At 38.9% G+C, this 72,089-nt stretch overlaps 1 protein-coding gene across 1 annotated transcript; it reads right to left on the minus strand.

Annotated features, from left to right (window-relative positions):
- Positions 1–18,465: 18,465 nt before the first annotated feature.
- On the minus strand, positions 18,466–40,619 carry GHRHR (growth hormone releasing hormone receptor). The gene is made up of 13 exons (XM_074573408.1): positions 40,563–40,619; positions 34,370–34,475; positions 33,973–34,080; positions 32,649–32,749; positions 29,347–29,444; positions 27,479–27,611; positions 26,418–26,571; positions 25,051–25,111; positions 24,251–24,320; positions 22,887–22,978; positions 22,311–22,440; positions 20,751–20,792; positions 18,466–18,918 (listed from the first exon to the last, which is right to left on the minus strand). Exons 1-13 carry the CDS (start codon positions 40,617–40,619, stop codon positions 18,796–18,798), a joined length of 1,275 nt encoding a protein of 424 aa, XP_074429509.1. The 3' UTR covers positions 18,466–18,795.
- Positions 40,620–72,089: the final 31,470 nt, after the last annotated feature.

A 72,089-nucleotide genomic window follows, 5' to 3' on the forward strand; every position in this document is an offset into this window, starting at 1 on the left:
TGTTGTTTATATAGAGAGAGTCTGGAAATATATCCTGCCTGCTTTCAGCTGGGAAAATATTTACAGACCGTTAGCCTCTTTGGAGTTGAAATGAACAATTTCCTTTTCCAACAGAACACAAAGAAAAGGTCACTCTGATTTTGAGATAATGGCTGCTCTGTTATTTACAAGAGGGATAGGATATGAGCGTTGAAGGTCTTACTTTGTGTATTCCAGACCATAACTTCCAGATGGTGCATTATTCTGAGAATCTGTTTCAGTGAGGGCTACAAGATTTCTCTTCTCTAATGAGCAGTGAAGGAAGGAAGCCAATGTAATAGATAAAAAAATATTTGAGACAAATAAGATGCTTAGAGAACATTTTTCCTACTCTCCCAGTCACTTTCTGTTTTTCACTTTCTGGTTTTGGTGGTTTTCTTTGTGGCAACTGCTTCTGAAATCTGCTACTTAGCACTAGCACCTAATCCTCATCTCACTTCATCATGACTCACTTTTTTACTCTGGGGAAACAACTAATCATACTGCCAGGGATTTACAATTCATTGTGTCTCTGTATTACAACAAGATGACTCTCCGGAGAACTGGGTTTGATTCTTGCTTCTGACGTTGAACTGTGGCTTATTTTTGGGTAAATCCCCTTTTGATTCTGTCTTGGTTTGTTGAAAAGTATCATTAAATTTAATTTACTTTGTGTCCATATTTCTTTTTCTGCTCTTAGGTGAGATTTATTAATGCAAGGTAGGCAGGTTACTTGTCGAAGCCTGAACTAGTCATCCTTACATTCACCAGAGAGAAACAAAAACTGCGATAGGATGATTTGTCTAATTCTGAGATAAAAATGACCTCCTTGGGTGTCTATTCCTCTCCAGTGACTATAAAAAATGGAGACTAGCATAAACTGAGAGATGTAGCTTTTAAATATTTATAATTAGGTGAGGTGAATTGCATGTTTTATAAGTAGGACCTCAGGCAAAAATGCTTTAAGTATGTTGTTTATTTAAGTAGCCTGAATGGAGAGCTCTCATGATAAAATTAATTGTGGTCAATTAACATATCAGCCTAAATCATTCTGTAAAGCTTGAGAAAGCATAATAAATTGTTGTTTGTGTTTAGCATCGAAACTGAGAAGAAACAGAAAAAATACAAAGGCGAAACACTTGTTGGTCAACTTTATTTTGCATCATTTATGTGGTCAGATAAAAAGGAACAGCATAACACAAAAGAATTTTTATTTGGGGTTGGTTGTTTTTTTTCTTTTTTCTGTGTCTCAGCTGTGTTTCTGTCTCTGGTGCTTGGTATCTTAATCTGTAGGATTTTCCAAATTGATCATCTGCTACATTCTAAGTAGGAAGCCTGTATGAAATGAAAGAATACTTACTCCCTTGCAATTACAATCCTACAATAACAGTCTTTTAAAAATATAAAATGTATCTGTCAAAAGGAAAGTTGCACATTCATGTTTACATCTGCTGTGGCTAAAATTAAATAAATAAAAATAAGAGTTTAATCTCAGCAAGAGGCATTTCAGGCAATTATAAAGGCATTAGTAATAAAGCATTCTAGCAAGAAGTATCTCCAGACAGATTGCAATATTCTCATTTCTGGATTTCATTAGAAGTAGACTGTATAAATACCTAAAATAATTCATTAAGTAAGCAGGGCCTCTCTTGCATAAAGAAATTAGGGTAAGAAACTTTTTGAGGCCTTTCCAGCTGTATTTTCAATGGTCTTTTGGTTTTGTGTTTAGCTGTAATGTAAAACTAGAGAGCATGTCTATCAGGACACGGATTTCATTGAGAGAAAATTGAAGAAAATCAGGACACAGGCTGCACAAAGAGCTTTAAAACAGAGCCAAGTGAATTACTTGGTATTGATACATGATTCAAAATGCACAATAATAAATTTGGAGCATCATTACAGCTTAAAATTTCATGTTTATATGAGCTACCAAACTCATGTTATTATTCCTCCCTTAGACTCTTCAATTACTTAACAGCACAGAACAAATAAATTGGCTCTTTTTGGACTACTTGAAAGATGCTTGACAGAGAAATGCTTGATTTACAGGAGCAATATGTGCTATAGATAAACATACAGGTAAATGGTTCCTTTCTCTCATGAATTAATAGCACAGGGAAAAACTTTGCTGGCATTCCAGAATCTGAACAATCTTTGGGGTTTTTCTCTCTGCTCTTTGGACACCCTTACACTGAGGACTACCTTATTCCACAAAAGGCATTCCTGTTAGACAGTAGGTCTAACAGGAATGGCAGAAGAAACATTATAGAAGGGTCCTTTCTCAGCGGAACTCCATCCACTTGATTAATGACTAGAAAGATGATTTATGCAATATATTAACAGAAACAGCTGTTAGCAATGATATTTATTAATGGCTGCATCTGTAATTAAGTCCTGGTAACAATGAAAAATAAAGTGCTTATCTGTAATATGTAAAATCTTCTAGAGATAGAAAAAGCGAAGAGCACCTCTCCGATGTTGGGTTTTCGTTGTGCTTCCTAGATTCAGCTGTCCCTGATTCAGCTCACTTGAATGCTAATTTCTTTCGTTTTCATCCAACTTTTACTCTACAGAAAGGAAATAAGACCGGGCTGACCCATCAGGGAAAGGAAACTGCTGATGCTTAACTGGTTTGAACAGTTCTACATTGCTACCAGCTGAGAATGTGTCTTACAAAGCAGTGACTATTAGATGATAGATAGATAGATAGATAGATAGATAGATAGATAGATAGATAGATAGATATTACTATCTAGAAGATATGAATAGGTAGAAAAATAGACAGACAGACAGGTAGATTAATAGATCTGCTGCTCCTTGATTGTTTCCGATGCCAAGATTGGAAGTCTAACACACTGACTGATTATCTTCCTCCTAGATACTTAATGGTTATAATAATAGCTGGGGTCAACCTGCCAGCAGTTGCTCATGAAAAGTAATTAATCTGGTTCATACTCTTACCCAGGGGAAAATAAATTATGTATATATCTTCCTTTGGTTGTCCTTTGCAGGCAGAATTTCTCAACTTCTAAAGCACTCTCAATCTAGCTACAGAGTAAGGGTTTCTTTATTAAGAGAAACAGAAATTTAAGGTCTATGAAAGCTCCGAAAGATAATGTTAATCAACTGAAGGTGAAAGCAATTCATAAACTTGAAGTCACCTATTCACCTCTGGATTCATACTCTCTGGTACCTAGAAGGAATCAGATTTTCTCTGTGTGTCACTCTCATGCACTACAAACTGCACATGTGGATGAACAATAATTTTTGGAAGAAACACTTTCTTCTTTTGGGCAGACAGATGAAGCTTCATTCATCTTATCTAAAAGCAAACTGTCTTTTGCCCTGAAATGGTCAGGCAGTTGGACCAGATGATCATTGTAGGTCCCTTCCAATGTAAAATATTATATTCTATTCTATTTTTCAAGCTAAATTTGTAGGCAGCCAATGGAGACACACAGACACTTCCAAATGTCCATTCAATCTCCCTTGAAGTGTGACTAACAGGGGTTAGATGGATTGGATTTCATTTTATTGGCTATAGAGATGGTCTATACAACCAGCTTAGATTTGATTTCTAACTTCTGAATACCTAATAGAAGGTAAAAGAACTTCAGCTGCCTACTTGTTTTGTTTGGATTAATTTATTTTCACCACTCACTAAGTCTTCTTTTATCTCTATGAAGGCTTCCTGCACATACTCTTCCTGGCCCCCTTTCCCACAGCTTCCCCTGAGGCAATGTCTAGAAGATACAATGCAATCTAAATTGAGGATTTTAAGCTTGCCCACAGCAATTAGCCATGTAGGTTTAATTGCCATGTAGTCAGATTTATGCATCAAAATCTGTTACGCACCTTTGAAAAATCTCTCCCTCCACCTATGCAGTAATACACACATAGACTGCTTTCCGGCCTTCTGTCATGTAAGAGGACTAAACACTACAGTGATGCTGTATGGGGCCATGAATTTTAATTCTTCTGGAATTTGCATACCTAATTAAACAACTTGCCTTCATTTTCTGAGCACTGCCATCAGTGCTTGGGATTATGTTCAGTTCCCTTTACAAAGCTGCGTTAGCTTTGCATAAATTTTAAAAGAAATATTTCGTAAAAGAAGATGCTGCTTCTTCAACTTTTGCTGTTCTTATTCTTTCAGTCTTTGTTCTTCCTGTGACTCTGAAATTCTTGAAGTCTTCACGCTTTCATTTCCCTTCTCTTGAGAAGAGACTACAGTGACAGAATAGAATGAACTCTTGCCAGTGGCTTCTAACCTCCAGACAGGCATTAAAAATAAAATATTTTTTTCTCAACTGCAACACCAAAAATGTGTTGCCATGGTAGCAACAGTGTCACTGTACAAATGCTATGATCAGTCTTCACAGATTCCATTGGCTGGGAGAGCTTTGCCTTATCATACAGCATGGTTGGAGGTTAAAAACATCTACTCTGTCATGCAGCAAGGGTGAGTAGTGCCAGTCAGTAATCTCAATCTCTCTTAGGGTACTATTTTCAAAAATAAGCAGGACACTAAGTAAAACCTAACACCTAAATTAGTGGAAAATAATGATAATTACATGGAAACTTCAAGCTGAAGTATGATCCACAGAATAAGTTATCACACAACGCGGCAGCTCAAGAAGCTTTTGCATTGGTTCTTCATCTTCCAACAAATTCTTACCCCTCTAGCAGATGGTTCAGGACACAGGTCTCCTGTAGGATCTCAGTCATATCTGCTACTTTAAGTAATTCAAGGCATCTCAAACAATGAAAGAGTCCTGTGTATAGACAACTGGATCAAGTTCTTGATATTAATATTCCCACTTTTAGTGGTGTGATTTAGCTGTAAATACAGGCATTTAAATATAAGTGTCTGTGGTATAAGTTAGTTGTAATGCTTAAATCAGCTGCCTGTACAAGTAAAGAAATTTTTAGATGTGTTTTCAAAATGCCAGTTGTCTGACCTAGGTCCCATCTTTCAGTCCCGTATAACTGTCCTGGAAACCCTAAAGTAACTCATGTGATAAGCATCTCATATAATGTTAACTGTAATAGATGACTATGGGCAACTGAATAACATCTTAAGAAACTACCTAATTAGCTTTCCACATGAGATAGACCTCCACTTGCCCTTCTTGTCAGAAGGCCATAAGTTTCGTGCAGTTCCTACACTATATTTGTCAGCTTCATCTAGGTGTATAAGGTATTTCAGGACATCTCAAACAGAAGTAGGCATTCGTGAACAATTGAATTTGGCTGTTTTTTACAAGGTTAGATTTAACTGATACCATTCTCAACTCTTGATAATATCTAACACCTAATCTCTTTCTTGAAGCTAGATATAAGTGCTAATAACAACACATTTTTTATAATTAATTAATAAGAAAAAAAATCAGTGCATCTCTAGAATCCAGGACAGAATTTGTTTCCTTTAACATAATATTGAAAGGTTGTTGTCTCAGTCTGACATAGGTGTCCTCTTGGCTGCCTTCATGAATTTAGAGAGAGAGATGTCACCAGAGGACAATTTATTTCATTTCAGGACACTGTGCCTAAGGTGATGAGTACTGCTCTCTGAAAGATGCCTAATCCTCTCCATCGCATATCCAGGGAACCTTGTTTTACTAGTGGAGGTTTAGAACATTGGTGTTAAAGCCAAGTCAGTCCTACTCATAGTATTTGAATTACATATTCAAATTCCTTGATTATGGGTCAATACGGTTCATACTTGAAATATATAGGAAGGCCACTATGAAAAAATCTTCCCCTAAGGCACGTTCAGTGTAAAGCATAACAGAAACCATAGAGCTGAAAATCTGACACTTTTTCATTTTTTATTTTGAAACTGAACTCCTGAAGAAATAATAAAGCAGATTATAAGGTTTTGTTTGTTTATTTGTCTTTTTATGTAAAACTTCATTTCATGAGCACTGACCAAGCAGAGTTGTATAGAAAAGCAGATAGGAAAAATCAGTTTTAAGGACCATATTGCAGATCTATTTGATATTTTCAGTTTGCTCCCTGGAAAAAAATCAGAACATACAGCAGCAGGGTTCTCTTCTTCAAAGCCCTAACATCTGAGAAGTGAAAGGAATAAATTAAACATTTCACCTGTTGAAAGTGTCCAGGGGTGTCTCCTGAGTCTCCTGCAGAGGGCTGTGAAGTAAGCAGCATAGCAAACAAGAGGGGCAATGGAACAGGCTTTGACACTTTTCAGCAAGTTCACTTTGTTTCACCTGTTACAGAGCGATTGCCCTGACTTTCTGTCTAATGTGTAGGATCTGTCACTTCTGGTTTTCTTTTGTGGGCAGCTCCACTTACCGCCTTCTTCACCTTCTGCATCTGCAATGTCTCACAGAGCACCTCCCCTCTTTATTCTGTTTCTCCTTTAACTTTCTTTCTCATCCTGGGTATCCTACATGCCTTGTTTCTTTAGAAAGCAATGTGATATTGGAAAAGATTCAGCCCACTTTCAGCTGAAATTCAGTTAAAAAAAAGCTTGCTTGCAAATACGTGTAATAGAGACAGAATCCAACTTTGATTCTTGAATTTGGATTCATATGCTGTAATTTAGACACTAAAAGTTAGACACCTAAAAATTAAACTTCTAAAACCCCTTTTAACGCCACTGGTGAGCGGTATCACGTCTGCAGTGTGGTTCATCTCAGTGTCTTACGTGTTTTGCTTAGCATGTAGCTAAGCAAACTAAGCATGTAGCAACCACCCCCTGGAGGTGCCTGCATAGCTGGTTGACTGCATAGGAGGCCTGTGACACCCGCCTTCGTTTGGATCACATGAAACCCAGCCATATGGAACAGTATTTCTGACCCAAGACAATTTTTTATTTAAACAATTATTATTAAAGGTTATCAGACTTCTGCCATTTTAGTTTTGTTTTGCCACAATATTGACAAGAGAATCAGAAAAGGGTACACATGGGTTAGGAGGTCTTAGACGATAACTTTTAAAGTTTACATCCCTGCAAAATGAAGAATAGCATGTATTTTTCAGCTACCTTATCAGGCTGACTTTTACCAGGAAGAGGTCAAGTTGCACTCTGCTTCTTAGGCTTGATCTCCTTTATATTTCATACATCGGCTCAAGGCTCAAACCTGAGCCTTAGAGCTTAATTCGCATGATTTCCGATGCACCTGTACAGAAAATCTGAAGGCAGTTTTCTTCAGACTTGGATTTTTTCCTAGAGATTTTGGTGACTTATATCTCAGGCAGGATTTAGAATCACAGAATCATAGAACCGTTAGACTTGGAAGGGACCTTAAAGATCATCTAGTTCCAACCCCCCTGCCATGGGCAGGGACACCTCCCACTAGACCAGGTTCCTCAAAGCCCCGTCCAGCCTGGCCTTGAACACCTCCAGGGATGGGGCAGCCACAGCTTCTCTGGGCAACCTGTTCCAGTGTCTCACCACCCTCAGGGTAAAGAATTTCTTCCCAATATCTAATCTAAATCTACGTTCTTCTAGTTTGAAGCCATTACCCCTAGGCCTATTGCTCCGCTCCTTGATAAAGAGTCCCTCCCCATCTTTCCTGTAGCCCCTTTAGGTTCTGGAAGGGGCTATAAGGTCTCCTCAGAGCCTTCTCTTCTCTAGGCTGAACAACCCCAACTCTCTCAGTCTGTCTTCATAGTAGAGGTTCTCCACCCCTCTGATCATCTTTGTGGCCCTCCTCTGGACCCACTCCAACAGGTCCACGTCCTTCTCATGCTGGGGGCTCCAGAGCTGGATGCAGGACTCCAAGTGGGGTCTCCCCGGAGCAGAGCAGAGGGGCAGAATCCCCTCCCTCACCCTGCTGTCCACGCTGCTTTTGATGCAACCCATGATACGGTTGGCTTTCTGGGCTGCGAGCACACATTGCTGGCTCATGTTGGGCTTTCCATCAACCAGCACCCCCACCTTTATATCAATTTAACTTGATATAAGCACCCCTTGCAGAAGGGAGCTCCTCACCAGCACTAACCATTTCCCTTTGACTGAGTCTAGCCCATGTGCCTCCTCTGCCAAAATCCCTCTTATGCCACCACTGCAGGAGCCCAATACATGCTCTCCAGCTGAGCATCTTCAGCAAAACAGTTCGTGACTAGTCACCGTGTTCAGTTATTTGGGCTGCCCTATTGCACACCCCCCTAGCAATAGGCTCTCATATTTTCGCCCAGCACATGTCAATTCCTGCAACTCCTTCACTTACAGGGTAAACACAGACCAACCACAAAGGCCATGCACTCCCCTGCTGCCTTTCCCTCTGCACATGTTTACCCAATGTGAAATCAGCTACTTGATGTTTGTCCAATTTTGCTGATAAAAGCCCTGTTTTTCTCATCGAAAAAGCTTTTCACCACTCCAAAGCCCAAAAGCCTGTTAGAGGGGACATGTTTTTTATGAGAATCTTTTATCAGACTATATTCCAGTGTTGCCTGTATCCCCTCTTGCTGATGCCACACACTGGCACGGACTCTGGTTACAATCTCTTTATTGAGATATTTCCATTAGTTATGCTTCCTGGAGCTATTTTATAAATGCTCAGGTAAACAGGCGTGCAGGGGAATAGTAATTTGGAAGGGGTGGAACTGTATGAATATACAGGGAAAAAAACATCTCTACATAGGGAAAAGCAGTAGAGGTACTGAGCAAGGCAATTCTGGGAAAATTGTGTGTGTGTGTTTGTGTGTCTGTGTGCCTGTGTGCCTGCTGGAACATTTTTACAAACTGAAAAAAAAAAAAAAAGAAAAGCCCAATTTTTTCACTTGAGGAAAAGGAAAATAAGAGTTTAACATTTCTCCAGTTTCTCCTTGAAAATATGCTGCAGATCAATGTTTTCAAATAGTTTTACATGGTTTAAGAATAGCCTGTCTTTGTGAATTGTCATTATGTCATAAGCAAAAGCAATATTAAGCAATAGCTCATAGGAGCCCTAAGGAAAATGTAAAAGTAAATTATTCAAAATTATTTCATGGAATTAAATTGTATTGAAATGGTCAGGTCTGATATTTGGGTCTGCTTTTTACTTTTTCAGATAGATCAAACATTTAAGCGTGAACTTGATAATCCTTCTTCAAAATCAATAATCTGTGCAAAACATCTTATATCTTGTATTCATTGAGGGAGGATTTTTGACACACGTACTAGTTTCCAAAACCAACCAAAAAATCATTAAAGGAATGTTCCAGCCAGCTGTAATGGAAATATTCTTAACTTTTCTTTCTGTAACTTTAATATTTCATTGCTCAAATATGTGGCTGTGAAGAAAGGCAAGTACTAATAGAAATGTAGTACATGACCAAATACTGAGCAGCCACCTGCAAAGTGAAAGAGCAGAAAAATTAGAGGAATTTAGCTTCTTTTTGTCTCAGTGTGTCATTATACGTCATTATATATATATATGACTCACCAAATGTTCCTCTCTATCACATATCAGAAGTCGAGGTAGCAATGTTCTGGCAGTTTTCTTGATGGGTACAGAGGTAACCACTTCCTGCTAAAAGCATCTGAATTGTTTTCAAATAGCTGATAAATGCAAGTGCCAAAAAAGAAAGTAGGGGAAAAAGAAAAAGGAAAAAATAAACAAAGAGAGAGAGAGAGAAACAAAAAGTATCCAACATTTTAAATGTGAGCCGTGAATTAATCCAATTAAATTATTTTCTCCACAGTGTCTCTGGGAGGAAAAAATATTACTGGTGTTCCAATAGTGGCTACTTTATTAAAAGCCACACTACTGTTTTTGCAAAGCTTTTAAAGCAGAGAAAGACCAAGATTAAAATCCAGCTGGTGGTTAAAAGCTATTTTCCTTTTGTTAGTGAGCTTCTGAAAGCGCACTCAGGAAAATAGATGCATTAAAAGCTGAGGGATAAGGATAGACAGCACTTGCACCTGGTTGCTCCAGTGTATTTTGTCCTATGTCCATGCAAATGCCCGAAACAGCAAACCAAATGTCACAGGCCAGCAAATCAGGTAAGCACTTGCTTAACGTAAGTACTGAAAAAAAAAAAAAAAAAAAGGGGGTGAATTTCTGGGTGGTTCAGTGAGATAAATCTGGATATGAAAAGGTGCTGGGTGTACTTACTCTGCTATTAAACCTACAATTGCACTGGGGACCAAGGCCGGGCTATAACTTCGTTTTTAACGTGGCCAGGAAACCTTCTCCAACACCAGGAGCAGACTACAGAGAGAGCTGGACTATCACTGTGCTTATCTGTGACAAAATTGTTTGCTGCAGGCAATGATTCTTGAGCAGCAATACACACAGGCATATCTGTTGGAAAAAACAGAGGAATTAAAAAATCACAGAATGGTAGGGGTCGGAAGGGACTGAATCACAGAATCACAGAACCTTTGGAGATCATCTAGTCCAACCCCCCTGCCAAAGCAGCGCCACCTAGAGCAGGTTGGGCAGGAGCAGTCCAACAGCCCACAGGACATGCAGTTCCTATGGCAGACACAGCTTCAGCTGGAAAAAAAAAAATGGTCAACAAGAGGGAACCCCACAATACATTTCTTAGGTTGATAATTAAGGCATTTTGATTTTTAATGGTGGTAGTTGTCCGTATTTCCTGCTCAAAGATGCTATAGCAAATTTTACGTCAACAAAGATATGAAACCCATCATGTCTTAGATTAATATAGTCGCTGTTCCAGGAAGAGACTTAAGTACGTGTGTAGCATTAACCCTGTGAGTAGGTTGAGTTGGTTTCCACAGCTAGTGTGGACTGTTTTCCAAGGATGAAACACCTCTTCAGAAACATTACAGAGACTCTAAAATCAGTACAAAAAATGTTTGGTTTTCAATAAAACATTGTCATTTCCAAAATATTCCATCTAGCCCTGGTTATGAAATGCATAGTAAATTAATGTTTCCAATACCATCATTTTTGCAGCCTTTTCTTTATCAGAAGGAAAGTGAAAAAGCTTTTTTCAGTCAGAATTGGAATGGTATTTTTTAATCCCCTACACACAATACGACAGCTCTGTAATCTGTGTAATCTGTGATGTGGAAAATACTATTAATATTCATCTAGACATAAAATTTACCTTTTATTCATTCTTTCTCTTGTACCTACTCACAAACACTCAAAGGCTATTACTTTTTTTTTTTTTTTTTTCAGATGAACTCTACAAATAAACAACTGCCTACCAGAATCAGAATCCATCTTCATATCAGGTCTAGTCCTTTTACCAAAACTAAGCCTCACAGAGGTCAGTACAAGCCTACAAGGTTTTCTCACTAAATCCACTGAAATGTATTAAAACACCATAAATGCACTAGTAAAACAAAATAAACTCAGGGAACTAACGAGGTTTTGTCAAAATACTAGAAAAAGGGGCACTATATGATTTTTAAAGCTGATTTCATAAATGTATCCACTATTGTCACAACCAAGTGACCGAGCCGCCATGGAGACAGCCATGAACAAGTTTTCTACAACTGTGAACAGCCAAGCAGCTGTGGTGCTAAGACCAAGTCAGCTGTTAATCCACTTTTTTTGGCATCTCTGGTGGATTTAAAAGCTTGAATTGAGCTCTGTACAACCACAGAAATACTGCTGCCTGTACCTGAGGTGCAGGTTTTTGCATCGAATCCATGTTTCCTGATTGATGGATATAGCTTGAGAGAGCCCTACTTCTGGAAGGAATTGTTTTCACCCAAACACTAGCTCTGGGGCACTGATTAATGCATCCAAATAATTCTGCCTTTGTTTTGTCAGCTTTGCCATCTGCCTGCTTCTCCAGCATCTGTCCAAATGGGAAGGGATAGCCCCACAGAAGTCCATCTCCTCCCAAATGCTCCCACCAGCAATGTAAGGAGTCTTGGCAGTTCCAGCAGGGACTGCAATATATTCCCTTCACTCTTGGAGATGTCATGGAAAGTCATTATGACCCTAGTGGTGTCCAGTGTGGCTGTAAAGTGAAGTGATACATATTTCACTTAGCTCTCAGTCAACAGTGGCCTTGCAAACAGATTGTAGGCTGCTCTCCAGTAGCATTTGGTGGTCCAGGAGCCTGTAGACCATGCTCAGGGATGAGTATGATCTTCAGCCATGCCTGAATCCACACTTGCAGTCTCCCAACCTATATAAAGCTTGACAGCCTGGCCTCAAGTGCACCTTGGGCTTGCTCTGCTAAAGGGATGTCCAGTGTAAACACATGGTACTACCTTGCAGAGACGCTTCCAGGTCCTTTTATGATCATTTCAGCAATCCAGGACCAACAGAAAGGGAAGGAAAGATGTGATGTCCTGTCTGTAGGATGGATACTGGAGTCCATTGGTGCTGTGCTGAATGCTGAGAATCTCACTGGAAAGATAGTGAAATAATTCGTCCATTGAATGGAACATCTTAATTGGCACGTGTCAAGGGAATCCATCAAAATTATAAACCGGTTTGAACTGGTCTCATGCCATTGCACGTCTCATTCTGTGAAGTTCCCGGCTGCCATCTAGTGGAGTCGTGATGTATCTTTAGACTAAAATAAATATATAATTGGTGCACGTGGGAATAACAGAGAAGTAGCCTGTAATCTGTAGGTTAAATAGCCTCATTATTTGAGAAAAAGTCTTCAAAAAAATAAATTAGCTTGGATACCAATGAAGTCAAGGACAGAACCACATCATAACCACAGAAAATCGAGTATAAAGGAACACTGAAATGGTCTTTCCCACTACTTTTGAAACAGTTTGTGTCCTCCCTCTCACCTCTATAGGAAAACACACAGGGGTTTTCATTGCCAACTAAAGAAAAGTTGGGCTGTTTGCAGAGTAATCATACAATATTTTAATTCCCCCCATGCAGCTTGTTTTCTAACATGTGCACTTTGCAACACAACTGTAACGGTTTTCCTAGAAGAGGTGGCAGATATTTTCACTGAAAGTTCACTTTGCAATTTTCTGACCAGCACTGTTTTTTCATCCCCCTAGCAGGTCAGAACATACATCTGTCTGGCCTGTACCTGGGCACTGATTGTGGCCAAAACTCACACCTAGGAAAGAGTGCAAGCATAAAGAGTGCAAGCATAGAACAGGCATATCCACTGCTTCCCTGAACCTCCTAGACTCGAAACTTCTTGTGGCTCTGTCATTTTCCAAATTTTCTGCTCATTTGCCCAACCTTGTCTTGAACCCACACAAACTTTGCATGTCTGGCAAGCCTTTGCAGAACAGTATTGTACAGGGATGAGGGAATTTCTCAAGGAAAAACCTCTCACCTCCACACTGACACTGCTCATTTTCCTTTAACATGCTTTCATGTTCCCTTATGAAATTTTACTTTCTTTCTGTAGACCCCACTGGATACAAAGGCACAGTTAACAGAGTATAAACACAATATCATGTGGTTTTTTTCCCACCAAGCTGATTTGGACCCAATGTTCTCTTTTATACATTGTTATGTTCAGTAAGGTGATGGAGAAAATCCTTAACTTGTTAAGGCATTTGGTGGGGATTAGATGTGGATATCTTTCTAGTTTCTAAAATCACTTCAAGTTGTAGGAAGTTACTGCTGTTACAAAAAAAGATGTTTCTACCGTTTTCTGTGTTCTGGTATCAACACTTATGCAGACATTGTCAATTGGATCAAGGAACTTTATCTAGATGGAAACCAATCTGAGTTATTAAAATAAAGCTTGTGTTCCTAATTTAATGATGTGGTTCCAGCTGTTTGTGCTGATCATGGGGAATCTCACTCAGTCATTTCTGCTTCATCCAATGTTATTGGAGAAAGGGAAAAGGACCTCTTCAGAGTGCTTCTTCCCACCTTCCTAACACAGCTCCATCAAATTTCAAGTTGAAATTTGTCTCTGAATATTTTCCATCTGTGGCATAAGGGGTAGGTGTTATAAGAAAGAAATATTTTTTTTTTTAATATTTTAAACATGCAAAAAGTGGTGAGAGATCAGTCTGACTCGAGTCGAGTTTGGGAAAAGGAAATGGTTACATATAGCCCTCCAGTTTGGAAGTGAATTGACCAGAAGAAAGAACTGTTTAAGCTAAGCTTGGAGCAAGGAATGTCATCATCATCTAGACAGCTCTGCACATGACCGACTGTGGTATAGGTCAAACAATCTGTCAAGTTATGTGAACGCACAAGGGGAAACAAAGAAACACAGATTTAGTACAGACATTTGTGTGTAGACTGCAATATTACGGATATATTGTGTGTGTTCCTTTAAGAAAGGTATTTATTGTCCACTTGGAAACAGCAGGTTTGTTCAATCACGTAAAAAATGACGGGAAAATCTTATTGCTACATAAAATTACAAATAATTTTCACTTTCTTTTTTCATATTGTAAAATATTAATATATATTAAAAATTGTCAGCATTTGAACCAAAATATAGTAGAAATAAACATTTCCAGTTATTTAATATTATGACATGAAATATGATCATTATTTATTTTTATTTGTCATTAAACAACATTGATGTTCTGCAAGCATGAAAGTAATGAAATATTCATACAAACTGCAATTAACTTTTTAAACTCTTTCATTATAACGGTATGTTACAAAATCATTTTCACTAACGAAAAACCTCACCATCCTTCTGACATATTTTGCAGAAGGCAAGATCTGGTTAAAAGCTTCGTTCTTCATGGTTAATTGGAAGACATTCACCTTAAGGATACCATATTAATATCTTAATTTGATAACATAAGAGCGCAATTCAAGCTAGACAGTGATTGTATAGTTGTAATTGTCTCTCTTGCAGTTGAGGCTGATGTGGATTACCTGTGTCTGATCTCAGTTTCAGTTTCCAGCCCTCTCCCTGATCATCGGGGAATGGTATCATTATAATTAAAAGATGTTCCATGCTTGTTCCCAATCTATTCTACAGGAACACCTCCTTTTTCCTACAGATACAGGCAACACAGAAGATCTGGGATATTACTACATGGAAGGATTTCAGGTACAAATTGGTTTAGTTAACAAATCTTGCCAGTAGAATTTTTATTAGGATAACCAATCTAAGGCTCACTGAACACTTTGGGCCACTTCTAATATGTTTCTGTTTTCTCTTCTCGACAATGTCCTACAATAAGAAAAATGTCCTTAATCCGTGTAGGACATCCCTTGGTACAGGTACCAAGTGTTTACTGTATTACAGATTGAATCACAATTCAAATAAAGCAAAGCACTGAAAAGCTGCCTTTTCTTTACTCAAATCTGAAATTATTTCATGCTGTAAAAACAATGATAGTAATCCTGCCTTGATGCTAAAGACAGAAGAGCCACAAGCATACACTGTTAGTCATGATACAATGCACCATTTAATTTTGTAAATATAAAATATATACCGTTAGTAGGAGAGTCTTTGACATTGCCTTTGATTGCCATTGAAGTTATTAACAGTTATACTGTGTGGGGAAGCAAAGCAAGGCACTAAGCTAGGCAGAAGAAAACATTGTGAAAGGGTGATTGCCTGACTGAGAAAACAAACAAAAAAAAAACAATAGGGCAAAACCGAAATACAAGATCATAACAGAAAATGCTACACGAATATGTAGTGTAGAGGAAACTAATTAAATACTCTACAGTGGGATATTTTCATTAAAAAAAAAAAAAAAAAAAGGAAGAAAAGGAAGATGGGGTCTTTAGTGATGCCATGCTGACAAAAATATTAATTATTTTTAGGAATCTGGCATGTGTTTTTGATGGTAGAAGGACAAAAGTCAATCAATGGCATACAATTGGTTGTGACAGAACATGAAAGTCAAGTCCATATGACTCAAGATGCACCTAAACTGGCAGAAACCTGGCAGACACACCTAAAACTGCTGATCTTTTATTCCACTGCAGCCTGCAGTGAGATCAACTCAGCCATCACCCTTGGAAGCACTTTTTCACTTCTGTCTTTACTTGTCATAGTGTAAACCCTGTAGCTATTTGTACACCGTGGAAATGATTCACTATCTTCAGTTCAGTTTTCCATTGCGCTGGCCCTACTCCAAGTGAAAGTAAATCACACTTGTCAAAATTTATTCTTTAAAGGTTAAGGAGTTTCTGTTACTCACACTTTTCATACCTATTTTATCAAGCTTTGCATGTGACAGACAAGAACTTGCAGGAACATAATCTTGTGCAATAAGTGTGCTAAACCAGTGTTAAGCTCGGTAAAAATTATCTAGATTCAATGCAATCCCCTTCCTGAAAAGCTGAACATTTTTAAATTTAATTTTAAATTAAAAAATGAGTTTTTAAATTCTGCTTAAGACTTTATAATCAAGATTGAATTTGCTATAAATGTAATGTAACCTTAATATCTATGTGATGCCTAGTCATAACTGATATTAATATTCTAATTAAATAGAGCCGTGTCTTCTGATTTTAGCCACTTCTGTCTCCAGTTTCAGCTGTCCCACAGGGAAGTATTCTCCCTGTAGTGGCTATTTATTTCAGGAAGAAATGAAATTCTCTCTGAAGATTCCTGCCTCTGTTCCTGTTAGAAAAGGCTGAGATGACTAGAAAAGGACAAAGACCTAGTTTTTTTTAGCCCTATTTAGGTGAGAATGGATGCCACAGATACTTGAATGCAGCCAAATAATTGTCTGTTTTATATACGATACAAAGCTGATGGAAATTATTTGGACAGACTGATAGTATTCTTGATTCAGAGGGATTTAGGGACAAGCTCTTAGTGCAGGCTTCTATAAAAGCAGAGAACAAGAGCCCTGAGAACTCCATGTATTCACGTGCTTTCATATCTGTTACAAATGTGTCCAGTTAATGTCAAAGTCATTATGGTAACACCATTTCAGTATTATAGGACTTAATTACAAGGCAGAAAATCCAATTGATACAGTCAAGACTTACAAGTCTTAATGTGACATGTTGTATCACTGGTTGAGACGTGGAAATAAGAAAACGCCATCACACATTCCGAAATCAGCTAAGGCAGACAAAGGTTGATCTGTTCAGCAGAAGAAATAATTTTATTTGGTTTTTATTGCCTCTTCTTTTATCTTCCAGTTACAGTGTGATGATCTTCACAGTAAATTTGGCACTTCACAGTTAATTGTACAACAACAGAAGTGCAGAAGCTGTAGGAAATTTTCTATCTAAGCATGTATGGTAGAGATGTGTAAAATTTAGGCTTCCTAGTTGAGCTATTACTCCAGGCTCCTTTCAAGCTGATAGAGAAACTGATCTTTTTGAGGCTGAAAACATCCATCTCCAGGAAAGAAGACTCATTTAGCTACCTCGACACTCATGCTTACAGGTTATGCCACTTTTTCACATTAGCTGGACTCTATATGACACTGAAAGCCATGCAAAACTCATCTGTTAGACTCTAACTTTCAGCAGATCACCAACCATTTGACACATGCTTCCATCCTGCTCAGCTTGATTCCTGCTGGATAAAAGAAGGAAACCAATACAAACAATATCTTGGGCCCCATATCGTAATATGTGCTCCAAAGAGTCACTACAAAAGTGGAAATAAACACCTTCCTCCCACAGCTCCCTCAGACTCTTCTCCCACCCTCAGATCTGAATTCAGCCACTACTGTGTTTTTCACAGATGGGAGAAAAATAAGGAGAAAAGCACTTTTTTAATGGAAAGAGGAAGACAATTCCTTGGCAGTCAGCTTTTACATAAAAACTAGATGGCATAACGTTCCACTTCTACAAGGTAGCTGTAATTGCCTTGATACAGCAAAGGAAAAAGGAAGGCAAGTCTACTTTTCTCTATTATCACTTGTATTGTTTAAATGGACTTGACAGGTCACTGGAATGACCGGAAGAGCTGGGTGAAAATGTTTTGGTCTGATAGTCCTCACTGTTTGACACAGTTTAGCTTGCTTTGCTCTTTTCCAAGCCCTGATGTTCCCATCAATGAGGTTAATCAATCCATTCATCTGCGGGTTACAACAGCCATGAAGCGGGGGGGCAACAAAACCAACCAACCAAACCCCCTCAAGTACAAACACTGGAAATGCAACTTTATTTTCAAGCTTCTGAATGTTTTACAACACTGGAGAATAACAACAGTCACACATAAGAAAATACTTAGCAGTATTCCTAGCAGTCTTATTGTCCATCTCCTGTGGGGCTCATTTTCTTTCTGTGCAAAAGTTTGCTTTTCTTTTTAATTTACTTGCAAAGAGCAGTTATTCCTTAATAACTATCTTATGGAGCATTGTCCTTCACAACATTTCCATCTTCTGATATTTGGCTATCAGAAATGTTCTAACTTGTAGCTACTGAAATACCAGAACCTGAGTGTATTGAATTTTATTGTGAAATTTGAATCTTTTTGCTTCTAAAGACACAATATCAAAAGACAATATAAGACTTTCTAGTTATTGTATTCGGCTTCTTATTTGCATGTCTACTGAATCAAAACAAGGAACAAAGCTTGAACTAGCTGGATAGACTCCATTTCCCATTGTGTAAGGATGGAATACCATTTTCCAGAGCTGGTCATCTATGGTGTCACTGAAGGGTACTACTGGTGTCCGCTCTCTAGACACGTTATGCTCTATGGTTTATCAGTGAAAATGCACAGGAAGTGAACCCAGAAGAGGTGGGTTTTGTGTTGGCTGTGATGCAAAATACATCAATGAGATGTAAACCAGTCAGTGTTTAATATGTCACTGCAATATTTGCCCTGCAAGAGACGTTCAGTGGTCAGAACTGCTGTAGAAGGGGATCATCATCCAATTTGCTCAGTATAAACTGCAATCATTACATTTGGTGAGTTTTTTGGTTTGTTTGTTGTTTGTTTTTTTTTTCCTAATCAGGCTTTTATATGTGATTACCCCAGATCCTGAAGCCATCTTTAGCACACAGATATGGTCATTTTTACTCCAGAACTAGATGGCACGGTCCATCTTGTCCTCCTCCACACTGGCATAAGTCCATATCTCTTACCGTGCCACCTCCGGCCAATTTCCGTTTGTACCTCAAAAGGAAAGGAGAACGCTGTTTTGTGGTCAAATGTTGCTGGGGAGAAGACCATTGGGAAAGAGGAAAGACAGAAATGGTGGCTAGAGAAGGGTAAAATTTAGACTTCTCAGTCCAAATTAGTTCCTCTGGGCTCCCTTTCTAGCTGATAGAGAAAAGTAGGATCCTTCGGAGAACTTTTCATCTATCTTGTCTCAGCACCCTCATCCATCTGCACGGATGAAAATATCTCAGACTTGGCCTCCCATGTTGAAAAAAGTAAATGAACCCCACTCTTCCTTTCAAGAAGTAAGGACATACTTTATGAGTCCTCCCAGTTCTGTGTTCCTACTTAATGACTATGGGCCCAATCATCAAAGTATATTATTAGAGCTGTCACACACCTAAATAAATGAAAAAAAGTACCACTTCCATTTTTAACTTACTCAGTTTCAATTTCTACCTGGTGGTCCTCAATCCACATTCCTCTGCTGAACTGAGAAGTCTATCAGCACTAAGTAACTTTCTCCCATCGAAGTAGTTAAACTTCGATACCTTTATGCATAGTCAAGTCACCTCAATCTTCCTAGAAATAAAAGAGCTTGAGGTCTCTAACTCTAACACTGTAAAACATTTTGTCCATCACTAGAATATTTTTTCAGCTTTTTTTATATCTTCCCTTTGTTGTTTTTTTTTAAATATCCGTTTGAAGATTTATTCCAGTAATCATCTCACCAACATTGCCTACAGAAACACATTGCTTGCTCTTCCTCAGTTGCTAAGTGATGTTGTCTTGTTTCCACCCATTTCTAGAGCGGTATAATTTGCAGCAAATTTCTTAATCAACATTCACCAATTTGTAGATGAGAAATAATATTACTTTGCTATTTAAGATGGTGAGGGGAAAGCTATCAGCAATCATGAGAAGTTTGCCCTCTGTTGTTGACAGCTATGTATGCCATGCATTGGCATGTTCACAGAAACATACAGTGAGTCCAGACTGGCCATTAAAGCCTGCTTTCACATCTGATTCTTATTAGAAATGTGCCTTCCCATTAGTTTAATAGGAAGGAAATTTCTAGACTGAAGTGCTTTTCTTTTTTAGGAGCTTCAGGTAAAAAACAGTAGATTGTTAACATAGTCTTAAACCAAATCCCAGTCATACTATAAAATAGCCATCTCAGCTACCCTGTACTCAGAAAGAAGGGTGAAATTTCAGGGTTTCAACCCATTCTAAAATATGGAGGGTAAACTGTTATGTTGCCTCTATAATTCATTTAAAATGTAAACTTATCACATCTAGACTATATAAATAGATCTGGATACTAAGCTAAATGGAATGATTCATGTCCCATCAACAGTAAAATTCTGACTTATATATCCTAAATGGAAAAACAAATTTATCAACATGAAGAAATACTGGGAAGCTTCATGAGCAAATTAAAAATATTAAAGAATAATATTCCCATATTGGACAATCAGCATAAATTTAATTTCTTTCCAATTTAATCATCGACCTTTAGTAAATGGAGATATCTCTGCATCACTGCAGCAGCTTGTACTTTCAGGTCTGGAACTAGCATGGGTTTTCCAAGCCCTGCTATAATACAAAATTATTCAGAAAGGATAAAAAATGTGTGATGGAATAGCAAAGTAGTAAAAGTTCATTTGTCCACTAGATGGCTTCATTCCCATGAAGATAATTGAAATGAAATTCAACTGCATTGATTCCCATGTTAAAGTACAATCCTAAGAAACTAAAAGATTTTGTTATCTGCTTGTATGAAACTGATTATTAGCTCTATATATCTGCAAGTGAAAGCAATATTTTAAAGGATATAGTTTCCTTACCTCTTGGTTCAAGAAACAATAGAGAACTGCTACAATAAACCCCTGAAAAAGGCCAAAAAAAAAAAAAAGTGTTGAGCATCAGCACAGTTTGGAAAAAGCCACTTGCACTATCCGACTTCATGATGGTACTGTGTATGTGAGTTAATGAGTATCACTATAGGTTGGAGGATTTTTACAAATTGGAAAATTCTTTATGTACCTCCAATAAAGTTGATCAGTCAGATAATCAACTAGTTAGTGGCATTTCACCAAAGTCGGTAACGTGGAATGAATTCACAAGAACAGATGTTATGGAAATTGAAGTTCACCCACATTATGCTTATAAGAATACAGTTTATTCTACAGCCGAACACACTGTGAACTAATGCTTTACACAGTGTAAATCAGTAAGGAAACATAAACTGCATAAGGAGATCCATGTATGGAGCTCAAACAGCTTTCTAGTCAACTTTGTGTCTTTGGAGTTTATCAGATAAGATGAAATTCTGGCCTATTGAATACTTTTGTTAGGATTCTGAGCTGAGATAAACCCGGGAAAATCCTAGGAGGTCAATGGTCCTATGTGATCAGACACCACCTAAACACCTCATCCTTTTATTCAGTTAATTTATTGCTTACATTGTTAATTAACTCAATGAAAGCCAGGTATGGAGGGTCAGGATTAAGGTGTGCAGGTGCATCAGACAATTGACACAATGGATTAAATCCTCAAGACGACTAAACCAGACCAACTACTGGATATTTGGTGGTGTTCACAGATGAACGGTGCCATGAAACCATTCAGAGGGAGGTGTGCTCCCTTCTGAGGTGTGGCAGGATTGCCTACCACTGCTTCTTGTAGACCCTGTGATGTGTCACAGGGAAAGGGAGGAAAGCAAAGGGCAGCTGGGTGCTGCCTTGCTCATAACTCAAGTAGTAAAACCACCTGGATGGTACAACAGAGAAGCCCCAGCAGCTGTTATAGTTGGCACCAAGCTCCTTAAGCTGTCCATACCCTATGTGTCAGTTCAGAGCTGTTGGGGACATCCTAAGTACACCAAACATTTTGCCTACCCAGGAGGGAAAAGCAAGTAGCATTCCTCAGGGCAGTGGTCTGTATGGGGCTGATATGTGCATTAGTCACTATTCTGTGTTTATATGCTTCCCTATCAATTTATTCTTTGCCAAAGAATTTGAAAGGGGGCTGGACCTACAGCTTTGATTGCCCCTGGATAATTTAACATCAGCCCAGAGCAGCTTGGTCTCATCAGGAAAAGTAAATGGATTACCACTGGTAGCAAAGCAGGTTTTCCATGTGTGACTTTGACCCACCATCCAATTTACACATGCATCTGAAAGAATTTGCCTTGTATTTACAAAATCTACAAATATTGTCTATAACCAGATAGGCTGCAGGTCACACCTTCAGATACCATAACTCAGCAAAGAACCATGAACTCTGTGGGGAGATATTAGCTTCAGGCTCCAATGATTTTTTGTGCAATACTAGTTGTCACGCGGACACTAGATTAAATTAGAAAATCTGCTAGGAAGGAATTGAAGCCTCTGCAGTCGTTTTACCTGAAAAGATCCAATACAGAGCTCTAAGTAAAGCCGAACCCCCAAGGTGGTATATTCCGGAAGAAAGTTGAAGACGATATAATGGGTTCCAAATAATGGAATTAGAAGCAGAGTTGACCTTGATAGACGTCTAGCAAAGGACATGAGAAGAGGTAAGATAATATTATTTCCCTGAGTAAAGACTAATGCATGTAATATGCAACAGTAATGAACAGATGTTAAAAAGAGGATCTAAATATCTACACATGAAGTTCATATCTCTTGGGACTACAGTGCTGGGCAGAAAGCATAATGAGAAATTAGCTGGAAAAAGTTTTTTGTTGCTTATTGCCTTATTGGCAGAACCATGTTCATGGCAATACCATTTTCATGGCATTCCTTATGGTACTTTGACATTCTGTCTTTCTGAATGAGATTGCAGTTCAGGAAAACACAAAGGAGTAGAATACGTTTTGCCTCATCAGAGCCTTTGAAAATTCAACATTTATTTGTAAACAAATATAGAGGAAATAATATGCAGATGATACAAGCTTTTAGTATTAAAATAATTGATTTTTTTTTTATGCCATACGCTACCTGTACTGAGAAGAGTTATTGAAGTTGATTTGTCTTGGGTCTAGTTTTTTCAGCAAAATTCTGATGATATTGATAAATAGGACAAAATTGACCTGTTAACAATTTGGGGGGAGAGAAAGAAAAGGTTACTTTTGCGTGTAAAACTTTGCAATGAAAACCTGTTGTTCTACTTCAGTTATTATGTAATTTGTGCAGTTTCAATGATAGCAGTGAAAGATTATTTAAAGTCATTCCTATTGGCATCATTCAAGCATCTCAGTAGGTTACATTCCTTCTTAAAGAAATACACTATTTTTGTCAATAGCTTATGTGATTCTTTTTATTTTTTGCAGCTCATATAATTTTGATTCTCTTTTGAGGTGGCTACTGCATTAAATTCTGGCTAATATCTTTAGACATTATTAGTAGAACTCATCTGACATCCTAACTTGTCAAGTGAGTTTTCTTCAACTGCAATTTGGCACAGCTTTACCAAAGTCCGTGAAGCTGCTCAGTTTTCCACAATAAGAATTTCTCCCCATGAGTTTTGTATGTGTCCATAAACACCAGCTCTTCATTAGGTGAGGCTGAATTCTTAATTTTGACTAAGAATGTCCACATTTTACAAGAAAGTCAAGTCTTGTTTTACCCACTGGTGATAAATTAAGCAGAAAAATCATCACCGTAATTCCCTGATTCTCTTGACTTCAAACATGGATGTCAGATGGAGGTAGAAGGAAATGTAACATTTTATTGAAACATGGTGAACTATGACCAGAATTCAACTTGAGATTTTTCATGCACACTCTTTGCCTATCTATGCCTTATTTGTATGCATACGCCCTCCAATTAAATTAAGCTTTTAATAGAGGGATTTAAGGTCATCCATTAGTTGCTTTTTCAAACATCGCTTGGGTTTAATGACATGTGGGAGTAATCATACACAATAATCATTTAAAGTGCATAAGTTTATTCGATAAATGTCAGGCTCAAGAGCTATTATCATTGTTATGACCTATGAACAGAAACCCCTTGCCTTTGAAAGTTTGTATTAAAATTTATTAATTATTCTGGACTGTTAGGCTAAAACTTGTGTTTTCAAATAGTGTAAGGATGGCCTAGCCTCTCACCTGCCATTAATTTCAAACAAACTGACAATTCTGTGAAATCTTTCATCTTTTTGAAGGATGTTTACTTGGGGGGGGGGGGGGAGGGCAGGCAATTCTCTGCCTCTTTTTAGTTTGCATTGGACATAGGCAGGTTTACAGTAAAAGCTCTACCATTCCTCTTCCTTCTTTCAAACAACATTTAAGCAAACAGTAACCAGATTTTAATTTAAAAGTCTTTTTCTTCTAATTAATGTTGGCAAACTTAGAAGTACCTACCCCAACAGAAATTATAATAGGTCCTTTAATTAGCCACCAGTATGGAGAGCCCTGATTAACATCCCAGCATCTAAGAAAATAACGGTAAGTTTAGAAAAGTCAAGTATGTAATCACTACAATCAAGACACCACCTAGCAATGTGAAAATATGAAGAAAGATATTTTTGTGGAAATGTAGGTATAGCACAAGTATCCAAATATTTAAACTTTGATCTGAACAGGACATACTCTTTACAGATTATCCTACTCTTTTCAAAAAAAAATAGTGATCTCAATGTGTTAAGTCACAGCCATGGATGTAACAACTCTGACAAAAGACTTAAATAGATGATGCCATGACAGCTACAAAGATACAGCTTTTTTTCTTCAAAGACACTTATTTAAGAAATTAAACATTTTATCTGTGTAAAATAGTGAGCACTCCAGGCTTCAGAAACATCAAAAGGTATTTTGTATCAGAAACTCCTAGAATTTTGTTTTCTTACTTTGTTATATGATTAGAATCTCTTTTTTTTCTTGCAGCACAAATAAATATTTCAGGTTCCTGGGAAGGATCCCCTGCACAATTACAATATCATTGCCATGTTATACTCTAATGGCGATTGTAATCTCCACTCGCTATGTCGGTAGTGGAATGGAAATACAGAACTCCACCAGAGCCACTAATTGATGTAGGGAAAGGTGTATAACATACTAATATAATTTTCCCATGTAATTGAAATTACATAAGCCTCCATCACTATCATTATTTTAAATATACAACCCAGGAATCTAGAATAATGTAGGAAACAATGACTTACGCTGTGTCTTCAAAGTAGAATTTCGCTAATATCCATATAAGGGTGAAAAGCGTTGGAAAACCTGTTAGACAGTTAAACAAAAACTGTGATTGTCTAATTTCATCAATTAATCCAAATCTTGTCCACTGAAACTCTTCTGAGATGACACAGATCACTCATTTTCAAAATTGGAATTACCCTTTATGGCTTGTTCGTGTAACAGGAATAGCTTTAGATTCATGGTAGAAACCTAAAAGGAAATTTTCTAATACCCATGATGGAATAACACAAGTTAAAGCATTGACTTTTTGGTGATTATGTATCACTGTGAAGATATAAAGATATCACGTTGTACATGATACAGTTCTACCTCAGAAGACTGACCTCGCAACCCCTTGCTAACATGAACACAATTCGCATGTGTGATCTCACCTGGAGTCAGCACTTGCATACTGATAACACACTAAAACCCAGTTTCAGTTAGTAAGTGTGCTTTTTGCATGACAAAATATTGGGAAATAAAATTTACCAAATCTTAAAATAATAGTAATACTACCACTTTACACACACGGAATGTGATGCAGCCTACCTTACATCTTCCTAAAAAGGCACTTGAAGTCTCCCTAAAACACAAAAAGTGATTAAGTCTGCTTAGTTGTCAGGCCTACCTCAACTTTTGGTGGCAATGTGCTTGGATTGCCTTCTTGAACCGACCAGAAATTCCCTTGGGCAAGTGCATTCACCTCCTATATACCCTCAGGAGTGTGTTCTCTGCTTTTTCCTTTACACAGCAGCTTTATGTGGGAAACCACTTAATTTCTGATTTCTAAGTCACTGCAAAGGTCTGAACAATTAGATTTATTGCAGACTACAAGAAAAAGGAGTGGGGTTGTTGCCGTCTCATGCCCGCACTGTTATTGAGTGGATGAAGCTCCTGTATTCACACAATTTCCCAGTGCAAAAGATGGGGTGTAGCAACATCAGGACTACAAAAATTCCTGCTATGCTTCCAGATAGACCCATTCTCAGAAGACGACTATGTAACTATATTCATATTTGAACTGAAGCAAAGTACATCTAACTTAAGTGATTGGTCTAGCTCCTTAGAGGAATCAATGTTTTCAATAGGGAGAAGAAGGTTAAGTGGACTGGCTTTCTCTCTGCGGGTTCCCAAATGCACTTCATTTCCCACTTCTTTCATAGGGACTTCAATGCTGTTTTTAAAAGACTTGATTGCTCCTCACTAGTATGCATATAAAAATAAAATCAAAACAATGCCCAAGTTGGGCACTTCAATTAGGCAGACTAGATTTCCATTTTTACTGGCATGGATAAAGCCTTTTGTAACATTTTACCTTTTATTAATTTCATGTAAAAGCCTTACTTACCCCAGCCAAAGAGAACAAGCCACCAAAAATATCTTCTTCCATGAGAAAGAGATGAGAGTAGGAGACAGTTTAGGTAAAGAGCCTCTACTAGCAGCCACATGAAGTTTGTCATCATGAAGTAGTGACAGAAAACAACTGAAATCTTGCATTCAGTCTAGGGAACAGGATAGTCATAGTTTTGTCATTACTTGTGCATACATGTGTTTGATTTGCAGAGGTATTAGGCATCTGTAATTCTGGTTGAGATCTACAAAGAAGATCTCACAATTACTTGCATGCTTAAAGGGAAAGCTTCAAATATAATACAGCTTTCTGAATAGAAATGCCTTAACCATCATAACAGCTTGGAATCTCCACTGTATTTTGTATTATATCTGCATGCTAGAGATATAGCTTGGTCTCACAAATGTGATTTCTCCCACAAATGCACTGCCTTCGGTGTAGCTTATATGAGTAGAGTCAAACGCTTCATAGCTACTGGACAAAAGTACATTCAAGGACCCATCATATTCCCCTTTCCTACTTAAGCCCAGTTTTAAATTTTTGTGTGGCCATAAGAAATGCAGAAGAATCATCCCATAAACGTCTGTTTGAAAACAATTGCCATGTTCCCAATATTTGTGTCTGGACCAAAGCTAAGTTAATTGTCTAGTACCTTGTGTGTCTTGTGGTTTATAATTCAGAGCTTCCAGTCCGAACATGAAATCCGACATTTGCAGAATAAACATCTTTTAAATGTTGTGTTATGAGATACTCAGAGATCTGAAGTTTTAGGCTTCAGATTATAGAAGTGTAACAGTGTAATGATACTACTTTTATCTATGGCAAAGTCTATATCTCATTTAGAGTACTACAGGATCACAAATTGATGCATTCAGAATGTAGATATTCTGAGGTGGACACTAACGGAGGCAAAATGTACTGATAAAAGAATTACAGAATTTTCACTACCAGGTTAGATGGGAAAAAAACAAGTAGTAAGAGCAATGAAAAGTGAAACCAGACATAGACGGTATGTAAAAACAACAAGTACCACAGTATCCTGCTTTTCATGTGCTTACTGTAGAGAAGCTGCAATGATCAATGTCTTCCTCTTGGAAAAGGACTGCATCCTTAATGAAAATGGCAATAGCTTTTAATATAAAAGTAAAAAAGAGCTGTACATGGATGTAATTTCTGGGACAGTGAAGCCTCCTGGAAGAAAAGAAGAAATGTGCTTCTGAGGTAATGAACTGACTTGTGTTGGCAGCCATTCAAATATGCAACAAGACCTTCTTTCATCTCAGGTACTTCCAGGCATGTACAGAAAGAACACTTCCATTCACTCGGCTCCCTCTGAAGGCAAGCAGACCTAGAAACTTTCCTTGTGTAAAGCAATTCACCCACAGACTACATCTTAATCTCCTCCTGTGTTAGGTGGTACCCCGGTGGTGTTTCTGTTCTGTCAAATTCCAGGAATCTCAGTTTTAACTTGTGTTTAGTACACCTGAGACAGGCTTTTGGTTGGCATTATTTTGGATTCAGAAGAAACCTGCATTTGAAAATGATCTTTACTGATACAATTCTGACTGTGGCTAAACCACTCCCAAGAACAAGCATGCAGAGATGTCCTGGACTAAGTAGGTGGTTTTCTCAATGAACACATTAATGATTTGCCATTTCCATGGCAAGATTTTCTATACACCAAAATGCCATTGGTGAATGCAATTGTGTTAAATCTCTGCGCAGACAGCTTTATCCAGAATTAAGGAATTCTTCCTTAATTTAACAGTTACTATTATGAATTAACTGAATGCAGATAATTGCTTTAAAAGAATCTGGCAAATCTACTCTAAATTCTCACATTCAGTTAATTCAGATGGATTTTTTTGGACTGTTATTAAATTAAGACTTTTGGAGGAGTTATACAGCTTCAACTGTATGTTTTCATTTGGAGCTGAAGACTTGCGCTAATTAGCAAAGAGACCCATTATAAGCTGAATTCCATCTCAGGGTCACCTAATCTTAAAGCTCACTTAGAGAGTGCAGAATTTTATTACCAAACTCAAATGACAACCCCATTGTTAACTATAACTTTTTCCTCCCTATTGCTAAATCTCTTTATGTCCATTGTTTCTTTCTTTCCCCTTGTTTGGGCTGGTTTGTTCTCCTGAGGTCAGAATGGATATCAATAAACATATCTGTTGACTTCCAGGCATGAGCTAGGAACCAAAAGGTCAAGAAACTTTCCCCAGAGAAACCTGATTCTCACAGCATAATACTAAAACTCTCTTTTGTCCTGCACAAATACAAGAAATAAACAAAGATTAAATCCTACAAGGCAGAAAACATCAAATCTACATTAAAAGAGAAAATGAACAATCAATTTTACTCTACCCTAATTTATACATGAAAACGTCAAATAACTGGATAGTTTGGTAGGAAATAATTTTTTCCAAACATAGGCAAATTCAGAGCCTAACTTTCAAAAGATGTCTATAGATGTAAATATTTCAATATTAATTTATACAATGCCATAGGAACATTGATTCAGAATCAATTTCTTTGCTTATATTCTTCTCTATAATATAAAATTTACCGAGCTCATACAAGGCAAACACACATAGTTTTTCAAAAATTATCTTCATTCCAGTTAAAGCAAGCAAATAAATCTATTGGTTATTTAGGGTCAAAGTGAGCTGGTGACTTTTGCCAAAGACAGTCAAGGTTTAATTGCCACTTCTTATTTCTGGCTTTATCTGTTCACTTTTCTTTTCTACACTTAATTTAATATTATTACACCAGTATAACCTGACATTTTTATTTTATTATTCTAGATATCTAGCTATATTACTTTGTTATTTCTAATATTGTCTTATACAGACATACTGAGTAACTAAGATACTGAGAACTATTAAAAGGATCGAGGTTAGAGAATAACTTTACATACCTGAATGCAATAAGAACTATCACGGCAATAATGAGTGAAGTGATAGATACACTGTATCCTATAGTGTAGATAATTTTTATAGTAGAAAAGTAGGATTGCTATAAAAGAAGAGAATTATTTGTCACACAACTTGCAGCCAAATGACAGCTGTTTTACTGATTCTGGCAGTTTTGCTTTGTTTGGTGCTTCCAATCTGTTCCCATCCCTGACTGCCTTTTTTTCCCCCTTTTAATCCCACGGTGAAATTCAACTGAAATCAATCGTTACTTTTCTTTTGTGAAGATCCATTCCATAGCTACATGGATACAGCCCAGTTTGATAAAGAAACAGGTATTGATCAGGATGGTTTCCAGCTCATTCATATACCCATAAAAAAACAAGCCAGTCTTTCACAAAAGCATTGTAAAAACTTTTACGCATTTTTCTAAGCACTGCATTTTATACCATGTTTTCTCCACAGCACCTGCCAGTTGGCTGAATGATGAATACAGAATTCTGTCAGCCTTTCCTTATGTTTCTCTACTCTCCTTCGCTCTGCTTCCTTACTAACAATTTTGCCATCTATTCTTCCTTGCCATTTTTATTATATTGTGGGGTTGTTTTTTTTCTTCCTGGGTTTGTTTTTTTCCTCTTTTTTCTTGCTGCCAAACTCAATTCTTAATCAGAATGTCAATCAAAATCCATTTCAATTTATATGGCACCTCCATCTGACGTGATCTCTCAGTGAGATAAGCTGACTTCAACTATCACGTGTGAAATCAGGAAATAGAACAAATAAGCTCTAGGCTGCGAATCTTTCCCTTCAATCTAACATGGTATCTTGCTTGGGTCCCACTTCAATGTTTCTATAGCCTAAAATCTACGCAGCTATGCAGTGCATTGCTACAGTTGACTGTGAGGAAGGGCAGATGCTTCTTTTAAGCCTTAAGTATAACTTAAGACATTATAAGGCTGACATCGGGTAGGATTTATTTCGTTTATTTTAGGTGCTTAAAAATTAGCTGCCTATGTATGAGCAACTGAGTCTATAGTAAAACAAGCAGTGTGAGAGCATGGCCACAAGATTATACTATTTAATTATTAATACAATCTTGTTTCTTTTTATTCTATTTCTTTTCTAGTCAATGAAGGGAAATAAGCACCCTCAGAAGGCAATTCAACTCACTGTATGATGAGAATTTACCACTTTCTGTCAGCAAGAAAAAGGATCTATCGCTCCACCTGCCCTAACAACTGGTGCAGGTCAATAGGTCTAGTTTAGTAGAGCAAAACCTTTGGTACTGAGGACCTTAGGACTCTGTGTCCATGGAATCATGGAATTGTTTAGGTTGTAAAAGACCTTTAAGATCATCAAGTCCAGCCTTTAATGTAGCACTGCCAAATTACCACTAAACCATGTCCCTCAGCACTACATCTACACGTCTTTTAAACACCTTTAGGGGTGGTGACTCAAGCACTTCCCTGGGCAGCCTGTTCCAATGCTTGACAACACTTTCAGTGAAGAAATTTTTCCTAATATCCACTCTAACCCTCCCCCAGTATAACTTGAGGCTGTTTCCTCTTGTCCTATCACTTGTTGCTTGGGAGAAGAGAATGACCCCAACCTGGCTACAACCTCCTTTCAAGTAGTTGTAGCAAGTGATAAAGTCTCCATGTTGTGTGCATTTTTCACCAGCCATAGTCTAGTCCCAAAGGGGGAACTTTGATTATTGGTCAGAGCACACCAGGTGCACCCTACATTTGTCTCCCGGGTTAGTTTCAACCACAGGAAGCCAGATCATCCTTTCTGAGAGCACTCCTCAGTGTAAATGCAGTAAGTGGGGATAACCAAGAGATTCCCTTGAAAAGCTCACACCTCATCCTGAGCAACACGCTAATATAGATCCACTGTGTAGTGATTAGCTTAAACCTATACAATAATTGAAGTTAAATGAAGTGGAAGCCACACATAGTGGCACTTTCTGGCTGGTGGATGAACTGCAATTACCCGTGTACCTGGCTATGCACAATCCCAGGCAGAGCTCAGAGGAATCCCTCAGAGCTACAAAGATAGCCAGTAAGTCTGGAACGTACCAAAGCTGTGCTATGCTGACCTCAGTTGGCAACCTCCACTTGCAAATCAGAGATGAAAACCACAGAAAATAATCAAATCCTTAAGTGGTTAAACCTACAACTGAGGAGTTTACCTTGAGGTAAAATGTGGGTTACTACTAAAAAAATCCATAGATTAATTTATTTTTTTTTCTTTTTTTTTTTTTTTACATCAGAAATGTAAGGAAGCCATAAAGGAAGAAGGGTTGAATTTCAATGTAGGTGTTTATTTATGGAGCGCAGCAGTTCCTGCGGCTCAGAGGCTGGAAAGGAATTTTGAGTTAAACAGTGTGATAGTAGTCAGTACAAAAAGTAGTGGGAAGACAAGAGAAATCTCCCTGTGATGATATAAACTAAATTCTCTCCAGCAAGTTGAATGGATTTCATCAAATACAGTGTAAATGTTATTTTTGTTGTCTGCATAGTGTACAGAAAAGGATAGCATTCACCTGACTTGTACAAATAAAGACAAAAGTGCAGCTTGTACAGAAGAAGGGTAGAGATCTAGAGTTAAACTAGGCAACTAATTTTTAGTCACTTGAAGTTATTTTTTTCTCTGGAAGAGGAGTTACAGGAAGCAAAGCACATCTATGCAATATGTTTGTATCCTTGTTAGAGCTCAAGCACCATGTTTTCCCTGTACATGTAACCTCTAAATATCACCAATTGTGCAAATCTAGCTGAAGCAATATGTCAAATTCTGATCTGCATTACAGAGATGTAGATTTTGAAAGGTTTTGGTTTTTTTTTTTTCCTTTTTGAATTAGATATTTTATGCTAGGCAGGATGAGAAATGAGAAACCCTTCTCATCCTTAGATATTGCTGAGTTTGGAATAGTGGTGTTATAACAGCACAGTTGCTGTACTGATATTGTGATGCCACAAAATCACCTTGCTGAAAGATATTATTGAAATATCTTAATTCATATTTTATGAACACTTTGGAATATATCTCTAGCTGTTATATCATATTGTTTATGATTGCATGGAGTTTGCCACTGGCTTTATTTTTATTACACTCTTATACCTGAATAATAAAACATCCTTGGTAATCCTCCAAAATAAGTGACTAGAGTAAAATTTGAATCATATTCCATACTTAGTAAGAAATTTGAGCTTCAGCTGAGTTTCCCTCCCCAGTGATCTGCAGGAATAGAAAGGAATCCTATAACGTCAGCTCACCACTCATATATTTATTTAATTAAACTTACTTCTTCAAGCGGAATCTCATCTTCTACTGGACAAGCAATATCATAGGGAGGGAATGTATCAGACCAGCCTTTCTTTGTGCAGTTCCTTTTCACTATCCCAGCTGAAACAGAAACATATTTTTTTCCAATGAAGAGCCACATAACAGAAAATAAAAACCAGGAGAAGATCTCTTGCTGGTATGAAGGCCATACCAGGAGAAGTTGTTCATTAACATCTGACAGAGTTGAGAGGACATTTTGCATGTGTACATTCAGGTAGTCAGATACAAAACTTTTCACTTTACCTGGAGGCAAACAATGGGAAAAAGTGAGAGAACCTAGGTGACAGAGGTAGAGGTGGGAAGGAATAAGGAAGGTAGGGAAAGTAAGGAGTGGGAAGGACAAGGAAATACATTGAAGAAGACTGGGAAGTACAGCTCCATCAGACTTCTGCCTTGTTCAGTGGCTCACCCCTCTAATGAATTCCTTCTGACTCCCACCTTCCTTGGGGCTTACTCTTTCTTTGCAGATCTGAGGCTGGAATAAGCAGTTTGTTCTAGGAGGATAGCACATTTCCATAAAAAGATTTCTGAGTAAGATGAAGGATAAGTAAGAGAATCCCAGGTCAGGAAATGAATCTGCACAGATGAAAGGGATTTTCCTTATCCCTCATTTATAACTAGCATGTGTTGGGTGAGGCAGAGGTTGGGCTCTGTAGTTTCTTTTTCTTGTGGAACTGGCAAATCTATGTCTTTCCTGGAAAACCATTTCCTCCTCATGGGCTTGCAGTTTGTTCCTAGCCATATTTACCCAGGGAGTAAGCACTCATAAAGGCATTGGTTTGCACAGTCTTGCGTTTGTCCCAACACATGCTACTTCAATGACAAAATTCTGCTTTGAATCTCCAACCTTGGTTTTAAAGAACAGTCACATTATTCATTCCTCTGCCTTTCATTTCATCCCACACTAATCAGAGCATAAATCTCATAGAGACCCATGCTTAAGTTCTGATCTAGATAATCCTCATACGAGCTCGGTAGGAAACTCACACAATGAGCTGATCCCAAAGCCGATGGAAACCGATGGAAATCACTCTATTGATTTCAGTGTTCTTTGGCTCTGGGCCTCATCATAGACTATGGGATCATATCCAGTTACGGATAATGCTTAAAATATGAGAAGAACTGCTAAGGTCCCACAGATCCTATTGAAATATTTGCAGCTATGCTCTGATCCAACTAGAGAGTAGGAACTTACAATGTCCTATCTTCACCCCCCATTTTTAGAAATGCTCTTGCCAGGCATGAAATGCAGCAATAGGAGTACAACCATGATAGCACATCACCTGGCTCCTTCATGAATTGAAAGAGGATGTTTGGGCATGGTAAGGCAAGAGTCTCTCCAGCATCTGCCTCTGGCCAGCACAGTAATTTGTCCCAAGTTCTCTTGCAACCTCAGACAGAAAGTGAAATATATTTTTAAACATAATTATATTTGAGCAACACAGAAAATAATTAAATAATCTTTCAAAACTTTGATCCTCCACCCTTTACTTACCTTATAAAAATAATTTAGCCACAATTTTTATTCTATTGTGAGAAATAAATACCTCTAGAGGACTATTTAATCTGCTTTAGTTAGACCCTCTGTGTTAGACTGGGGTGGGTTTTCAGACATAATGCAATAAATGAAAATGTATTGTGGAAATGGGAGAGACTTTTTCATCCATCAAACATGGATACCTGGTGGTGTTGCATTTCCACGCTCTTCTGGGACCTCCAGACATTCAGCCTCCTTTTTCTTCAGCTCTGTCATAAAATCACATTCTGGGTGGACATTCCCAGCAATCTACATGGAGAGGAGTTTCATGTAATTAGTAAGAAGAGGTTGGGTAGGATCTTATGAGCCATTAAGTCCAGACCCACTGTTGCAACACAGCTGTGTTAAGGACATAAAACACTACCTTCAGGTTTAGCAGTCGAAGAGAGCCACTGTCTCTGCAGAAATTGCAATGCTTTGCTCAGAACCCACCTGAGCTCTGCCAAAGGCAGTTGAGCTGTGCGACTTTACATCAAAGCAAATCCTTAGGCAGAGTAGCTGTCGGAGGTTGGTAGTGATAGCTCTATACTGGAAAGTTTATAAGATTTCTCTGGCTATGTTCATAAGGAAAAACATCTTTGCTAGGGCCTGGATTTGAGTGCAGGACTCATTTGTATCTTGATAAATCTGGGCCCAGGGAGACAGAGTGCACCTGGACAGGATCCTTTTCTTGACAGTGAAGGGCCCAGCACTGCAGGTATTACTGCACAGCCCACCTCTCCTCCACACAGACATGCCTCTACCAACCTCCAAAGAAACATTTTAAAACCACATACAATTACTGTAAAATTGCCTTTTGAAAGAGCTTTTCACTTCAAAAGATATTAATCTGTTGTCTCCCTTCTGCCATCTGCCTTTCTTTACACAAGGTGGGAGGCAAAACTCCTTTCTTTGGAAAAAAAAAAAACTGCATCAGAGCGTTTGTTGGTTTGGTATGCTGATGCAGAGAAAAAAATTGGCACCCAGTGTTTTAAGAGCAGGAACCTTTTGATTGCCTTAGTCCTTATGTAGACTTGTGCTTAGGTGGACACCACAAGAGAATTACAAGGGATCCAGAGTACCTCGGCCACCAAAGGACAAAGCCTGCAGGAGGCTGTTACACACCATGACTGCTGTGGGTGTACCCACTGTGAAGAAGCACACACGGCTACTTGTCACGAAGAAAACAATATGTGCCTTGTCCAACCATAGCCATTGTCCCCAGGCCCAGAAAGCCAGTTGTCATCAGAAGCACTCTTGTCTTAGCTCTGTACCCTGGCTACTGGTGCCAGCATGCTCTGTATGTGTGAATATAGATATAAAGACACAGATACACACAACAGAAAACAAACTCAGGATGAGACTTGCATGGTGAACAGGTGTCTGGCATATGGCTCAGTTTTGTTCCACCCGGGGAAGATTAATATTCAGGGAATTTGGAAAATAAATAGCTGGCTTTCAGTTCATTCAGAGGGCAGATCGTATCAGTTCCAATAAGCTGGTGTTTCCCCTCCGTGTTAATGTCCATATCTCATGTTGGTCTGCAGAGCATTTGAACTGCATATTGACTAACAATTTGAGGCTCCCAGACTGCTGGAGGATACCGGATTAATTGCACAGCCTTTGCTCTTCTGGCGTTTGGACCCTGGCAGTTGAAAATGGCACATATCTGCATGTATATGCTTCAGGGAGTTGGTCTGCTTCCCATTTGCTGCACTTTTAGGAGGATGTAGTTTTCTTGCCAGACTGACAGGCAGTAGTGCCATGGATCAGTTTAAGGCAGCAATGAAAAGGAGGTCCCATACTCAAGGCTGACTGAAGTTTGGTGCATGTGAGAGATGGGTAACTATGAATAATGGATGGATCAGAGACCAGCCATTGCCTTAGCCCCAGGAGGTGAAGATCTGATGTGTAGGATGCCTCAGTGATGTCAGCCCTGATCATTAAAGACAGGTCTAGGGAGACCCTCAAGTCCACTAAGATATGCAATGGTAGGCAGGATGACAGAAAATTGGCATCTGTTTTGAATATCTTTACTCATTTGACATCTCATGCCAACATATATTCTTCACCCCTTATACTCACCCTGGACAAAGTAATCTGCTGAAAACCTCATTAACCATCATGTATGGCAGCTATTGCAAAAAGTAGTTTTATTAGTCAGTAGAAAAAACAGTCATCCCATTTATTGAAAAACTATTTTACAACATTCTCTTGGTTGGGTGAACTGTGCCCAGAAAAACCTCAGTAGGCAGGAAATGTACCCATTTGCACAGTCCTAAATTATTTTTCCTGGCAAAAAAATGACTAGATTTTGCCTGTGAAAACTGTTTTTGCTCACTGAAATGTTCATGGCAAGAACAAAGCTTGTTTGGCTCATTCACCAGTCCAGGAAACCTTTTTTTTTCTTTTTATTTTGAAGTCTCCAGACTTGTGAGAACACTTTGCCACATGCATCTCAAATAAAAAGGTGAGGCTGATCAAGTGCCAGGTATTTAAATTGTTACCAAGAAGACCTGACCTTAAGAGATGCTCTCACAGTTTATACTCAAGTTAGTGCTAACCACTGCTTGAATAAACACTGAGTTCAAGACCTGCTATGACAGAATCTCAAAATAAACTAAAAAGATTTATTCCACTCCTAGGCTCTGTTCTAGATATATCCACCCCCTAGAGCATTTGACTATCTCTAGGAGACACTTATACTTTCAGAACTGCTCCGAATACTATTCCCAAATAAGGTGTAGAAACAGGTACCCAACTACTCTGAAAACATCTATAGACTTGTTTAATCTCATTTTCTACTGCCTTTCCTTCTGTCCACTTCTGGAAGCATCAAATAATGGGACAGAGGTATGAGCCATTCTTTAAGACAAGAAAAAATATCTGTGTACGTGATTCTTCTCCCTTTGTGTTTACATCTACAGAGACATTGTTATCTGACCAAGTCATCTTAGGTTCCTTTCATGAGCCTAACAGAGAAAGGCTAGCATTTTTGTGCATAAATTAATTGAATTATTTTATACATTTACTTTTGGATGGAACGAGCTATGGTTGAGACTCAGTTTACTAGGAATCCCCTGCCTATTAAATCCATGGTTACTTTCTAAATTTGGGCTTCAGCTCTGAGTCAGATGAATCCTACTAACTACAGCTGCTGCCATTATGTAGGCTTGTGTGCAGATCGTTACAGCAGAGCTGTTTTGCCTGATAGCTCAGCTTGATAATAAGTGTTTCTGGTTTGTAGGATCCCTAAAGAAATGAAACTCCATAAAATCTTCTAGTGTGCCACTTTGCTAATTCACTTGTCTTAGGATCAGAAACTCCCTGTGTAGCTCGCAGATCACAGAATGGCAGGAAACTCTGGGGATCATCTAATACAACTTCCCTGCTCAACACAGGGTCAAGCACAGCAGGTTCCTTAGGGCTGCATCCTGTTGGGTTTTGCGTATCAACAAGGATGGGGACTCCACAGCCTCTCTGGGCAGATTCTTCCAGTTTTGGGCTATCCTCACAGTAAAGAGTGGGGTTTTTGTCTGTAAATGGAATTTTCTGTATTTCGGTTTGTAGTCATTGCCTATTGCCTCTTCATTGCATAGCCGTAACAGAGGGCCAGTCAGATTACCTAGGCACTGAGTTGTCCTCAGGAGAGAGGTCTCTCTCCATGGACTAGAGGGAAAGCCCTAGACAACTAGGTCTTACTTTAGGCTCCTCAGCAAAATGTTTAATATTATGGTGGATGAATGTGGGCTCTTCCACCACAGGCAACACCCTTTGTGTTGTGTACAAGAGGCAAAATAGGAATCCGAACTTGTTTCTTTTTCTGAATTCTGGTGATTAGGAAACTGAAAACACAGGTTCTATCACTTTTCATGGTTGTTTACACCCATGAAGATGGACAGATGTAAAGAACTTCTTCCCTGAGAGGCACTTAACATATAATAGGTGAGATCTGCAGGCATGCCTGTTCTGCAGACCTTGCTGTGTAGCTATACCATTTCACAAAGCTGAGCAGAACATAGGTGTCTCCTTTTAAAACTGTGCTGTCACCAGTTGAATTGCTCACATTTTTAAGAGTCTGTTGGTTAAAATAGTCATGTGGAGTGCAGCAAATCTAGTTGGAATTCCCTGCCAAACCTGAGAAACTTCCAGTTTTTGTTTCTATTTCTGAAGGGAACCAGTACCCCAATAAGGTTTGTTTAGGGAGAAGGTTCCTAATCACACGGCATCTGCACATAAAACTTTCAAGTAAAAAATGGGATGTGACTGACGAATTTTGGTAAATGCTGCAGAACTTGGAAGAGGAGGAAGCAGAAGGAGAAAAGAACAGATGGACAGCAGTTTTGGAATGCAACTTCCAAAGCCCCTGCCATTCTAAAGATATCAATTTTGGATCAGTCTTTTAACTAATTCTGTGATAGTTACTGTTTGGCATTACTGATGGGCCTACACAGGGTCTCTTAGTAGGCCCTGATTTATCAACAGATTTGTATTCCTTGAACATCCATAACGATTCACTAAGGCAGAGCGCACTGGACAGCAAACTCACTGGACACTAGGTACCTTTTAAGGGCCTTGACATGTGGCAGTCAGATACACCTTCGTGATGCTTCCACTACCATAAGGCAAAATAAACGAATAACAGCTTAGCCCCACGCTGAGCTGCTAAACTACAAATGAAATAAACACTGACATGTTCCGAATAGCATATGAATTTGCAGTTGCTATATCCATCAGTTAATGTATTAAATGGAGCTGTGTGCTAGCACAACCAGCAAAAATCAAGAGAATCTTCACCCCTATCAGAGGTCCCCTGTTGAAAGTCTTGTTAATGTGATAAAAGTAATAAAAAAATAATAATAATAAAAAAAACCCAACAAAGTAAAACCCTCTTACAGATAAGGCTCTAAAGAGGGACATGAAATGCACACATAAGAAAGTAAAATTCTATTTTTTTCCTTATTGTCAATGTTTTCATAGCGTCGTGCAAAATTTGCTGCTTAAATGATGCTTTTCCCATTTTCTCTCATATACATCGGAACAGCTCAATATTGGAATTCTTTTCACGTTACAGTGGGCACCATACAAGCAATGACAGCAAAAAAATCCCCGTTTATGGAAGCTGAGAGTCAGCATTTAAAACCTCTCCAAAAGTTGAGTTCAGCTCTTCTAGGGAAACCATACTATCAAGTTACAACAACAATGAAAACAGATGGCTGATTTTCCACCATTTTCTGCTCAAATAAGAGTTGTTTGCCTATCTTCTATTATAATAAAACATGCAACACATGCTAGGAGATTTTTACTATACCCTCACACATAAACTTGGTTTTGTTCAGTGCATAATCCTATTATAACCAATCCAAGTTTATAGAAGAAAATACCTTTTCTCTTTGATAAATGGGACAGGTTCTTACAAGACCTTCAGTGATATTATTAACTATTAGCACTGATATTCTAGTTATGAGCAATCATACTTATCTGCTTATGCTACAGGGAAGTGGAGTTTGTCACATAGATGATACAAAAGCTTCACATCAGTAAAAGGTCTTTTCAGTCATATCACAGTATTTCTCTTGACCCACAAAAACCAAGCTGCTATGTCTCCCATCATGAAATGTTCTTCAGAGAAGACATTCCAAGGGAAGAGAAAAGGATATAGATGAAAGAAGACAAAAGGAAGATGCTGAAAATGTAATTACTCTCAAAAGCAAAGAAAATATCCTTCCCCCACTTTTCACAGAGCTTTCCTGATATCAATGAGCTCCTGAATGTTGGTTTACTGATCATCGTCCAAAGCAAAATATCAGCAAGACCCCTAGGATTTTTAACTCATTTGGATACTTCTAATTTTCCCGTAAGCATCCCTGCTGGTTTGATTCATTTTTTACTTGTAGCATCTCAGCTGCTGACATATTAAATAACATTAATGCTACCAACAAGGCAGAGGAAATTTTAACCCATAAGACTGCATAATCTGAAATTTAAGAAAACTCTGACAGAACTCAGCCGCTCTGATGTAACAGCGCTCCTCCAGTTTCTTCTTCTTTGTTACTGTCTTTTAAAGGCTACACACAAAAAAAGAAGGCTTCTGCTAATTATATTGTTTCTCCTTAGTGAGTGTGTGGTAAGAAAACAGTGAAATGCATTGATATATAGATCCTACAAAATGCGTCCCTTCTGCCGCTGTTCACACTTTTCATAACATCTTCCCTTGTTTAACTGGAATCCAAAGCAAATAAAGAGAAAAGACTCAAGCAAAAAGTAAAGCTCTATCTGACCATCTGCTCCAGGAAGAAAATGAACAATTATTAAAAAACAATTAATTAAAAGCTTTTTTTTAATGCAATTACTTACAAGCACTGCCAGACTCAGGATGTACAGAGCACAGTGGTATAAAGCACTAGAGTTCATGTTCCAAAGCAAGACTCAGACTTCACTTCTTTAGCTTTTCTTAGCATCTTCCACCAGCTTTTTTACTTCCCTTTCTCCTATCAGTTGCTGATTTGAAGCATTTATCTTTTTTCACAGAAGTGACGTCACAGTACAGTGAAGTAGGCAATAAATATTAACAATTCTCTAAGCTGCTTTTAACCTGCTTTCCACCTTTTTGACTTTCTGCATGCTCAAAGATTGTAATGGATGAATTAAGTGAGTGCTCCCAAGATTAGGGGAATCCTGTACCTCCCGGCAAGACTCCTATTTCTTTCTTTGTAAGACAAAATCATTTTAGGAGGAATAGACACCTCCAAGTGTTGCTAATCCTGCACTAAAACAACATGTCTGGCATAAGATAAACCCTCTCCAAACAGCTATTGTTAATGTCAATTTATTCTAATAAAATACACTTGGTAGTGTGGCTTCAGTGTATCTGTGTGTGAGTGTGTTTGTATGGAATATGTTGGCCATAGTACTATGTTTCAAAATACAGAATCAAAAACTACTCACAGTTGTGTGAACACAAATTCTGCTGGGTGCCTGTTGGACATTGATTTGAAAGCAAAATTCACAAGAGATTCTTCTCGCTTTGCTTCAGACTTCTGCAAGTTCAGTGTCTAAATCTGAACTAGTCATCGTCTCTACTCAAAGTACAGAAATATGTACACTCAGCTCATCCAGCTCATCCTAACATAACCTTTAAGACAGGGCAGGAGAATCCGACTCCAGAAATAGCCAGTCTCACTTGGAGCTAAACAAAGTCTAGACATCATAAGGTCAGTTGTACTCCAGCCATGCTGTGTATATATCAGTTTGTCTATTAATTTATACTATCTTGGAGGACTTCAAATTCCATATGAACATTAAGCAAAGGTTAACATTGCAAAATCAGAGACATAAGATATGAAAAACCTTTAAAATGCTGTTCTCCACTCTTCTATTCTCATATCATGCCATTCCTCAAAATCAGTTCTTAACCCCAGCTCCTATCTTCCTGCCATGGTCCATCCTACAAGCCTGGTTTAGCCTGTGACACTGTTTTTTGTCCGTTTTCCCAGCTCATCTTTCTACAGTTTAATAGACTGACGCCTTACTGCTTATCTGCACAGGCTGTGTATGCTGAGATCTTGGAAAAGAGCCTCCCAACTCCTAGATTCACTCCAGCCATGAGGAACTAAAGTTGAACTTCTGCAGGGCTCACCTACACTTGGAAACATCTGTGGGGATGAAGCCTTCAGGGCTTGGTTGTAGTTTGGAGCTGTGAGGGAATGGAGTATGTGCTATGCAAGGTGTCTTTGGAGAGCTGAAGTTGGCAGGTTTTCCTTTCAGTGTGTCCATAAGGATTTATTTCTTTTTTCCCCATAGCCTTATACCTTGCCTAAATTAGGCAAACTTTCACAGGGCTGCCTAAAACAAAATTAAAGCTGTGATCCTGCCAATTTTCATTGTCTAGTTCCAGAGGATGAAGCTCTAGACCTTGTAAATGAACACTTATAAGTGTATTTATTGTGGGCAAATTCTCATATTTTCCAAACCTCTTTTCAGAAGCTACAGAATCTCGAGAAATGAAAGATTTCCTTGCAGAAGTATAACATGGAAAAATTTCAGCCCATAGTGTTAAATTTACTTTTTCAGCTTGTAAGGTTATGAAAAAAAAAAAATGGTAAGAGAACTTAAACCTACAAAGTCTTAATTCCCCATGCCATATGCCTTCAAAATAATGTCTGGCGACAGTATTCAGTTCTTACCAGTGTTTTGCTGATTACCTCATATTTCCATTTGAGGAGGCAGACAACATGAATATTTACTCAAAGTGCTTTCAGTAGTAAGACTACAGCAGGGAGGTTTAGCTGTCTTACAAATATTTAATATTGTTATATTCCTTGAAAATCTTATAAAGCCATAGTGACTGGTGCTGTCATCACAAGCTCGTGCCAGCAGAGGCTGTGTTACAGCACTCGGACACATTTCCTCTCCTTTCCTTCAGATTAAAGAAAAATCTGAGTGTCTATCAGGTTTCCTAACAGTGGTACTGAGGTTAATAGTCTTTAGCCTATCCCACAAAAGGTTTACCAATCATACATGCTACAGTCATTTCAAATAGTGTTTGAAAAAGAATCATAAACAGTCCTGTTTCAAATGATTAACACCTCACATTTCATGGGGATGAAAGTTTTTGTGCATGTTTTAGAAAAATATGCTGCCTATGAATAAGCTTTTGGTGTACACATTAGAATTTTCCATTTCAGCTACCACATCTGAACCATTATATGTGTTTATTCAGTGCTGTTGAAGTCCTGCCTATAAAAACCGCAGAAACATTGCTTATCACTTTTCAATGTACCAGAGAACGTAGAGAGCCCTATCTAAGACATTTGAAAAGCCTTTAATTTTTCAGGGAGAGTGACCATTGTTATAGAGGGGGCTCATGCTGAAATCCACCACACAGGAACTCCGATGACCATTTTGGAAAACGTGGCTTTTCTGTATTTTCAGCCTTATTCTGCCAATCTGCAGCACAGACATTCCATTAAAATGAGTTCCTTCCTACTGTCGCAGTTCTGTGCAAATTTCCAGCTGTTTGTGGTTAAGGAGAAGGACATGTGTAAAAGAAAGTAATGGGCTTATGGGTCTTTTTTTTTTTTCCCTTAAAAATGACTATTTTTTTTTTTTCATTAAAACAAAGAAGTTTCCTCAATAACTTACAGAACTTTGGGCTTCTTAGTTTCACCATAAAAGCACATCTGAAGGACCAGTATTCCGCAGGCACAGACAATTATCACTTCCTACCAGTGCTATCCAAGTTTTTCAGTCTCGAATATCACCACCCCTGCGAGTCTGCTTCCCACACTTCTCCTGAGCAGAAGCAAACATTTGATAGATCAGTAATTACCACATCTTCTCTCCACTCATCACCTCGACGATCAATGCGCTCCATACCGCACGCAGCCCCTCTGCCAAGTTGTTTCTAGTTGTGGCAGATTGCCTTTAGGACGGCAGAGCTGCAGAGGAGAGACTGAATATGCAGCAGAGGAAATGTGTGGCTCTCCAAAGTGAAAGGCTGACATTTTCACAGCTCTCTCAAGGATACTCTTGCTGCTGTTTGCAGAATGTTTTTAGCTTGTGCTACCAACTCCCTTGGCTTGTAAGTCACCAACCAATTTCACAACAGCGTGTTGCCTCTTCCCAGCCCCGACACCCCTGTTTTTGTACTTCTACCTCTACACATAGAACAGCATTCTCAAATGTTGTGGTCTGACCCCAGCTGGCAGGTAGGACCGCTCAGGCGGCCGCTCAGGCAGTTATCCCCCTTCCACCCAAGAAAGGCAGGGAGAAAAGGGAGAAAAGGAGGGGAAACAGAAAGGACAAAACCCTGTGGGTTGAGATAAAGACAGTTTAATAGAACAATAACAGAAAAGGAAAATAACAATAATAAAAATAATAATAATAATAAAAACAACAACACCACCACAAGGCATTCTCACCACCCAGTAAATTGGTACCTTCCTGAGCAGTGCCCATGGATTCCCCTCCCCCAGCCAACCCCCATTTATATACTGAGCATATTGCGTCTATGGTATGGAATATTCCATCGGCCATTCCATTGTTCTCTCTATGCTGCGTCTCAGTTTCTACAGGAAGCTGAAAAGAGTCCTTGAAAAGTATAAACATCACCTAGCAAGAATGAAAACAGTATGCATTACTGACATTCGTTTCGCAGCAATCACTAGAAAGAAAATTAACTTTTTCCCCACTGAGCCAGGACACCAAACTTATCTAAATCTCTTATTTTTTTCTGCCACTTTTTATCTCTCTGCAAGATCTGCTCCATTACTGTAGCTACAAGGACATTTACACAGAGATTAATCTTACGAAGTTTAAATGTGGATATTTGTTTCATTTTATCTAAATGGGTTTTTTTAAAATGTCTATGGAAACTGCACTTTTTTGGACCCAATTAATCTGGTTTGGTTACTGACGGTTATGGTACAGACAATAGGCACAAAAAGAATAAAAACAATCTACCAAAGCTGGATGGCATCACTGAACAAAGTAGTTGGATTTCCTCAGGCAACAAGACTGTAATTATTTTAGACTGTCCTTGTCCTCTCTTCATAGCCTTGATAACTCGGTGCTCACGTACGCCTGATTTGCTTTAAGCAAGACTTACGTTCATATCTCCTTTTACCTTAACCACCATGTTACTGCAGTTACAGGTAAACACATGACAGTAAGTTGTCTCTTCCACCAATATGCAAGCCTGGACACTGTCTGACTCCTAGAGCACGTGGTGCTGGTTGATGGTGGTAAGGCTAAATTTCACGCCGGTATGAAACATTAACCAGCACAATATAGTCCAAAATTTATGAAGAACATTTCTACAGCAATTGGTAATATCTAACTGTCTTATGGCAATGCAAAGTTGGAGAAAACCTTAATACCATAAACAAGTATTTCACGATCTTACTATTTACCTAAAAAAGGCAGTAACAACAACTTTTTTAATTGACATTGAGAAAACAGAGAACTTACAAAGTTAAAGTTAACAACTTGAGTTAAATATTCAAGGTTTCTCAGATGACATTGCTACAGCTTCATATTTCCCAAGGATCATGCCCAGAAAAAGGTATTAGAATTCATCATTGAGAAAAGGGCTATAGTTAGCATTTTGTCCTGAACTCGTTAATCCCATCAGCAGGGTCAAAACTAAGTAAAAATGGAGTCAGAGCTGCTTCAGTGGTCTACCAAGCTCAGACCCATGGGTACAGACCATCATGATGAAGTTTGTAATACTGAAGGTAAATCTACTGTGGAACAAAGCGAAATTTCAGTCTCTACGGTTTTCTCTCCAGAGGCTCTTATTGACATTACAGTTCTTTAAAACTATTGAAATTTAGAGGAAAGGTGTGGGAGGGCAGGGGGGGAGGAAGGCTGGGTCTAAGTCATTTAACCACAACTCCAAGAATAGGCAATTTTGTTGTGCAGACGTGACAGATAATTGTTTAGTTTCTGAGGGAAAAGGGAACGTTTGAAACAGGGCAACTTTAGACAATCTAGAGCTTCAAGAAGTTTTATAAATGCAACTTTGAACTATTATTTAAATACTGAAGGTCAAAAATATGCAGAGTGGAAATATGCAGTGGAATTAATTTTTCTTTGCAATACAGTGTAAAAGGATGATCACTTTGCTCGCACCGTGTGTGAAATGAGCAGATGGATTTTAATTAAAGCTGTTTAAATGTAGTGCAAAATGTAGACCATTAACTCTTGATCATGACAAATTAAGTTAAAACTGTTTAAGTACTTGTATACTAGGGGTTTGCACCAGTGAACTCGATTAATTTTGTTTCCACTGGGATAAATTTTCTAGCTTGGCAGTAAGGATATGGCACAGCTTCTTGAGCACGGTGCTAGCTTCAGCACTTCTTTCCTTTCCCCTTTCAACTTTCCTTGGGCTGCTTACTCCCTGCCAGAGTTATTTGTGGGCATAGTGGGGAACTGGAGCAGGGAGCTGATCCAGGCTAGAAATAAACATTTTTTTTTTCCCCAAGAAGAATCACTTCCCCAGTCCACCTCACCATGTCTCGTAAATGTTGGCAGTGTAACGGAGAAGGCAGTCCCTGGGAGAGGAGCTGGGGCCAGTTTAGGAGAGGGTAGGCGCCGCTGAAACAAACCCGAAACCATGTCCTGTGGCTACCTAGGGAATGTCAGGTGATGTTTTCAGATACGCGTCTTGTCATTTGAGCGCTGTATTTAAAACTTCTCTTAAGTGGAAAAAAAAAAGGTTTTGCATGCAGAAGTAGGAAAATATAAACTTGTGCACATAATCTGGTCAAATTATCAAAATAGGCTGCTTAGCTTTTTTTGATGGCAGCCTGTTACTGAAAAACTATAGATTGAAGGGGATGCATCATGCACACTTATTACCTTCATCTTTGGTATAGTCAAAGATTTAAACAGTGATATTTGACTTGATTTCCTTATTTACAGGTAAAAAACATTTCTCTTCCATCTGCTTGTTATGAAAAGTTGAGGCTGCAATGCAATGGTAGGGCTGTTAATATTCATAGAGTAATGTAACAATAAAGATTTTATTCTGCCAGGTAGTCTATGGAAGTCTATCCTCATCGATACAAGCACATTTCGTAAAATTTATGTATCAGGCATTTCTACAATCACCCAAAGCTGGACAAAGTTTTCTATATTTTTTGATAGGGCCAAAAGAAATTTTGGAGGATGCTGGTTTTTTATTTCAGAGAAAAACAAAATGAAAAGAAAAAAAAAAGGTAAAACAAAAAAATTAAAAATCAAACCAACTAACAACCAAAAACCAAGTTGAACATAAAATGAAAATACTGTTTTTAAAAATAAAAAAAAAATAATTCCTGCACATAAACATAACCCAAAACTTCAGAGTTTATTGTAATGATAAGTAATGAAAATTAACACATTGTTCAGCTTTAATAGTTTTCATCAATCATAATTCATCAATGACCTGGATGAGGGGATAGAGTGCACCCTTACTCAGCAAGTTTGCCGATGACACAAAGCTGGGGGGGGTGGCTGACACACCGGAAGGCTGTGCCGCCATACAGAGAGACCTGGACAGGTTGAAGATTTGGGCAGAGAGGAACCTTATGAAATTCAACAAGGGCAAGCTCAGGGTGCTGCACCTGGGGAGGAATAACCCCATGCACCAGTACAGGTTGGGGGTGACCTGCTGGAGAGCAGCTCGGTGGAAAGAGACCTGGGAGTCCTGGTGGACAACAGGATGACCATGAGCCAGCAACTTGCCCTCGTGGCCAAGAAGGCCAATGGCATCCTGGGGTGCATCAAGAAGAGTGTGGCCAGCAGGTCGAGGGAGGTCATCCTCCCCCTCTACTCTGCCTTGGTGAGGCCACACCTGGAGTGCTGTGTCCAGTTCTGGGCTCCCCGGTTCAAGAAGGACAGGGAAGTGCTGGAGAGGGGACAGCAAAGGCCTACTAAGATGATTAGGGGACTGGAACACCTCTCTTATGAGGAAAGGCTGAGGGATTTGCTTCTCTTCAGTCTGGAAAAAAGATGGCTGAGGGGGGACCTTATCAACACTTCTAAATACTGAAAGGGTGGATGTCAGGAGGATGGGGCCAGGCTCTTTTCAGTGATGCCCAGGGACAGGACAAGAGGTAACGGGCACAAACTTGAGCATAGGAATTTCCACCTAAACATGAGCAGGAACTTCTTTACTTGGAGGGTGGCAGAGCACTGGAACAGACTTCACAGAGAGGTGGTGGAGTCTCCATCTCTGGAGACATTCAAAACCCACCTGGATGCAGTCCTGTGCAACCTGCTCTAGGTGACCCTGCTGTGGCAGGGGAGTTGGACTAGATGATCTCCAGAGGTCCCTTCCAACCCTATGATTCGATGATTCTATGATTTTGTATTTTGAGGTGGGAACATAATTCTCCTCTGAAATAGTTTTGAATCAATCATCATTTGATTGACTTGTCCATTGATTAACCATTGTGTAATGTCTGATGTTGGCTATTCATCATACCACGAAAATTACCAGTAAGTTTAATTTAAATTATAATCAAAGTTAATTTTTAATCATAAAGGTCAATAGAATGTTCTTTGAAGCATCTCCATGCATCTTATAAGTTCTACAGAAGATCATTTTCGGCTTTCTAGTATAGTCTATGAGATAGTTTCTGTCTTGAATTGTTTACTGGTTTCTGTTATTTGCACTTGACATCAATAGATGAATGCAATAAACACTTATTTCCAAAGCTGGTTGTCACCTGGAGTCAATAAAAAAGGCTCTGAAATTTTTCAGTTGAGGATATTTCATTTCTTTTTTTAAATGAAACGTTGTCTCAGACAAACAGAACATTCATTACTAATAAAAAATATATGGATTACTTTTCCACACTACACAGAAACATGATTATTGTGTGGTTCAAAATGACTCTCTCTTTCGGTTCTCATTTAATCAGCTGCTCATTAAGACCTTGCAAGATCTAAAAATGGTCCTTACATGATTCATCGCCCATCATTATCTGCTGGTCATACCCCACCAGTGCCTTACATCAGAGAAGGAAAGTAATGCACCTTCTACATTAATAATTTCCAGATATTGCAAAAAGCAATACGGGGCTGGAAAAAATGAACACACAAACACAACCTATGAGGCTGTCGTTTACAGAGCAGACCTCCAGGAAAGCATCTGAGGGTCAAGACCGCTAACAAGGTGTCAAGGCTAAATATTGTTGTCAATGATGTTATAGTATTGGTGAAATGCAAAATTATTTGGTGTATAAATTAGGGTACTACTTATTTCCTACATTAAGTAATACTTCATGATGGTAAGCAGTCAAATGTGACCCGTCTATGATGAGGACTATTTTTTAAGTGTTTTCCAAGAAATCTTTGGTTTTGCTGGAAATAATCTAGAGGCAAGCAGAGCGTTTGAGGAGAGGCCAGGAAACTGCAGCGCAAGGGGAAAGATCAGAAGGAAAGCAATGGTTTTGCCAGAAGAGAAGATGAAGGGGGTACGTGACACATCTCGTATTGTAAAAAGAGCTTTGGAAAGGACACCGGAATAATTTTGCCCATGTAAGATAGGACAAAAAGACACTGGCTAAAGATGCTAAAGGAAAATTGTGAATGGGATGTCAGGAAAAATCTTTCTGGCAGTAAAATTGGTAAAGCCTTTGATAAATCAAATGAATAAAATATGGAGTCTCCATCTTTGGAGGGTTTTGAAAAAGATCAGACAAACTTCCATGGGAGCAATGACTGAGACTGCCTTGGGGCTGGACAGTGGATTGGTTGACGTCTTGAAGTCTTTCCAAGTCCTGTTCCGGTGAACTTTGATGGATTTCCACCAGTCACAGGAGACTGATCCTTGAAGTGCACTGCCAATAGTTTTCAGGGGTGGGCAAAGTAAATGGCCTTTGGAACAAATGAGAATTTAAGGGTAGAAAACAGACAGTTTATTAAAGTGTAGTATTTTCTTTTTCATACCAGTAATCCATTTTCTGGTCAAAGTGGCAATAACAATGGATTTAATTCTTCTAGTTTCTTTTTTTTTTTTTTTTCAAATTCAGAAGCTAATGGGAGAAAGGAACAAATTTTCTTCCTATTTTTTTCTAGAAAAGAGATTAAAAGCTGCCACTACCTCACTTGCCTTGGAGATGAACTTCAGTATGAATTTGATTGTGCAAATGTTACTTGTAAAATCACAAAATGTCTTCACTGAGGAGAGGAATAAGAACATGAACCTGATACTACTCTTCCAAATTAATGGAACAGTTCCTGGCAAAAAAAGTGCTAGTCAGAGGGAACAAGAATGTCAGTCATGCTCTCAGTAAGGAGCAAACCCATGTACACTTGGTACCCAATAATGTGAAGGGCAGCATTCTGTCCTTAGCTGTTCTTTCTCCCAGAGTTCTCCTCTTACATGGATTCGTCTAACATCTTTGATGTAGTGAATGTGTATAAGGGGACATTGTTTGGAAAGGTTCAAATGGACCCAGAAGACAGTGCTAATCTTGGGGGAATTCTGCTTTTTTGGCCATGGTAACATGACTTTTCTGCATTCTAAGAGATCTTGTGGAAGCTCAGGTCGATACACTAACTGAGCTTGCTTCTGAAACCTTACACAGTAGACTGTCAGCAACCACAAATATCTGTGCCTCTTTTCTCCCTTCTAATAGTAAGAATGACAGCGAACATGAAAAGTGTAGAGGAGATAAAATGTCACTTTATGATGAAGAAATTTCTGTGTCAACGTGAGTGGCTTATTGCTTTTTTATATACATTATTAATAGAAAATGTGGAAAATATTAAGACAATTTCCCATAGATTTAAGACAGATGTAGGAAACATGCAATTACATTAGGCTTTTTGGATTACTGTTAATATCAAATAAAGCCACAAGGCTGTACAACAAAAGATGTCTTAGGTATTGAATGCTAAAGGCTATTAAAGAATAGGACAATTAGTACAGCCACGTATGATACAGAGAATCATGTATAGCAGTAGGATGTTAATAATAAACTAAAAAGCCACACAGAAACAGTTATTAGTTGTCTTTATATTTTCACTGAACCAGCTAGTAGTGAGATATTATTTTTCTAACTATGCTCTAATAAACTGCTGCTGTCCTGACCAGGCACTAAGCAAAAATCACTGGTGAAGGAACATTTGCATTTAATTAAGCAGGTGAACAGTGATTTCATTACCAGACTCAATTTTACCAGACTCCAACTATTAAAGATGGTTATTACTCTTGTCCAGGAAGAAGTTTTGGCAATTAAAGCTACTTTGAAAAATATAACCTACTGTATAACCCATTCTTTTACAAAATTACATTTATTTCTTTTGAGCCATTGCACAGCCAGTTTTAATCTTCGGAAGGTCACAAACTCTTGGTTGTATCATTGGGCAAAGTTTAAGATAAGTCAGTCCCTGATCATCGTAATCTTGGGGGAAGTTGAGAAAAAGTGGTCCAATGACACACACCTGGGAGGCTCTTTTCTTTTTTCCACCCCCCCCCCCCCCCCGAGTACTATGCATACAAAAAGGGATTTAATTAACCATGGCTGCAGGGAAAGGCAGGACTCTGTGGTTCTGCTCTACTGTCTGTGCTGCCCATTAACAAAGCCGATTCTTTTTATTGTGAACACATGGAGTACTGCTGTCTCATGATCTGGAGTGAAGAGCAGTGATATTGGACTCTTGCCTATTAGGAATGGCTGATTATCTTTCTTTTGGTTTTTTTTCCTTCCTAATGGAAAATTTCCTCCCGATGAATTGAAAAGGTCTCCATGGACTTTAATGTGAGTTCAGACGTCTGGGACAGGATTCAGTTACCTGAACATATGTGGCTACTGATATCTGAGATGTTCTGGTTCATCCTGCTTAACTTCCAGCTGGTCAGGAATAGTACAGGTGTTCCCTAGATCCATTAATGTGGGTGTCTTCAGTACCCTGGGGTTTCTCAAATGTCAATAGACATCATGTTAGGGCAGGTAAATTAAGCACCTAGGCCAGAAATTTCTTCCCCTGCATACATATATTTAGATGCTAAAAATAAGGTGTCCAAATCTCAGTCCAGATCCTGTTCCTAACTGTATTGGGTGTGGCTGGGACAGAGTTAATGTTCCCCATAGCAGCCCTCATAGTGCTGCACTTCGTACTTTTAGCCAGGAAGGTGTTGGCAACACACCAGTGTTTTGGCTACTGCTGGCAGTGCTCGCACAGCATCAGGACTGTCTCTTCAACATTCCTCACCACCAGTTTGGCGTTCCTCAAGATCTTGGGAAGGGACATAGCCAGGACAGCTGACACAAACTGACCAAAAGGATGTTCCATACCATATGATGTCTGCTCAGCAATAAAAGCTAAGAGAAAGCCGTCTGTGTGTGTGTGTGTGTGTGACATTAGTTATTATGGTGCTTGTCTTCTGGAGCAACCGCTATGAATACTGAAGCCCTGCTTCCTCAGAAGTGACTGGACATCACCTGCTGATGGGGAGTAGAGAATAAATCTTTTGTTTTCCTTTACTTCCACATGTGGCCTTTGTTTTTGCTTTATTAAACTGCCTTTATCTTGACCCATGAGTTTTTTCCATCTTATTTTCTCCCATCCCTGTCCTGCTGAGGATGGGAGGGATAGAGCAGCTGGTGTCTACCCAGGGCCAACTCACCACACATAAATGGAAAGCAATTCACATCCAGAAGAACGGTCAAACATTGGGTGAGTTCAATCACTTGTTCTGCGTACTCTGAGAACTTAATTTCTAGAGACTTAGAAATTATTAGTCATATTTATACAGTGCCTAGCAGAATGAAAGCTTGAACTGGAAGAAGAGCTAGCCCTGAGCACAAATAGTTAAGTCAGTGATACCCAAGTGGGAGTCACGGTGTTGACTATGTAGTGTTGGCAGCAGCATAAGATGAGTTAAGTCAAGCGTTCACTCTTGGTGGCCCATGTACCACAGATAAGACTGTGCCTGTGGTTATTCTGCATATGGTTTAACACTGTAAAATGCTGGGCCAAAAAAGTAGGGGTTCTGGTTGCACTGGTTACAGTAGTAATGAGAAAAGTAAGAAACATATTATTATTTTGATTACACAGTAGTAACTGAGAAATTACACAACGTGGTAATTCAGGAATGACTGAAGAGAAAAGAGAACCGTAATTAACTACTCTATCTTGCAACATAGACCCTTATTTGAGGAAATGACATAATAACATGGAAGTAATCTCTCCTTACAAACCTAAGTACTATGGAAATAGTTCTCAGCTCAGACAATTTGTTCACCTCAGAGAAGTACTGGCATAATAACTTTTGAAGGAAAACAACAAGAAATATATACATATGAAAGTATACATGAGTGTGTAAATGGGCTGAACTATGATGATTATGATGCGTTTTCAAGTTTTTGGGAAAATAAATTCTGAGTGTTTTCCAACTAGCCATCAAATTCAGTGTCTTTTCATGTACTGGTCTGAACTTCCTTTTTATAATGCTCAGGGGTTTAATTTTGAAGACAACATATTTCGAATCCTGAAACCATCTTCAGGCCTCAGTAGAAAGACCCAAGATGAGATTAACCCAATAAATAAAAACTCCATTTTAGACATTCCAGCCTCTTCAAAGAGTTCAGGCTATCTATGATCTAATTATCATACTGAGTCTGACCCCTGACTAGCTCCATCATTTAATGAGAACTTTACACAGATTCAAGGGTTTCCTCTGCGAGAAATTTTTTTTTTCTACAAATTCTCTATTTTCCCACTCTTCAGCTTTATCTTTAAAAATCAGAATTGGTCAACATTGTTCTTTTACTTACTCCATAAAGCTTCTGGTACCTTTCAGAAGTCTGTATCTTCCTGGACTAAAGCCCTGAGTGAGTAAATCACCCATACTTGCAACAGAGAAGGAAAGAAGAGACATCTGTCAAAATAGTGATACATGTGAAACTAGCTCAAGAAATTTACCCCGGACAAATTCTGAGCCTTGTGTCTTTCCCACAAAATTGAACTGTCACATCTAAGTGAACCTCCTCAAAGAGAAGTTGTCCCACATCTGATGAATATCTTTGAAGTATCTCTTAGCACATTGTTATATCAACCTTACGGATCCTCATTTTTTACCGTCTCACACATATATCTCCTCTCTTAATATGATGCCAAACTGTGACCATTTGGACAATGCTGTATTGTAACCACTAATAAACAGAGAAGCAACACCTTGCCATGACATTTCTTTCCACTGTTATCTAGTCACAAGACATCTCTGCACCTCTTTTCCTTGCAAGGGAGCATCAGCTTGCTTAGCTTACTGGGCTACAAACAGATTTTGGAAGTTTACTGAAATTACCACAAGACATATTCTCCACCTACCCGTTGTGTTTGCCATATTTTGATGGCTTTCAATGATGGATAAATAGGAGGAAAAAAAGAGTACCAGTTGTTTTATTAGGCAGTCCCTCACAGACACAGGGAGTAAGAAAAAAAACAAACCAAAAACCAACCCCAACCCCAAATAAATGAAGAAAAGAAGGTTTCTCTTGGCTTATCCATAATTACGAATACCAGTTATGCAAGACTCAATCTTAGCTACAACAACTGAGGTAACTAAGTATTTTAACCCTAATCTAACACTATGGCAATGAGGATTTAATTCTAGGACAGATGGCTGTTTAACTACAAAGATCTGCACTGATAGTGATTCACATCCTCCCTTGGCAACAAACTTCACAGCCCAGTTTTTCTTGTAGTTATGAAGTTTTTCCTAATATTTGATGTAATTCCTCCCTGCTGTCTTGTAAACGCATTTCTTCTGCCCATTATGGACTAACTGATTCTTGTCTCTTATGTAACATCATTTACAGCCATCCCCAGTTAATCACCAATGTTCCTTCCTCTCTGGAATCACACGCCCAGTTCTTTAAGGTTTCTCTCTGAGACCTTACTTGCCCAGCTTCTTTGTTCTAGCAGCTTTCTCTGAGCTCCTTCTGGTCCCTCTGTCTTATTTAACAGCAAGTTTACAGTGTTTATAAGCATATTGTGACAAAAAGAAAATATAACACAACTTTAAAAATTCTTTTGAATGCTGTGTAAAAGCCAATGCCATGTCAAAGGATTCTCTTCCATTAAGACATAAATGTGACCAAAAGGGCAATGACACTTCATCCAAAGATGGGTTAAAAACACTAAGAAAAAATTTATACTTTTATACATTATTTCAGAGTGCAAACTGCAGCTATAGCTCTGCCCAAAAGACAGAGGATCATGGAAGGATCATGCAAAATCACAGGTTCATGCAAGGATTCAAGGTGTACTGCACAACAGTGCCTGCATTCACACAATGGCACTGTAGTTGAATCTGCAGTAGCTGAGATGTCTCAAAAACTAACAGAGAAACATATGCTCAAAAAAAAAAGGAAGCAAGATACAGCCTCAATTTTTTTATTTCTTCTACTGTCATATTCTTGGCAGTAACTATGCCAACAAGGACTTGTAGAAGGGATACAGAATAATGCCTCCAGGCAAGGTGTGGGTGAGGAGACCTTGCCTAGGAAGAATCGATCAACTTCTATCCTCCATGTACAAGAATTTCTCTCATTTCACTCTCTAACAATTCTGGGGTTTGCAGCCAACAGATCTGCAGATCAGCTGGCCATATCTGTAGTATTATGTCCATCAGCTGACTTGAGCCTGCTGCTTTTCTGCAGCTTCCCAGTCCCTCCCGCTCACTGAAATGATCCGTTTTTGTAGAAATATGGAATATCCTGATCAATGAGCTGTCTAGAAAGATTTGACATTTTAGTTGTAAAGAAAGTGACTCTACCATTATTTTCTCCTATCTGATCAAAAGCCTGCAGGAAGCTAAACTGAGGGCATTGTCTTGATTTTCTGGTTTTCCAAGCTTTGCTCCTCATAAAGACAAAAGAAGAGGGTAGAGAATGACTGAACCATAGTACTGGGAACAAACAGTATGACCAATTGACCTCTGAAATAGCAAAGTCATCAAACTTCCCGTTTGTTCTCTGATCAGAAAGGGGGAAGTGTAGTAATTTCCCTTTCTCATTCCCCTCTTACTATGTCAGGATACCCACACACCAGCAAAACACCACTTCCATGCCAGGGTGGGGGCAGAGACTTGTACAGAAAGAAATAAACTGCAAACGAAGAGCTGTAAACTTATCAAAGAAGTCCTGTCAGAAGCAGGAAAACATTTATAAATCTAGTCCACTTCTGGGAAGTTGGTGGTGTAGGACACAGGAGTGGCAGAACTTTTGGCAACAGTGATTCTCCTCTGGTATGTTCTCGGAGGATAAGCAAGGAGGCTCAAAAATTTTCTTCTTTATCTGTGTCTTGCATAACACATAGCAATGAGGTGCAGTAATCAGCATGAACACGCAGTAATTTAAGATCCAGCATTCACTGTGTAATAACAATAAACAGCATTTTGAATGTCTGGCAGTTACAGTGAGAGGTATTACTTTGCCCTAATGAGTGCAAAGAAACACACATTTCCCCCTTATGTGAACAGTAAGGAGACAGATGAAATCTGCCTTCCAGACTGATTCACCATTTCTGTAAATGACACTGAGCATATCTCATTTCCTGGGAAGTTCCAAATAGTGAAGTAATTCTTGACACCTTGTCCCTACACAAGAACTATGTGTAATTTTCGCACCAAAGTGACTACGTGATCTGAAGTTTGGCCGAGGGTAAGAGGGCAAAGTGTCAGGGACAGCTTGATTTGTGTGACACACAATGCTTGAATGTCTCAACTGGAATGTCTCCATAACTGTAGACATTGGTGTTGACAGCAGGCATCTCACCATGGTTATTAGATCGCTGCTTGCCTCTAATCACACACATTCACACGTTGTTACTGAAATTCTGAGTATCAGCTGAGAAAGAAGTTGTCTACACGTGGTAAAATGAGCAATATAAATTTTTTGAAAACCTTCTAGATGAAGAGTTTGGGTTTGGATTTTGGTGTTGTGTTGCTCCCCATCCACACCCCCACCCTTAATACACAGATAATTATTTTTAATTTGGGAGGGGGAGAAATTATTGGTTGGGGGTTTTTTTTGCTTATTTTTTAAGGATTTTTATTTTTCCTTGAATGTTACCATAGTATGCATTGGCCATACTCCTTTATAAACTTTTTTCCAAAGACTGTGTGACTAATATAATTTTTCCTTTTTAAGTTTGTTTTCCCCTTGCTATAGAATAAACAGATTTTTTTATTTTTTTTTTTTATTTTCTCTCTTTTGGAATCTCATTTACCCAAGAATGCAAAGGTTGACCTTTCAGCTACCCCAGTATCTTGTGAATTCTCACTGATTAACTGGAGTCCCATGATTTTCAAGCAGAAAAGGTTCTCAAACATTAGTTGTCACACCAAGCTCTGGTTCATGGGGTAAAAGGTTCTTGTGCTCACTGTTTTTTGTGCAAGATCCAATCATCTGGTAGATGTGTTCTTATCAGCTATGAGTGCCAGGAAACTCACCCCTTGAGGTGTTCATCTTATTCACAGTACCAGTACATACATGGGCAATCACTAGTTTTTGGGTGACAAATTTGCAGCCCTGCCAGTTTCACAAGAACATGTCTATTTGGATTTAAGTCTCTTACTACTGGATCTATCTTCTAGGTGTTCGAAAAGGTCAGGAGTTCATTCCACTTAACTTAGGCAAAGAGGCAGACTTGTGACCAAAGACAAGAGTTTGAGCAATAATTCTCAAAGGCGAGAAGAGGAACAGCTGTGAAGGAAGAGAGCAAGATATTTATTCAGCATGGTTTATCAGAAACCATCGGTGAGATCAGAGCAGCGCCAGCATAGTCGTAAAAGGGCACAAGTGAGTTCAAAAATGTGTTTAAAACAAACAAAACAATATAAGTAGTCTCGTCATTTGCTCTGAAGCATTTGTAACATTATGCAAGTGAGGGAGTTATTAAAAAAATCTTCAAAAGGATCAAAAAGGGCAGAAGTACCTGATCATAGTGCTATCAGAGAAAGTCGGGCATCTTAAATACTCAAATATGTGATGTTCATTGGTGTTTATTTCTGTTCTATCCTTCCAGCTTGGACAAGGAAATGAGAGTAACTCAGCTACATACTATTCCAAAACAACAATTTATTTTTTCTTCCTTGATAACAGCTCTCAACAGAAGAGTTGATACAGCATTCAGCAAGCAACATGTTGTGGTCTTTTGTCTACAGCCACTTCACAGATCACTTTTTGGGTAATGAAAAAGAAAAAACAGAGATAAGGTACCTGAAATTTTTTAAAAAATGAGTTCTGAACAATGTGGAGAGGAAAGAAGAAATTCCAGACCAAATGGGACATGAGAATATCCTTATGATGAGTTGCACGTTATATTGTATGATGTAGAACTTGCTATGTCATTGCCCTGATCTTTGCCATACCTTTTTATAATATTAAAAACACCATTAGAACTTCTGTGCAACAAGGGCCATGTTTAAACTCTCAAAACCAGACTGATATTAAGCTAGAAATACTGGCTATAACTTTATCCCGTGTAATTATGTCAATTAAATAATGGCAATAAACATGATGTGAAACCTCACAGTATTTGCAAGTCAATAAGCAAACTTCACAGCACCTTTGTGAGGTAATAAAAAGTTACTTTTGCAGTTTTAATACTAAAACATTCAGAGAGAGCTTGCTGCTAGTGTCATAATTGCTGTATAAATCCAGGCAATTAATTTCCATATACATTCCTTTGCTACCGCATAGAAGTCCTGTCTAAGTCAGAGGAAGGGAAACTGAGGCAACGATGTATCACAGGCTAGGTTTTCAGAAATATGAGTGAATTAAGAGAATAAGTCTCCAGAAAATAATGTTGAGTTCCTAACTCAGTCCAAAGTCTTTGAAAATCTCACTTCAGGGGAAGAAAAATCAAACTTGGGTGTTGGTCTTCTATATCCATATTTAGGTGCGTGTTACGGTTTGCGGTTTGACACTAGAGTACTCTGAAGTTCTGCAAACATCAACCTTTTTTTTTTTTTTTTTTTTTTAAACCAGGTCTTACTTGAACATTGCTTCTTTTTTCTTCAGGATAGCAAATATTGCCTAATATGATTTGTCCGAGACTAGAAATGGAATTGGTGGCTGGGCCAGAAGCAAAATTCAGGGCCCTTCCTCTGCTTTTATTTTCTAGACATTAGCTCATGTTCTTTGAAAACTACATGCTGCAACTTCATTGCTATCACAGTCTGCATTAAGCTTTAATTGGGGATGACTTGGCTTCTGTTGTGATTAAATTGAACTCTTATCATAACCCAAATACAAGTTCTCGTTGTGCGTTTTCCCAGAACACAACAATATTGGCTCTACACCAAGCTGGCGCTCTGCACCCTAGACCTTGGCTAGGAAATTGTATCTGTAGTTATATACACATGCAAACACTCCTATATACGCATGCACACACACCCTCACACACGCACATCCGCACACTATTTCAAGCACTAAGACAGCAACAGAAGACACTTGAAAATCCCCAGAAGACATGTGGAAGCTGCAAGTGTAGCTGAGATGTAAAAAGCCACCTTGATCCAGTTTGAAATACCAGCCTCCAGTCACTCTGAAAGTGAAGTCTTTCAGAGACTAGCATTAAGCAAGTCCATATAAGGGAGTTGCTCCAAATCTTTAAATAAAATATAAAAAATCATTCTTTTTCCTTTTATTTGACCACAATCCTGGTAGCACCCCTTCCTTCCCCAGCCCCTTTCTTTGCTGAATATATTTATTAAAGGCAGGCAGCCCCACTTTCCTACTGTTTGTGATTAGGGGTGGACAAAACACATTGGGCATCCCACCCATCTGAATATCTTGGCAAGTCATTTGGGTCTCACTGTCTCCTTATTCTGCTTGTTTGAAGGACCTATTTTTTTTAAAAGAACAGAGCCAGTCAGACCGGTTAGCAAGAAGCTGTGTCTCCGGATGCCAAAGGGACAACACAGAGCCACTTTGTGAAGAGGTAGATTGGCTGTCCTCCCCGCTCAGAGGGAGAAGGACCTTGCACTTGGATGGCACTGAAAACAGTTTGTCAAGTCATCAAAGGGTCTCTGCACCTCGTCGGAGCCGGCCTTGGGAGAGGGAGGAGGGAAATCTCCATCCCAGGACTGTCTCTGTCACACTGGGAGATTAAGAATTAGCCTTTGCCTTGGTAAAAGTCAGGGAGAGGAGGGAAAACTCCTGGGATAAACCTCACGGTGTCCAATACACTTAGGCCAACATCGTGGCAATTTACCTTGGCAAGCCCTACCGATCTTGTCCCTTCCCTGTATCTTCGGGCTGCTTTTTGATTGTCTTCAAAGGGCATTTCTCATCTGCTGAATCGCAATATGTTTTGTTCATCCCTCTTTCCCAGACAGTAAAAAGGATGCTTTGCAAGAAGCACCCAAGCGAAATAAATGTAATAAATCCCTGTGATGCAGGAGAGCAATTGTTTCACAGGGCTCTGACACACGGCAGCTGTGAAGTCTGAATACAATGCACTTTCCACTACAGTAAGCCTTTGCTTGGAAAAGCTTTTCTATCAAATGACTTCTCTGCGTGGGCAGCAATACTTCCCTCTTGGTCTCATTCTTTCAGCTTACCTCTCCCACCTCAACCATTGTCAACTTTTCAGTCACAACTGCAGCCTAGTCTAGCAGTCGTCATTTCTTTTGGCCCCATTTCAGACAAAGACTGTTTTTAAACTAACTGACAAAGCTGTATGAGGTTCACAAGGCCTTGAAATGACTTAATCGAAGGAAAAAATATTTGCAGATTACACTTGCTGGAGTAAATACTGGTTTTAGATTTCCTGCCCCTCTTTTATCTCCAAGGAGGAGGTGTGATCCCCAGTGACATAATGCCAGCAAGCAACAGACCGAGTAACGTATCCATCGTACGGTGTGCCGTTCTGCTGCTCACAGATTGCATCAGCAACAACCTGCAAAAGGCTCACAGGCTTTGAGTCCTGCCCTGACAGATCGGGGATGTGGTTTGCTCTTTGCGCTTGCTCAACACAAATGTTCTGCAGACCTCCATCATCAAAAGGATCTCTGATGTGTCCTTCACCACTGCAATTTCATTGAATGTTTGTCACTCGCTGGACAAGGTGTGAGTTTTGCCATCAGATAGTTCAGCTTATGCTAAGTCCCCGTTTGTTTATCAGCCTAATTTTCATAGGCACTTCAATTTCTAATGAGATGGCTGGGTAAAAGCAAGAAATGAAGCAGGATACCCAGATATTTTCAGCCGGCTGCGAGTTAGCTAGTAACTTCTACACTGTGCTATGAAAATGCCCTAGATAAAAATTAAGAAGGAAAACCAGGTCTATAAAATGCTTTAGGGCATCTTTTTCAAACTTCATATATTTAAGGAAAATTGCTTTCTTCTGTGGTAAAACAAAATATAAAGAGAATCAAGATAAAGAGCATTACAGAAACAAAAGAAAAACTCCATCATTTGTGGTCCCAGTCAAAGCTGTACATCTGGGAAAGATACTGGATTTTTTAGCAGGGAAAATGAGAGAAGAGGTTGATCCAGGAAAAATAAATGCATAGCACCATCAAAAATGTCTACAGCAAAGCAGAACCCAGACAGCAGATACATATATTCACATATATTGTGTGTTCTCTGGCACACTTTAGGAACCAACAGATGAACTTCATAAATTTAAGCCTTTGGCTACTTGCCTTCTGCCTCTGAAGTGGGCTGTCCATCCACTTTCTTCCTCTTAGTCGTCTCCTCCCCCTGTCTCCCCTGCATGTTGTACCTTTAGTAATTAGATACCACTTATAAGCCAAATTCGTTATTATTGTTTTTTTTTTTTCAGGAGGAAGGGACTAGATGGAATTTTCTCTTACTGAAATATCCATATTAGAGCACACAGTTGGTGTGAGAGCACACATGGTCCCAAGGAATCTGTAAGGTAAAATATAAGGTGGAAGCATCTTCTATGCATATGGTAATAACCGGCGTTCCTCAGAGGACAGCATACATTATTTGCACCAAAGCATAAATTAGCCTAACGAGACCAGACTGGATTCGAGACAGATATTTACGCTGCCTTACACCCCAGTTAATCCCAGTTGCTGCTCTTTCACACCTCAACAGAATCCAAATTTAGACTGTGCCTTTTCCATCTGCTGCTTGTCTCCCCTGTTGAGTGTGGCCTTTCATTCCACATCCACAGGTTCTGATCTTACTTCTTGTACCACTTGTGGAGGTCTAGTAAGAACTTAGAGTCAGGAACCTTGGTGTGCATTATATCCAGCAAATGAAGAAACATTGGAAGAAAGAGCTTGGGAGGAAAACAAAAAATCTGTATATGTCTCTCAAAGTCAGGTTGTTCACCAACTGTCTAGAAATTATTATGTTAACGAAGCTGCATCATGGATGCTGGCTGTATTTCAGGCCAAGTCTCTTGAAGTGCTAATCATCCTTATCCTTCTTTCTGGTTTCTACTGCAATGTTTGTCTCCTAATTTTCCCTACTGCCAAATACCTCCTTTCATCAGTCTCGGTTTAAATCCAAATCTATGCTCAAGTCCTTTGCCAAGCAGGAGTATGCTGGAATCACCAGTCTCAGTGATGATATGAAATTTGACTTTTAATTTTGGTTTGGGTCAAAAAAAGAGGACTAGAAGGGAGAAGAGACTTCAATTTTGGAAAGGTCTTTGGTGCAGGATGGAGTTAAGTCCAGAGCATACAGTGTGTGCAAGGGAGATACTATGTCCTGAAATACCAGAGGTGCCAGAATCCCTGTAAGAAGGGTGGGAGCTGAGAAACCCAATTCCTGTTTGTGTGGTGTGCTATGGTGAAGAACATCTTCTCTGAAAGTCAATACGGAAAGATGCTGCAGAGCTGGGAGAACTAATTCCTATTAAGGCAGTGACAAAGGTCATCATCAGAGCCATGTACTACGAAAAAGGAGACTGATCCAATGATGTATACCAGTATGAAGCAGAGGAGAGACAAATCATATGGGGTAAATGTTAACGAAAAAGATCTGAAATAAAAAAGGATGGAAATATTATGAGGTGTGGGAAAAAGAAGAGATGCAAAAGGGATGCAGCATTTTGGCAAGGGATGTTCTTCGTAGAGCAGCAAACTCAGTCCCATCTGCAGTCTGCTTGAATGAAGGGAACAAAGCAGAACAACCTTTCTAAAAGTGTCTGAAAGGAATCAGAGAACAGTTCCCGCTGTGGCTCATTTTTCAGTCTCCAGTTCAAACACACCATGGTCTGTTTGTTCCCACAGTGCAGGGCTGACCTTAAAATCTTTCACGAGCTTTTGCTAACTGCAGCCCAGCTGGTTGCAGCGTTCCAGCCATCTGCTTCTATTTTTAAAACCCCAGGTTGCAGACAGTTTGCTTTTGCTACCACTCCTCTGGGGATTGTCTTAAACAGAACTGCCCAAAGCAGCAAGAACCTCTGTTAGCATCCCTGGGATCCTGAGGGATTGAAGTGCAGCAGAAAAGGAGAAAGGACTGATCTTCTGCAAGTGAGAACATTTAATGGAAGATGCATTCCTATGAAATTTCAGCTCTGGGTGTCTGGGACAATTCATGCTTCAATCCGTAAGTCCCCAGGCAGCAGTTAGGCCTAGTGAACTAACAGCTGATTTTGGGTAAGGAAGATGTGGAAAAAATGGAACTTTTTTGTCATCTTCAGAGAAAAATTTCTTGGCTTTAGGTGAGCGTTGAAGACCATAGATGTAGACAGAGAAAGTTTGCTGTTCAGAAAGTTCACTTACCTTCCTGTTAGAAACACTTTATATAGAATCATAGAATCATTTATGTTGGAAAAGACCTTTATGATCAAGTCCAACCATAAACCTAACACTGTCAAGTCCACCACTGAACCATCTACCCATCTTTTAAATACTTAGAATCATAGAATCATAGAATGATAGGGTTGGAAGGGATCTCTGAAGATCATCTAGTCCAACACCCCTGCCAGAGCAGGGTCACCTTAGAGCGGGTTGCACAGGAACGCATCCAGGTGGGTTTTGAATGTCTTCCAGAGATGGTGACTCAACCACTTCCCTGGGTAAGCATATGGCATATCGCAGGGAAAGACAAGAATCTGACAGAAACACCTCCCCCCTCCATGAAATGAGTGTGTCATTAGAACTAAGAAGGATGTGAAAAGGGAAAAAACCCAAACATGTAGAAGTATGTGAGAATTCTTGAATTCCACAGCTACTTCAGGTCTGTTTCTCTGAGATACCAAGTACTTGGCGGAGAAAATGTTCAGGTAAGCAAGTATACCCAAGTTCAAGGTTTCTCCTATAGCCTAGCAGCCCATAGCCTGCCTTTCCTACTTACATCGCCATTAGAAGAGGTTTTGGCTCCCAGTATTCCCAGGGAATGCCCCAAGTGTGCCTTGGCTCTCCTGCCTCATGTCTCATGAAAGACTGAGATCTTGAAAATCTTTACAGAACAATCAAACTGCTTCCACCAGCCCAAGGGATGGATTAATCAGACAACTAAATATTAAAATGTTAGTATTCTTCTGTATTTCTATTACAGTATAGGCAAATATTTTCCATCTAAATCTAGATGTGATTGGGAGGTAGTTGACACATTTGAATAGAAAATCCTTCTTTCGCACCAGACAGGCTTTCTTGACTACGTGAATGTGTCTTCTCTGGTGCTTGACATTCATGCTGGCAAGGAATTGTATTTTATTTTTAATTAATTATATATTTGCCTGTTATATGTTAAACTGAGCTATAAGTTCAAAGTTGGAGTGTAAAGATCAATGTCAAGTATTGCAAATGCTTCTATTTTTGTTGATATTTTAATATATTTTTTTATTTTATTGTATTTAAAACTACAGGTCCTGTCTTGGTGTTCTGTTTGTGTGTGTATGTATGTATCGGCATATACAAGGGAGACGGGTCTCTATTAAAGTTGATCAAGGCCTCATCAATAATTTCAGGGAAGTTTCCAGTTATTCAGCTAACCTTAATTGTCACCTGAATAGCACTTCTTGTTTCATTAACTGAATTCAGCAGGTCTGCAGTGACTTTAACTAGTGCTTAGAAAATTACCTCACACGTGGACTCCTACCTTGCCAACACCTAAATTTAGATGGCTTGGCTTGCCACATCTTCTCTGGAATAACAGAATTACACTGCATCTCAATACTATTAAAAACAGTAATGTGATTCAAAACATTTGCAGAATGCAGTATGAAAAGATAATCTTTTCCTCCCCCATAAAAGCACAAGAATTAAGAAAAAAGGCAAAACCAAACCAAAACAGTACAACAGATCTGTCCAAATCAGGGCTATGAAAATAATATCAACTGCAACCTGAGCCTTCATCAAAACTCACCCAAGAACTGTGTTATATCTTCATTGGGATAGCAGGAGTTGGAAAAGTGTGTTGCACACAGACTCATTAGTAATTTTATATAATTCTGGCCTACATATATGCTTTGCCATATGGAAGACCACATGCAAAAAAGTTTATACACCTACACATACACACTTTTTACTGAGTCACATGAAAGTCATACACCAGTCTGAGAATCTCACTTGGCACAGTGTGCCTGCCACAACAGTGTGTGATCCCACTGTTTTCTGTACCTCAGCTATCACTAATTCCCATACGTTGCTGATTAATTAAATCTGCAGACCTTGCAGATCTTCCATTTCTATTCCATTTTCTTTATGCATGCAAAACATTCAAGTGAATTTTCTAAGTTAAGCTCATAGGACTGGGCACCATTTAAACCATTTACGCTGATTTCTATTTGGAATAAACGTGTACTGGTGAAACCCTACAGTTTTTCTGAGGCCATTATTAAAATTTAACAATGATTTCAATGCTTGAATGGGCTCAGGAAACAGCTATTATTTATCAAGAAGCCAAAGTCAAGGCTTCTTAACAATATTGGACAAAACTGACTAATTGGACAAACAATCCTCTAAGGAAAGAAAGAGGTTATTGTTCATACAGTGAAAACCCTAGCATAATAATTAACCACTCTGAATGTTTTGACAAAAGGTCAGATCCAATAGAAGCGCAAAGTGCTTGAAAAGTCATGTGAAAAGTCCTCATGTGACAAGCCAAAGTACTTGAAAGAGGACATAAACAGAACTCAAAAAAGTAAATCTGAAGTGCCTAAATCACTTAGAATCATAGGATAGAATTATAGAATCATTTAGGTTGTAAAAGATGCTTAAGATCATCAATTCCAACCATTAACCTAGTATTGCCAAGTCCACCACTAAACCATGTCCCTGAGCACCACATCTACACGTCATTTGAATATCTCCAGGGATTAAATGTCTACACAAAGCCTAGGTTGTATTTAAGGTCCGTCAAAACCTAAAGTTCAAGTTCCGAACACATCTACAGTTTCACTCCTGCCAAAGCTCAACCAGGAGCCAGGAATCAGTAATTTCTTTAAATTCGCTGAAAATAGGCATTCCCAGATGGCACTTGATCCATTTCAAGAGGACTGAGCCTCTTACCAAAGGCATCTTGCACCTTGTTTGATTTTAGTTTGATTTTAGTTTGATTTTCATTTCTGTGTACCCACTGGACAGAGACAGCTGACAACTAAGAGTAAATAATTCCATCCTAAATATATCAGCAAGACATATTCAGTTATTTCAGGATATGTTTTTCTTAGTAAATAAAATTGTCTAGTGTCTGTCTGCTAGGCCCAAGAGCAAGTAGTAGGATATGATTTGCAACAATACAGCTAAAGTCTCCTCCTCCCAGGCTAAGGTGGTTTCATCCAAACTGCATGTTTGGAGCAACCTAGGCACATCCCACCTTCTGATCTGCACTGTACAGAACAGAGACAACTTGTGCTTGGTAGAAATTAAAAGTCTGAGCAGTTGCAGGGTAATGCTAGAAAGCATGCACTGGTCTTAGCTTTTTAGTGTAGATTTAGTCTAAAAAAAGAGGTGTAGACCTCCAGGAGGAAGGGAGCATCTGAGTTGGGCAACACTGCAGTGCTGATGGGCAATGTTTCAGAGGCTGTCTGGGTCTAGAAAGCTGCTTGTGGTGCAGGTGATTCCAGCCCAAGTTCTGGCATATCCTGTCGGGCTGGTGAAGAAGAGAAGGACCCTGAGTGACACATCTAGCGTGTTTTGTGTTTGGTTTGGCTTTGTTTTAAGGAACAGTTTAAATAAAAAGGTTTTTTTCTAAATACAATGCACTGTGGTCATCTCTGGCCAGCACCCCCAGCAGCATATGGCAAGAGTTTTCTTGACTATCACAAGAGCAGGTGTTTTCTTAATTTTTTTTTCTTCAGTAGTGAAGTATAATTTTCACATTCCTTCCAGTCTTTTACTTACAAGCCATGTAAATGAAAAGTGAACCTAGACTCATAAAACTCCTTATCTGCATTCAGTACACAAAGGCTAATGCAAAAAGATGTAAATCTGTCATCCTCAGCAATGGCAAGAATGAAAACAAAATGTACCATAGAGCCAAAATACCCGCATACAGCAAATAAATCTCAGTCTGTCAGTTCATGTCCCCGTCATCAATAACTTAGGCAAAGAAAGACTCGTTGAAGTACACTTTGAAGATTAACAGAAATGGACTAACGTGGATTAGCAAGGAATAAGACCTGAAAACCCCCAGAGTCTTACTGCATAATGCACACTTCTGCCAGGATATTCCAGGCTTCTCCACCAGCGGCAGATAGGTTAGTCCTGCTTGGACACAAACGTAGCGTGTCAAATTGGCACATCACAGGTCTTTCTGAATCTCACAGATTGAAATAAGTGTTTGAGATTCACTCCCATGCCTGGCTAATGACCAGCCAGAACTGAGATTAGATCTCTTATAGCAGACAAGTGCTAGTATCCACTCCTTAGTATCACAAAAAAACATTTAACACTACCATGACAACACAAAACACTGTAAAGCCAGATAGGAATATAATTTAGCTCTTCTTTCACTCCTTGAACAATGCTAAAACATTTTCGAGTAAATCAGGTTTGGTTCCAAGACAGAAAATACAGTCACAGTACAAGTGACCTCTCTTCCCATATAGCACTGATAGGATATAAAATCAGACAGGCCCATCATTTCCCTCTGCCCCCTTTAATTCATGCCAGGTTCTTCTTCATTAAGTAAAAATGTGAAATGGTGAAACAAGAAAACGTTGGAGATCCCTAAGGGAAATGAAGAGTGTGCTGCAGCTTGTTCTATTTCAGTCATATCCGTCTTTTGGATAGATTGCTACCTGCAAGTGCTCCATTTACTTTTCAGGAAAAAAAGAAAGAACTATGACGGTTTCCAGCAATTGCACTTAACAGCCACTTTTTGCCAAGAGTTGCTGTTTGACTCCCATGCTTCCAGGGAACATTGTTTTGTTTGTTTTCAATGGCAAAAAAAAATAATAAATTAATTAATAGACGGTCCCTCCAGGTTTTTGTCTCGAAGTAAGGACACACCCTTTAGAAAAGGGAACTGACCACAAGCTAAAGGGAGAAGGAATTAAGTGGAGGGAACACCTTTAACTGTTAGTAATCCTTCTCAGGACCTTGAAATTGAAGTGTAAAGGAAAAAGAAGGGAAAGGGGAAAGAAATTTCTAGAAATGTTACAAAAATGGGGAAATAGTATCACTATGTTGATCATTTTCCACAAGTTTCTTAATTCCTGCCCTAGGACAAGAATAGAAACAAAACAGAGGAAATGGCACAATGAGGGCAGTTCATGGCAAGTTTTATAGCCTCACAGATCAGGAAGTTCAGGAGATCACGAAAAAGGGAGTATATTGAGTTTCTGGGTTCTTTTTTGTCAAAATCTATACATCTCATAACACAATGACTGAAAAAGCTGAAGACCTTTCGTTCAAACAGGCATGGCTCAGGGGCAGTAGGGTATATAGTTCAAACAAGGTGAATAGAGAATGAATCCTTTCGAATGCTAATAAAAACTACAAACTAGTTGCCTTTTATGTGGTGTGTCACTTCTCTCCATCCAGTCTTTGTTCCTGTGTTAATTTTGTGGTGCTTAGGTTTACAGTAATTTATCACAATTATTACAGGCAGTAAGGCTGACGTACATCTGAAGACCATTACAGATGAGATAGGAAACTCATTTTCCTAATTGAAATTACCTGCCCACCCCTCCCTGCAGGATCAGACAGGGTGTAGAAGAATAGGAATGGCCGTGGGCAGCCATCCATGGTTACATGGAAATGGTCAGGAGCACAAGACCCTAGAAAGTTTTACTCAGAAGCAAAGACACACAGCAGCAAATAACTGATCTGGTGGTCAATTGGGGGTTTATATGATGATAAATAGTTGGGGTCAAATTCTGCTTTCCCAAAATAAATAACAGACAACGGCTGTGACTTCAGCGAGAACAGGATTTCACTGCAAGGGTTTAAACAAAGTGCCACTATTGCGAAATCAGAACTTAGTGTGTTAACTGCCTTTGTAGATCTGAACATATTTAATTTATCCAACAATACAAAGGAATCTTGAAGTCAACAGGAGTTGTGTCTTCTCAGGCACACCATTCATAGCCCTATATGGCATATGATTTCAAGAACCTAAAGCAATGTGATCTCATAGATGTCTGATGTCTAATTATCAATAAACCTATTTAAACAGAGGCTTGTTTTTACAGTTCACCTTTGGAAAGTCTATAAAATTAAGCATTTTTCCTCAGAAGGAATTCTGGGCTAAGTAATTTCTGTAATATCAGACAACTTATACACAAAAAGTATGGTCCTTTCAAGGACATCAGGCTTGAGTAAAATGAAACCCAGAATTATTCTTGACACAGATGTTTACTAGACCCCAGGCTTCAACTGAATCATAACAGCCACATTCTTAATATAATTTTATTGTGTGACTCTTGGCACGTCCAAACTTCAGCTGGGTAAAAGGAGGGAAAACATTGAAATACTATGAGAAACTCTTAGTATTATTAGTATTATTGTGTTATTTTAATTTTTAAAAACATTAAGCTGTGAATTGTGACTGGTGCAGCTGGTGGATATGGAAAGACAATGGAAGCTTCCTGGTTTATTGGCTGTCATTATGTTATGTTTCAATCGCCTTTCTTTCCTTGCATGTGTTAAATGTCTACGTAGAGTCGAGCAATACGAAATCTAAAATTAAATTGCCACAGTTACAATGGGGAGGCAGAGCATGCATTTACTTCTAAAGATAGATGACTAAAGTTAGGACCCATATCTCCTTAGATTGTCTGTAGAACCAATGGAGTGGCAGGGGTTTCTCCAGGGACAAATTCAAAGCACCTTGCTCAGGCTTCTTCTAAATTGCCTTGTGCTGGTACATGCAAAAAACGGATGGTCCTTTGTCAGCTAAGCTACAGAGTGAGAACATCTGCACTCTTGGTGCTGTCTGTCCCTGGGATGACAACTGGCCCTCCGACAAACGAGAGTGGATCATATTTGCATTGCATATTTGAGAGAATGCTTGGGATGGCCTATTGAGGCACTGACAACTGTGTTCCTGTACTTGGGAATATTCCTCCCTGCTTTTTCATTTACTAGCATCTATGTAGCCACTCTCTGCAGGTATGTGGTATGCTGTGGGCTACCTGACAGGGTGCCTACTGGGACCATGGCAGGTGGTCCCTGGCTAAGCTATGAAAACACCTACATTTTGCCATCTTTTCCTGTTAGAATGTGTGATAAATACAGAGGTTTGTCTCTGGGAATCACCAGGGCACCGGCATGGTTTATTTGTCCACAGGTCAGGGACTATTCGTGCATGCGTTGTGGAAGCTGTTTTAAACAACCGTGTTCCCGGCTCCCTCTTGATGCTGGGGAGATTTTGTTGAGTTTCTGGGTGATTGCATGTAAGTGCGTTTGCCCACTTGACATTTGTTAGTGGGTTTCGATACTTGCTGCTTCATGCTTTTAATTCCTTTGCTGGGTATCTTCCAAATATTTTAATGAGATGCTGATAGCTTTTAAGTGTGCTTGTCTAGCACAAAGAAAAAACATTTGTGCCAGGAGTGGGAGACCATTAGCAGCTATGGCCTTGCACTGTTCAGAAACTGCTGTTCTTAGTTCAGGATCTAAGCACTACAAAAGCACTTTAAATGTACTATTAAGCTTTTTCTTCTTTAAGAAGAAGGGAGGGGGTTAAGCCTGGAATTCTGTTGAAATATGTTTTCACTTAATTTCCAAGAGCTTTACTGTAAATTGTTTAAATGTTATCGCTGTTAATAGATAAATTAACAAATCACACTCCATTTACTTTGACCTGTTTTTTTTGTTTCTTTACTAGTGAAACAGTTATTGTTTCATCGGTTTTATTTATTACTCTGGTGATCATAAGCAGCAGCTAGAGAACAGAACATGACACAGTCTTACTACACACCAAATAGAAAGGCATTGCTTGTCTTCAAAGTTTTGGGCTGTAAAGCGTAGAAAATGGGCCAAGACATTGCTCTTTGCAGGGTGTAGGCTAAGGAACAAATTGTAAATCTCACAATTTCTCCCTCATTATATGCGTCAAGTTGCCTCAAGCTTGTGGAAACAAACTGTTTACTGTGGGTGACTGCTGCAACTGTTGTGGCTCATAGATTCTACAAGGCAAAAAAGAGCTAATTTTGTGTCAATGGATGCACTAGGATACCAGTAAATAAAGTTGAAAAAAAGATTCCGGAAAGTGGGCATAGGGTCCTGGTATCCTGCTTCATTTCTAAGTATAATTTGGATAGAGTTTACTTCCAGATGAGGGCCTGCTTTGTGTGCCAGACAAAGACAGAAGCTTCGTTTCCCCAAAGGCTGAAATGAAATCAAAAGAGCAGTCATGAGTGGAAAAGCAGAAATTGTCTCAGTCTTACAGGTTGGCACCCAAAGAATGGTGTAGCAAATGAAAGTGCATTGTGTTGCAAAGCAAATTAAGAATCAAGAATCACGAACATTTTGTGTGTGTTAGCACAACTGAACTTGTTTATTTTTAAACCACCTCAAAATCCAATCATGCTGTATGTACATAGACAATACACGGGATAGCACACCAAATGTAGACAAGAAAGATAAAATGTATTCTGTTTTAGTTTGCTGGTGATTTTCTTTTTTTTTTTACATCTGCTCAACTTGATGAAATGATCCAACCTATATGGATTCCCACGTCAACCCTCTCTCAATTCCCATGTCCACACTGTCTCTCTAACAGGATACATCCATCATATTACCTCTGGGGTGTTTGTCTGAATGGTAAAGTGTGCAGCTTTGTATGTAGGTTCCTCTGGGCCTCATTTCTGATGTAAAACTGTTTAATGCAGAGCAAGTATATCAGCATGTATCTGCTTTAACTATACTCTATAGTTAGTAGGTAAGACCAGCTAATGCTTTGGGTTACTCAGGAAATCATAAGTAGCACACACAAAAACGAAAACAGAAAATAGTCTTCCACATCGTTTAGAGTGTTAATTTTCTTT

This window comes from Larus michahellis, chromosome 2 (assembly GCF_964199755.1).
Source record: "Larus michahellis chromosome 2, bLarMic1.1, whole genome shotgun sequence".
Lineage (NCBI taxonomy): Eukaryota > Metazoa > Chordata > Aves > Charadriiformes > Laridae > Larus > Larus michahellis.

Bases quoted from the DNA above. Each gene is read 5' to 3' on its own strand.
- GHRHR (XM_074573408.1), bottom strand. From the start codon at position 40,619: ATGAACTCTAGTGCTTTATACCACTGTGCTCTGTACATCCTGAGTCTG. The intron at 34,476-40,562 runs GTAAGTAATTGC...CTCTCCATGTAG, and splicing joins TCCTGAGTCTGGCAGTGCTT to ATTGCTGGGAATGTCCACCC. The intron at 22,441-22,886 runs GTAGCGTATGGC...GTCCTTTGCTAG, and splicing joins AATAACTCTTCTCAGTACAG to ACGTCTATCAAGGTCAACTC.